Source organism: Wolffia australiana, chromosome 1, assembly GCF_029677425.1.
Source record: "Wolffia australiana isolate 7733 chromosome 1, ASM2967742v1".
Lineage (NCBI taxonomy): Eukaryota > Viridiplantae > Streptophyta > Magnoliopsida > Alismatales > Araceae > Wolffia > Wolffia australiana.
The window spans coordinates 9,892,717-9,964,805 of record NC_135835.1 but is presented as its reverse complement, the minus strand read 5'-3'; the positions used below and the strand labels follow the sequence as shown (position 1 = coordinate 9,964,805).

The window sequence follows — 72,089 nt, the reverse complement described above, 5'->3', positions numbered from 1 at the left end:
TGCTACGTGGTATTGCATGAAAGGGATGATGAAAAAAAGTAGATATAACTGAATTTAGTAATTCTCTTGCATTTTCAAAAGTTAGGACAAATGGTGAAGACAGATTAAAAAAAATGAGAAAATTGATCAACATCTCAGAAAAATATTTTATTAGATGGAGAATATATGTTATGTAATGTGAAAACTGAGTTTAGATACAACAAACCTAGGTCCCCACATGTTTAAGTGAAGAGTTTCAGAAGGATAATCAATTTAAGATGGAGAAATAGAAGTGGTTGAAGAGGATATTCCCATGTGACATAACTCAACTCAAAGGACATTAGGTAGTGAAACTAAGGAAGGATATTCTTAATTTTGGACAGTTTGATTAAAGATGTGAAAATCGTGAGATTGATTTTAATTTAGCATGGTGTGCATTTTGAACCATACATCACACACTACCCCTAGAAAAAGCACCACACATTGCATAGAGGTCTGTGTGCTACAATGTACATTGTGCATGAATTTTTTTTAATAAATACAAATTTTTCTTTCTCCTTCTCAAGAGTCAGTACAAGAGCCAATAAAAGCAAAGTGAAGAAAGTACTAACTTAGCTTTTGAAACCAGGTACGGATAGCTTGTTTGAGTCCATATAGGGACTTTTGTTGGGGGGATACATGTTGGGGTTGATGGGAAGACAAAACTCGAAGGCTGGCATATGTAAATGAGTTCAAGAAGATCTACATGAAGATATGCATTGGAGATGTTGAGTTGGATATGTCAATTATGAGTAAGGAAATAACTGAAGAATGAGCAAGGTTATCATCTTTAACATAGAATTATAAGTTTTATGATAATTGATTCCTAGGAGTTGGTTCAAGCCTTTGATAATGAGTTGAGTTGTGATTTACAATGATTTAGAGACCCATCACTGTGAAGCTTACTGCGAAAAATCTATATGCAGCTAATGACGGGTTTGGCGTGAGGAGGAACCAAGTCCCAAGTATGATTGCACAGAAAAGCATCATATTCCTCACACATGGTGCGATGCCAATGAGGATGTTGGAGGGCTTGAGAAATGGAGGAGGGCTAAGATGCGAGTATTGTGGAGGAATAAAAGGTGGGCAAGGGATTCTTAGCGATACAGATTTAACTAACCTTTGTGACGGAGAATGACAATGTAAGGCAAGCGACTAACCTTAGATCCCAAATTTTCATAGGATCAAGAAGATTTCCTGATACAAATCAACCTCTCTACTTCTCTGTTTACCTTCTCCAAGCACTCAAGACAACAAGAAAACCTTGATGGATCTTGAAGAACCTCAATCTCTTTGAATCCTCCTCTTTATCAGGAAGTAATTTTATAAATATTCAATCCTCAATTTATATATACAATCATATGGATGGATAGAGGAGAAAAATAAAAAAATTCCCCAAAAATTTCAGATTGATTGGCCTCTTGGATCATCAGGTATCAATCTCTGAAGTTGGCCTTCTCTCTCATTGTCCTCATTAGCATGTCCCTTTTAGGGTTTTTCTTATTTAGCTAAAATTAAATGCAATGAATGTCCCAGATTTTCCTGCATCATCCCCTAGCAACGGCTCTACTTTTACCATGTGTACCTGCAAGAAAAAGACAAAAAAGGAATAACGACCACTAAATGGGATATGTGTAACATGGTGCCACATCAGCATGTATCATATCTTCGCCTTATGTTTCATCACCCACTGAAAGATCAACATTTGGGAAAGACATATACGCATTAGCGCCACTTGTATATGTGTCTTCGTTTGTGTGTCACCATTCGTTGGTGCGGCAAGCCTTAACCAGAAAAAGGTCAAAGGTATAATAAAATATAAAATATTAAATTCAGTTTTTTATTGCGCTTCACATCACATTTATTGAGAGATTAATAAATCCTTATTTTGTATAGGGCCACACCATTTCGGATATTAAAAAAAGGAAACTGTTGGTAATAATTGGCTGTTATTGCATCATGATTTGTGATGCATAATGACACTTTTTGGTAATGATTAATGACCTAATCATCAAACAAAATGGTGATTTTTTAACTTTCAATGAATCAGATAACACCACGTGGCATGGCCAAACCCTGGAAGATCATTAATTAATTCATATAAATTGAGATATAAGTCCAAATATACAAATAAATATGTTTTGTGACTTAGAAAAGCATATCTTCATGATTATAATGTCAAGCAATTCAGAAAATATCTTATTTTGACACACCTATTTTCATTCAGAATATAACATCAGAACAATCCATAAAATATTTTAAAATTCATGTCATTCAAAACATCATTATAAAAATAAATTTAACATTTTAGGTTTAACAACACACATATATAATTAATTTATTGCTAATAAACTTGTAAATATTGTCATACTAACCTATCAAAAACTCATTGCGTCTCTAGTGATGTGGTGGGTGGCTCTGTTTTCTGGATAGGAGTGCTTTTCTACTGGTGTAGTTGGATTAGATGTAGGGCCGGGGATCGAAAATATGCTTGTACTAATGCCCAGTTGAAACGACTTGTTGGTGTTGGATGTGTGACGTTGCATCCAGATCTTGAACCAAACTCCACCACGGACATCAGCTTGATGATCAGTACGAGAGCATATTTGACATTTGGGGGCCGTTCTTCCTTGCTGTTGTGGATTTTGACTGGTGGACCCATGGCGACCACATCCTCAGGTGTGTCCATCTCAGCCTTGACTTGATTTATGTCATTGTTTGGCTCTGGCCTGAGTTTCATTTGTGATGGTTGGAATATCTTTGCCTTTGATGTCACCAGCAAATGCGAGCACACTTTCTTCCTATTGTATCATGTCAACAATGACATCAAACAAGTGCTTACTATTGTGAGTGATCACACAAGAGAATTTTCATGTCCATCAACATGGATTCTCAGAGTCTGAAAACAAAGGTACTGATGAAGGTTTTTTGCGAGTCAGTTATTTACCAAGATCGTGTGTGAATATTGTGGCCTGAACACAAAGTAAGCATAAAAGGTGGTTCAGCATGCTGAGCTTCAGTAAGCATAAAAGGTGGTCACTGAACAACTAACTCATCACAGGAGGCTTCTTCATGCTCTGGTAATTGTTTCTCTGATACCATGTTTGAGAATGAGCAGGTGCAGAAGAAAAGGTGGATTGAAGAGATTCAGAAAATGAGAATAGGAGAAAATAGAGCAGAGAAGATAGAATGAATAAAAAAGAACCTTTTGCGTTCCCCCCCCCCCCATGAACTAGGGTTTGGAGTATACATGTATTTTTATGGAGGATGGGAAGGGAGTGTAAGTGCTGTATTAAGACACTCTTAAGTGATGTTCGGAACGAGTTGACACCAAAGCAACTTTGCCATCATATAATGGAATGGTGTTGTTTTAGGCGATGGTGAGGCATTTCCTACTAATGATATCATCTCTGTGACTGAGGGCAGCACTGTCCTTGATGCAGCCTTGTGTTCTTTTTAACACTGTCTGTCTCTCCCTATCTCGCTCGATTGCTCTTCTCTCTCCGTTTTCTCTATCTTGATCATTTCACTTTCTATGACTTAGATATGTTCTTCCTCTGAATCTCTATTTGGATTGTATAATTTCTTTCGATGTAAGGTGAAAATTTATGCACAAATTTTCACCGCACCGCATGCCCATCCTTAAATTAGATGAACCTGAGTTAACTAAAGCATGGAGAAAATTTTCAATGTTGCACATTAAAGTGAAGATGAAATTGTGTAATATATAGGCTACTTCCCTGATTCTATTCCCAATAGAATTTTGACTTTTACTATAAGATTCTCAGTATCAATTTTCTTATCTCTAGATCGAGTGAAAGAAAGTGATTTTGAGATCCATCAAGTTTTCTTGGGACAATTGTTGATCCAGGTTTGAATGCAAAAGAGAAATGGATGGGTTCTCCTGGTATCGCAAACCATTTTGATTTAAGTAGAATATAAGTATCCATGGTAAGTTCTTTTTACTCATATTGTTGTCTATTTCTTAACTCCCATTCATTTATTCCATTCATCCACATCCATCATTCCAGATCCATACATCCATATCTTATAATCCATATCTAATTCACTTCACCCCCCATCATCATCGGACATCCCCTCTTATTTTATTTTATAAATATTTATGTACATCACATATTACACACGTGTCCTTATCAGTTTCTCATCTCCCCATAGTGCATATTTTATAATCTCTCTATTACCCTTTAAAAAAACATTAGTTTCATAATATATGTCCCATGTGGAGACGGCCCTTCATTATCACTAGCTATTCTTATTCTAAGAGTAAATGTTTATAAATTTAATTGATTAACTTAATTATCCTTGACAAATTAACACCTAAATTTAAGTTCATCACTAACCCAATTGGTTATAATCTTTATTATATTTGAGTTATTTGATGTCATATATTGACAGCGTGTTCGAAAAGATAAAAAGGGCATCGTGAACTCTTTGATTGAATACATATCAATGACCATATATATATAATGGTTTATCCATGTGACCCTTGTGGATTGAAATATCACATGGTCAACTGTGGTAGTTTCACTTCTATAGTTTCCACTATAGAACTCATTTTCTAAAATTTTAAATCAGTGTAAAACTCATTTTCTAAAATTTCCACTACCTTGATCATCCCAAGTCTTATATCCTTCTTATACAACATCTTCACGATACAACCACATTTGTAGACTTGCTATTACATCTGAGCTAAGATTATTGTGAGTCATATTCAAAATACAACCGTCCATCCATAAGGTGTAATGGGTGTCTCAAGTTTAAATATGACTTATACAACTGTGACATGAATTCTGTTATCAATTTCCTTCGGAGAGGAGAAATTAATTACACCACAGGATAATCAAGGCAGGCCGGGACGGGCGGTCAGAGATCGTCTATGGGCTCGAGGCGCCACTCGCTGCCGTAGTAGGAGTTGGGCAGGCCGAGCCAGAACTTGAAGGCCTCGGCGGCGCGCTTCCGCTCGCTGCGGCGGGCCTGGCGGGCCAGCGACGCGTGCTTGCTGGTGAACATCTTGGAGTGCATCTCCACGTAAATCCTCTTATACTTGGTCTTGTTCGGGGCGATACCATTCTCCTCCATGCAGGCAACAATCTCCAGCGCCTTCTTGAAGAAGGCCGCCCTCACACAGATATCAGCCAGCGCGTCCAGCAGGCCTTCATCGGGCCGCAGCGGCGGGCTGCCGGCGCACCTCTCCTTCACCTCATTCCACAGCAGCAGCGCCTCGCCGGGCTTCCTGGCCATGGCAATTCCGCTAGCCAGGCTCCCATACGTCGACACGTCCGGCGACAGCCCGCTCTCCTTCATCTTCTCCACCATCTTCTTGGCCTCCTCTAAGGAACCCACCCGGCAGTAGCCTTCTATCAGCATGTTCCAGGCCACTCTGTCCACCTTGACTCTGCCGTCCTTTGACATTTCGTCGAACACCTTGTGGGCAAGTTTGGGCTGGGCGGCGAGAGCGAAGGCCTTCATCAGGGTCGTGTAGCTGACATTGGAGGGCGCTATCCCGCGCTCTCTCATCTCGTTGAAGAAGGCCAGAGCACCGGCGCTGTCGTCCACGAGGATGCACCCGTCGATGAGGATGTTATACGAGACGACGTTGGGCTCAATCTCCGCCGAGGCGGCCATCTCCTTGGCCAGCGCCTTGGCCTTGTCGAGCTGCAGCTGCTGGCAGTACCCTTTGAGGAGCACGTTGTAGGTGACCCGGTTCGCGGGCGCGCCGTGCAGGGCCATCTCGGCTAACACGGCGCGAGCCCGGTCCACGAACCCGGCCTGCACCAGGGCCGTGATCAGCGTGGTGTAAGTCACCTGGTCCGGCCGGCTGGCCGGGTCCGGCTCGCGCCGCATGGCCTCGACCATCCGGACCACGTCGCCGACGCGGCCTTCCTTCATGTAGCCTTTCATGAGCGTGGTGTAGATGCGGGCGTCGGGGGGGTGGGGGCGGGGGAGGTCCGGGGGGGGTCCGGGGGCTCGGTCGGGCCGGCGGACCAGCTCGTCCAAGGCGTTGGCTTTCTGTGGCGGGTCGGTCGGGAGGATGGCGAGGAGGTCCGGTCGGCGGTCCCGCATCGCCTGGACCAGCTTCTCGGCGGTGGGCAGGTCGCGGAAGCCGACGTAGGCGGCGACCAAGGAGTGGAGAGTGGTGGCGCAGGGGACGAGCCCTTCTCTGAGGATCCGCTCCAGGACGAGGGGAAGGAGGTCCTTGCGGTCGAGCCGGGCGCAGAGCTTGAGGAGGACGTTGTAGGAGAGGACGTCGGGGGCGGCGCCCCAGTCGGGCATTTCGTCGAACAGCTGGGCGAACTTGGGGGCGTCGCCGAGGTTGGCGGCGGCGTTGAGGGCGGCGTTGAAGGCGCCGGCGTCGGGGCGGGACTCGCGCGCGGCGGCGTCGCCGACGGCGCGGAGGCGGCGGCAGACGGCGGCGAAGAGGCGGAGGGCCTCGGCGGGGCCGTCGTCGGGGGCCGCGGAGAGGCGGCTCACGACGGCGCTCCAGGCCTTGACGTGGGGGAGATAGCCGGAGCGGAGCATGGAGCGGACGAGGGAGACGGAGTAGAGGACCGCGCCGGACTTGGCGGCGGCGACGGCGAGCAGGCCGAGGGAGTTGGCGTCGAGGCGGTGGAGCTGGCGCGCGTCGCGGAGGCGCCGGACGACGGCCTGGGCGCGGGAGAGGGCCAGCGGGGTGGCCTGGTGGGCGAGCTGCGCCACCAGGCGGCTAAGGCAGGTGGGTCCTGGGATTTGAGGGCAGATGGAGTAGAGCGCGAAGGCTTCATCGGTGCGGCGCTGGCGGAGGAGGGAGAGGAGAGCGGCGTCGTCCTTGGCGGGGCCGCCGCCGGGGGCCGCGGCGGAGAGCTCGCCGGCGGTGGAGGAGCGGACGGCGAGGGAGAAGTGGGTCTGCTTCTTCTTCTTCTTCTTCTCCTTCGCGGAGACTTGGGAGACGAACTGCGGGAGGAGATTGCGGTGGGGGGTCGGGATGGGGAGAGGAGAAGGGAGGAGGCTCGTGGAGGTTGTCATCAACTCCTCCCCTGACCCGATTGCCGGAGAATTGCCCAAGGATGGAAGGAAGGAAAAGGAAGATTGAGGAAGGGGGAGGTCTCAAGATTGGAGCAACGGGTGGACTTGGAGGTCCCCACGTTGAGCAGGCGTGTTCCCCATATTTTGTTTCTTCTCCTACCATTTTGCAAAAGAAGATACTCAATGTACCTTTCTTTTACAATGATTTTTGTTCTTTTTTTTTCTTTTCTTTTTTTGCTGTGGATAGTTGTACAAGGAATGGGTCGTTTAGTCTAGGGATCAGAATATTGGAAATTGGTCTAATTGATTCCCTTGTAAAAAATAAGATGAATAAGTTTAATGGTGTAGGTGCTGTCACGGAGCTCTACACAGTCAAGCCTGTCACCACCATAGTATTGGGGCATCACGGCTAGCCGCAGATGTGGAGGTGGAGCTGCTTGGGCCACAACTACGCTTCGTTGAGACATTGCTTTTTGTTGAGTGGTGGAGAAAACACCCTAGCTGCATCGTTTTAAGAGTCCATCGCCTTCAAAGGAGACAACCAGCCCTCGGATCATGCCACAGGAATGGTGGGGAAAATCAAATTTCATGCAGCAGAGGATGGAAATCAATGCATAATTGAGGCCTAAAACTCTAGGTGATCTCATCACATTGTGTGGAACTGATTACACTATTGACTTGCTCCCTTAACGAGTTTCTTCAAGCCAGTCACATGTGATGATGGACCTCTTTTTGATATTGTTCAATCATACTTGAAGATCTAGTTGATCTGCCAGCCATAAAGTCCCACACTATGGTTGGAGATTCTAAAAGGGGTAGAAGATAAGGGACGTTGCCCAGATCTGGGTGGCATGGGCAACTAAAATGTGTGCCCCCTTTACTTGTACTTATTTTGAAAATTTTCGCAAAAGCCCTTATAACTAAAATATATCAGCCAATGTCCATAGAATTATACGTGACACCCTCCAAAGCCCTTCTACTAGTCTAGTTAATGATTTTAATGACACGATAAAACTAACTAGAAAACTTTATTAAGTAACTACGCCAACATATAAATGAATTAATCACGAAGCAATTTAACCCACTAGATAAGTTAAGGTTTCAGCCAATGGGCATGAAGCTACACCTTGTACTCTAGAAGATACATGGTATCAAACAAACTCAGTCATGGAATTATTACCATCACTAGTTATTAAATATGTATATCCTTCATTCACGTGAGTCCTAAATGACTTGGGAATACTTAATTGTCCAACCCTAACCCATCATTTAGTTAATACTGATGTGTAATTGAGATTATTAGAGAATGTCTTCTTTAATTTTTCCGCTACCCTAGACATGGAATTCAATGCATCTTCCATGACAATTCCATCTTGGCTGCTCAATCACCTTCGTGTACTTCATGTAAATTAGATCAAAGACAAGCTTGAATCCCATGATTAGAGACTCCAACGTCTTAGTCAAAATTTAGATATCAATTCACAAGATGTACTTGGTATCTTAGGTCGACATAACACTTATACTCGTGACATGAATCAACATGATTGAAATTCAGGTGTTATACCATTCAAAAGTTCATACAGATATATTCAATGAACTATTTCTCAAAAAATCACTCGTCCGTGTCCTAAGCGATGGAAATATATGTGGTCGACAAGCCAATCGCTCATTCCATGTCTCATTCCATGTTCATTAAGAGAACATATTCATCATATTGCACACATGATGCTTATAATGAAGTCAATGAATACATGATCAGACTTAGTGAATTATGATGAGATTGTAATACGGAGATCACTAGTTCTTATGCATGTGTTCTAAATATCACTATTCAAAGGATACATGAGAAGGATATTGAAGTATCAGGATAGAATAACACTATCTAGGCTCACTCGTATGATGAGTATGGCCAGTTCCGTAGCCATTAGTGTGAAGAGTTTAAGGATAGATATTGGGTACTCTTTAGTGGAAAGAGTTCACTGAATTGATCTGTATGAATCCCTGAATGGTATTATATCAAACTGTCAATCAGGTTGATTCACATCACGGTTGTGTAAGTGGTCCGTAGACCTGAGATACCAAAGACGTCTTGTGGACAGACAGTTGTACTTTGACTATGACTTATGTGTCCCGAATCTTGGGATTCTAAATAGTCTTAGTTTGGGTGCATCAATAAGTTCAAGAAGACAATTGAGTGTTCAAGATGGGATCGTCCACCCTCAGTATAAGAGGTGACAGCTCAAGAAAGATGATGCAATGAAGTCCTTGGCCACGGCAGTGAATTATTGGAGATGAGTTCTCTGATGATTTCCGAACACATCGGTACTAATTTGGATGACCAATTAGGGTTTGGCGGTTGACCATACCCTATGTCATCCTAGGAGCACAAATAGATGAGGGACTATACATACACGATAACCGATGACGAACAGGTTCCATGAGTGAGTCAATACACTCTCCTTTGTATCTTCTAGAGCATGAGGTGTAGCTTGGCACCCCACGTGTTATAGACTCAACTTATTGATTGGGTTAAATACACCTGACCTTAATTAATATATATGATGATGTAGTTAATTAATTTTGAAGGCCAATAAAGGTTATTGGGCTGCTTGAGTTGTTAACTAGACTGATACGTGGGCCTAGAGGGTCACACGCAATTGGTCTTTTAGACATTGGAAGATATCCTTAAGTTTTGGGGGGTTTTATGAAAAATACCCACTTAGTATAAATAGGGAAAGGCCCTGAACAAAATTCACCCATGCCATAATTGTTCAGGGGCCTTCCCCTTCTTCTCCATTCTCCCGACGACTCCTCTCCACTCCCAATGCGATCAGGAGGATGTAACTACTGCGACGGAGGTTGAATGGGGCTCGTCAACAAGGAGGAGGAGATCCAACGTGCCAAGGACCGCATGGATATGTCTAGAGGATGCACACTTGGGCAGCTCGACTCGTTTCACTTTGGGATTCGAGAAATCACAGATGTGATATGTGCACAAGTTCTTCATTCAATGGTTTTATCGATGACATGTGATTTCACTTAAGTCTTCCGCTGCGTATTGTTTTGATTTCTTCATCTAGATCTATGCCTCTAGAACCCAACACTTAGTGTCTCGACACTAATGACTGCATGATCAGCCATACATATTACATAAATTAGATTAAATAATCATCTTTTTCCACATAGTTTGATGTTCTTGTCCAATATCCTGTGAATATTTCAATCTCCCTTTTCTTGGATTTCAAAATCGCATTTATAATGATTTAAGTCGGGCTTTTTAAAATTCATCCCATCACCATTTTACATTAAAAAATCACATTGTGTTAGTAATAATTGGTCATTTTGACATCACAAATCGATATCAACATGTGGCACTACGGCGATTAAAACCAAAAAACCCTTTACAAATTTATAAAAAAATATTTTTTTTTCAACTTAGAAAAATAATATATTTGTGAATTAAATCTCATAAATTTTATACAAATTATATTCCACTCCAAAAATCATTTTATTTCAGAATATGATGTCAGAAACTTCCTTTGAAATACAAGAAATCCATAAATTCAATATATCATTCTAAAATATATGTAATCATTTTAAGATTGATGACACTCATATATAATTATTTAAAAGCAAGTATGCATGTAAATGTCGTCATATTAACCTTTACAAATATACATGTAAATATAAGCATATTGACACACTTATCAACTTTTTTATAAACATTTATATTCATTAATTAGAGCATATATTAATACTAATTATTTTTCACATCTCACAAAATTTATTATCTTTTATAATATCTATTATCATCCAATTATTACCATTTAAAAATGGAGAAAAACCCTGATATCCATTATCAATGGAAGTGACCTTCGCTCATAATGAATAAGTTATATTATTTTTTTGATTGAATAATTCAAATATCAAAGACAAATTAACAGCCATTTGAGTTCATTATGCATCACTAGGGCCGAACTTCTTCTCCACCCTCTGGCATTTTCTAGTATTTGATTTAGTGGTTGTTTATGTTTTTTCCCCTTTTGTTGGACTTAGTGGAATAGGTTAAGGGAATTATTTCATGTGGTTGACCACTATGGGGTTTTGAATTTGTAGTTTTTTTATCATGGTTGTTGTAATTTGTACTCTCCCATTGACCAAGGAATGGACTGCACCATCATTAGTTTCTCTAAATTTAAGATATGAAGGTAGTGGGTCAAAGAGGAAAGAAATCGAAGAGAGAGGGAGATGGAGGGACATGATAGGAAAGGGATGAGAGAGAGGGACATGATGAAATACGAGCTTGACCTTGACAGTTTTCATGGCATTGACATATAGACACATAGAGAGAGAGAAACCTAGAGCTGGAACTTGGTTTTCAAGTCAAATAAATCAATTATTGGTAGGGCAAGTTGAATGATAAAAAATGTAATTTAATTTTATATGATCAAATTAATCAATCAATCCCCCCAAGGATTTGAGATTGAACAAAAAGATCAACCGAAAAGGGTAAAAAAATGGAAATGATCATCTATCAGATCAAATATTTACACATAGATTCGAACACTTCAAACAACTTGAATATTTTTTAACAGATTCAGCATTAATGGAATCCCACTTTTTAAAAATATATTAAATTGAATATTTATTTTATATTTTAGATCAACTTTGATCTGATATGATTTTGAAGTTCACATATCAATCAATTTGGTCTGGCTTTCTTATTCCACCGCTGGGTCTGGTATTTTGGTCAGTCTGACCCAATGTTTGGATCAAGGTCCCAACTGAATTTTAAGCTTCAGTCTTTAGATTTCTTGATGAGATCTACCTTTTGAAATGATCCAATTAAATCCATGAGCCCAACCCTAAGCAAGAGAGTTGGGTGTGAGGATCATGATCGTGATCTACCCACGATCATGAGTTATGATGAAATAAAATTTATAATCACTATATTGATCATGAAGTATACCATATTCACAAGGTTAGTTGTATTGGAAACAGTGATACATTTTATGCTTAAAAAATTCATGTTTTTTAAGCATCATGTTTCTTGTAGGGATTTTTATGCATCATGTTTTTTATGCTTAAAAAACATTGTTAATAAAAAATCCCTCTCTCATCTGCTCTCACATTCATTGCGTCTCTATTTCTCTCTCACACAGTGTTTCTCTCTCTCTTTCCGAATATCTCTCCCTATGTCTCTTCTCTTCCACTTAGTCTCCTGGTCTTTCTCACACAATGTTTCTCGTATCTGCCTCTCACACACTCCCTCTCTCTTTCGCTCTAATAGTGTTTCTTGCTTTAATATTCTTAGATTAATTTATTAATATGTGAAATCTATACATACCTGTATATAATAAGATGTTATTAATTTATTATTTAAATATCCTAATTAATATTGTGCTTTCTGCCAGTCATAATATTATGACAGTTATTAATAATAATAGTGATTAAAATGACATTTGTTGAGGATGTCTGTATTAACATTAACAATGGGATTAATTAAGATAATACTTAAGATGATTAAATGTCTTATCTTTCTATGAATAGGGTCCAGGTCCTTGGGTAATAAAGACTTGGGGCATCCCATTACCCATAGAGACTCAGTATTGTCATGCCATGCTAATCCAAAAGACCTCCCCTAAAGATTTTTTGGATTCTCTATTGAAGACGCAATGGACCAAGATTGATGTGAAATTCATTCATCCTGAAGAATCAACACAAGCTTTCCTCAGATATAACATCTCCAAACCTCTCACTGTGTCTCTCTTGATATATACATGTATCTCATTGTGTCGATCTTTCTATAACAATCCACCATCTCTCTCTTTGGGTTTATCTTTTTATTTTTCTCTACCTCTCTCTCAGTGTTTCTTTTTCTATATCTCTCTCCTTCTATTCATCTTACCATGTCTCTTCTTCTATAAATCTATCCCTCTGTCTCTATCTTAGTGTCTCTCTTTCTACCTCGCTCTTCCTCTTTGTCCATCTCACTATGTATCTATCTATATCTCTTTACCCATGTGATAACATGCAAATAAGAGCTAATAAAATGCTAATTTCATCATATTTGTGGGATTTTAATGTTTAAATACATTAAATTTTAGTGAATGTTATCATGATTTTATGTTAAAACCAGACTTTTCTTAATTTTCAAGAGAAACAATACTTTTGATAAATAATTAGGTCAATTAACACATTTTAAACGTTTCAAAATTGAATTTTATAAAAAAATAATTTATTTTAAGTGACCTGTTTCTATAAATACTAAGAAACACTGAGAGATTTTTTATAAAAAAATGCATCATTTTTTATAAATAAAAAGAAACACTGTGAGACTTTTATAAAAAAAACGCGTTTCTATAAAAAAACGCGTCATTTTTTACAAAACTGGCCCTTACCGGGCCAGTTTAAGCTCTCATCGGGTGTTAAATGCGCAGGAAATACACCAAGACATGTGCGGGCCAATCAGAAGCCATGATTGCGTCTTTGGTGCGTGACACGCACGTACACAACATCCTGTGTGTCGCGCACCACGCATAGCGAGCATAGACCAATAAGGTGCGACTTAAATCGCTGCGTATGACGCAGCAAGTTAAGTCATGTGAAGCTCGTGTGGACCAATGGGATTTCAGATCCACATAGTCCACGCAACACTCGTCCATGCAAATCGTACGTACGCAGCGCCGTGCGAATCAAGTCTGACGCGTACGCAGCACCACGTGGCCCAATCGTGGCGCTCTGTTCAACCTGCGTACAAAGCAAAAAGATGAGAGGAGAGGTCCCCTAGATCCCTCTCTGACTCAAGAACACCCTGGAACAAATTGGAGCCCAGATTGTATGGTAATTTCGTTGATCTGAACCGCAGTTCGTCCCCAATTGGAACAGTTCGTGGTTTGTTGCGCAGAATCCTCCCAATTCGATTCCAATTCCACTCCCGGTATTCCTAGGCTTAGCTAGAATTCAATTTACAGTCATTTTGCTTTTCAATTCAGTCAATTTTATAGATTCATCAGACTTCAATTTTTCATCTGAATTTCCAATTTTAATTCTTTTAATTCTCAAATTTCCTTTGTCTTCCAATCATTTAATATTCATTAGTTAAGGTTAAATCATATTGAATCGAATTGAATCTTTAGTCAACTCGATTTAGTTCCTAATTTCCTTAATTAGCAAATATTAATCAAGATTTGCTAATTTAAGGTATTTTCATGATTTGTGGATTAAATTTAGATAAAACATTCTAAAAAAATAGTTTCTGATACGTAAAGAACTAGTGAACATTTCTGAAGTAAAATCATATCATTTAAATTTAGATTTCTAAACCCGAATTTGATCAAATTGAATATCACCATGGCATCCCTAGGGTTCAATCCCTTAATTGAGCACTAAGGGATAAAATAAATTTTATTGGTTAAGTTCGAAAATCCTTAAATGACGACATTAAACACGCATTTTTCTCAGTGTGAATCTCTTTCTATATTTTTCTCTCCCTCTCTCTCATTGTGCCTCATTGTCTATATATTTCTCTGTCTCTCTCCATCTCTCACTCTTGCTCTGTCTCTCTTACTCTATCACTCTCCCTTTCTTGATTACTACAATGTTGTTTATCAATTTATATAACTTCAGAACAAGTTGTGTCATCTTCATAATGTCATGATATAATAGATATAGATAGACAGACATTCCATTCATTCACGAAATGGCTTGTCAATACAAGCATTCTTTTCATCGAATTGAATCACAATACAGCGCCCATTCATTTCGCGCACGGGAAGGTGATGCTAATCAGTTCAATATACGTCTGCGGAATGGAGCAGCCGTTATCTAAGGACAACCTTACCTTAGCTGGTTCTCGATGGTGCCACTTAAATGGTAAAAGGGTGGACTAATATCAAATTTTTAGTTTCAATTATCACCAATAAAAAAATATTTTTATTAAAATCAGACCAGATGGAGCCTAAATTTGATGATTCAAAACTGATTATATGATCCATTGATGATTCCATTGAGAAAATGATAAATATGATTAAATATTTTATTCCTTTGATTGTATCGTAGTCCCTTGAACACACTGTCGACCAATTGATGAATCACCATACCTGACCAAATAGATTCGGAGAGGAAACAGACAAAATAATGCATATTTTTTATATTTTAGATTCTAGTAAATTAATATGGGCCCCTATTATTTGAACAATTGGACATAAATGGCTGATCAGAGATTGGCTTGTTTTATGATTGTGTCTGGTCTCCGACAAAGATTAATTCTAGGCACATGATATGGTACAATAGTTGAGAAAATAGTAAATTTTTTCAATGAAAACCTTAAAAGGAACACAGAAATCGTTGTTCACCAAAATTTGGGTCAAGTTTGAATATATTTTTTTACTCAAAGTAAATTTAAATAAAATAAAATTCTAATAAATTTTGGTCTTACATTTGAAATGAAGGGATTTGATTCTGATGACAAATAAGAATCTAGAGAAATTCTAGAATCAAGCCCTATATAGTAGGGATTTGATTCTGATGACAAACAAATTTTTGCCTCATCATGTTGTTTTTTAGTGTCGAAGAGGGGCGTATAAGACATATTAGTTCATATTAGTATATATATTTTGCAACATTCTTTCATTAAATTCATATTCATTATAACACATGTCTGATGCATATAATTAAGGCGAAGGATATGTGCTATGATAAGACACTTAAGGTAAGATCATAGAACAGTTATTACTTATCTATAAAGAAGTGTCCTAAAAATTCATATTAATATGATATTTGAAAAGGACATACAAGTATATGGACATATTATCACCATCTTCTCCCACTCATATGATGATCATGGTTGATCCCATAAGCATTAATGTGAATACACTAAGGCGAGAGAATGGGTTCTCTTAGGGGAAAGAGATCATTGAATTTATCTAAATGACTAGATAGATGAGTTTATAACTAATTTTTCACCAGATTAATTTGTATCATGGTTGCATGAGTGGTCTTTAATAATATCTATGATGTCATCATAATTCACTCAATCATTTGCATGTATTCATGGACTTCAATTATCAGCACCACATATTCATTACAATGAATATATTTTATCAATGAGTATTGAACGAGACATGGAAACTCCAATTGGATTGCATGCCATATATATTTCTAACAATATTGCCTCACTTGAAATATCTATTGAGGTTCATTTAATATCCAAACTTATAAATCATTAAATCAACTGTGTGTGTACCTGAAATTAATACATAATTTAACAAATATTCAAATATTTATAAATTAAATGCAAAGATATTTGTATGAAGTTTCTTACAAAATAACTAGCCAACTCAATGATACAGAGCAAACATCTAAGAGGTGCTTGAAAAGTGGTAATTAAGGTTCAGATTTGCTAGCTTGGTCCAGATAGAGGGGTCAAGAGGTGAATTGGCATGAGTACAAGACATTATTTTACACTGGTTTAGGCCACTTAAAGCTTAGTCTAGACATTGAAAAAAATACTGGCTGGAACTCAATAACCAAGACTCAGCGCACATGGACTTACTTGTGCAAATATTACAAAAATCTATATTTTATATATTTGTGAACCAATAACTATGTATGCAGTGTAAATTTTCTATTCAATCAAATGAAATGCTAAGGCTTGAATGGTGATGGATAGAAAGTTTCATCCTTGCCAAGCCTATCTCCCATAATGTTAAGTTCAATCAGATCAAATAGCATCCAAAATGCGCCACCCCTTAACAAAAGTTCCAACCATATCCACAAAGGCACTATACATCACTAATCCTATGAGTCCTAGTATCCCCTTTATAAAAACTAAGATTTACACATTTCATTTGATGGGATTATTATTTTTTTTATTGTTGGGTTCTATAGGCTTAGATCTAGATGAACAAATCAAAATGATCCGCAATAGAAGACATGAACGAAATCTTAACGACATCACTAAAATCATGATACTAGGAACCTCTGCATGTATCAAATCTGTGATTTCTTATATCTCACAGCGAGACAAGTCAAGCTGCTCATGTGTGCATCCTCTAGAATTATATGTGCGGTCCATGGCACGTCGAATCTCCTCCTTTACTTTGATGGGCTTCGTTCACCCTTCGTCGTCGTCGTTAGTCGTCACGATTGCATCATGGGTAGAGAGGAGGTGTGGGAAGAAAGGAGAAGAAGGGGAAGGCCCTTGAACAATTTTGGCCAAGGTGAAATTGATTCAGGGCCTTCCCTTGTTATACTAAGTGGGTATTTTTTATAAAAAACTCTCTTAAACTTAAGTATATATTACGACATCCAAAGACCATTTGTGTATGACCCTCAAGACCCATGTATCAGTCTAGGTAACAACTCGAGTGGCCTAATAACCTTTATTGGCCTACCAAATTAATTAACAATACCATTCATGGATTCGTACAAATCAATTCAGAGAACTCTTGTCACTTAAGAGCATCCACTATCTATCATTAGTGTCTCCACACTAATGGATACATGACCAATCATACTCATCATATGAGTGAAGTTAGATAGTGTTATTTTATCGAGATACTTTGATATCCTTCTCGAGTATCCTTCGAATAAGAATATTGAAAGCACACACTTAAAGGCTAGTGATCTCCGTATTAAGAGCTTATCATAATTTAATAAGTCTGATCATGTATTCATGGACTTCATTATGAGCATCACATGTGCACTATAATGAATATGTTCTATCAATGAACATGAAACGAGATATGGAATGTGTAATTGAATTGCCGGCCACATATATTTCCATCAGTTATTTCTCTTGAGCATTGAAGCAGTGTTACTCTTTTATCTCTCGAAATTCATGATAAAATCATGCTATCCCATATCGATCTCACAATCTTCTTCTACTTGCTAGCATTAACGGGACTTAGTGAGATAAAGGATAAGATTCAACATGCTAGAGATATGGTGAACATGTTTAGAGGCTGGACACATGAACATCTCAAATCGTCTCACTTTAGGAACTAAGAAATAATCGGTCTGATCTGTGCACATGGGATTTGATCATAGGTTTTAGAACTTCATGATGGTTCCATTCGTAGTTTTCCGCTGCTTGAATCATCAATGTTTCATCTCAATCAAGGCCATTGAACCCACATTAGGTGTAACAATCACGGACACAACAGTACCATGAATCAACCTCATAAGCTGTAGGTATGATACCGTTTGGGAATTCATACATATCAATGCATTGAAATCCTAATCTTCAAAAAACTATTTCAGGGAACTTGCTCTCCAAAGCGCACCCAACATCATAATTTTGTACTCGTTGAGGCAACCCAAGCATAATCTCAACGACGATAAAACTCTAGGCTAGAATTCAATAACCAACCCTCGGCCCCCATGAACTCACTTTTGCAAATGGTACCAAATTCTATATTTGATGTATTTACGAACCAATAATTAAGTAGTGGAAATTTGATGTTCAATCAGAAGCAATGCAAGCTTGAGTGGGGGATGTATAGAGAGTCTCATCCCTACCTATTGTATCCCCCCATAACCCGATTTCTATAAAATTAATTAGCATCCAAAATGCACCTCCCTTTTTAACAAAAACAAGTTCCAACCGTAGCCATAAAGAGACTATTCCATCATTAATCTATTGCAATCCTAGTTTCACGTTTATACAACCTAAGTTTTACTGTTTTCATGTGACGGTCTTGTAATTTTCTTGAGCATTGAAGCCCCAAGCCGTGTTACTCTTCTCTCTCGAATTCAATATAATCTCGCGATCATCTTCTACTTCTTCTATATCGTCACGCGGGATTCTTCCGTAGTATCCTCGCGACGATCTTGAACATGTTCATCCTGAACGATTTCTTCCTATCTAATCCAATCGGGAAGACCTCCGGGGAATTGTTATTCCGAGTGATTCATCAATCTTCTCCTCGAATCTAGCCCTTTCTCTCCACGGATCTGTCTTCGCCCCAATCCACTGATCGCTCACATCGTATCACGACATGTCCTCGCAGCTCGAGGTCAGATCTCTCCCCAATTTGCCCGACCTTCAATTCATCCGTTCTTCATTGCAAAATCCGACGAGAAGATTCTTCTGTTCTTTGCTCCGATAATTCTTACGGTGTTCATGAATCGCTGGCTCTGCAGATCTCGAAGGAGGGGCCGAGCAGGACCGTCGACGAGGTCCTCTTGTCGGCCGGATTTGGCAAATTTCATGTCTTGGTTCTCGCCTACGCCGGCATGGGGTGGATTTCCGAAGCCATGGAGATGATGCTTCTGTCCTTCGTCGGGCCATCTGTTCGACAAGAATGGGAATTATCCCCGCGAGAAGAAAGCTTGATCACCAGCGTCGTCTTCGTCGGGATGCTCGGCGGCGCTTACACTTGGGGCGTAGTCTCCGACGTCCATGGTCGAAGGCAAATCTCTTCTCTTCTCAATCTTTCTTCGCATCCTCGATCAAATAAAGAAAAAAAACTGAAATCATCACGCAGGAAAGGGTTTCTCTTCACGGCGATCGTGACCAGCGTCGCCGGTCTCTTGAGCGCGATCGCCCCAAACTACTTCTTCCTCATTCTTCTCCGATTCTTGGTGGGCGTCGGCTTGGGAGGCGGCCCAGTTCTCTTGACATGGTTCCTGGAGTTCGTCCCTTCTCCTTCCAGAGGAACTTGGGCCTGCATTTTCTCTGGGTTTTGGACTTTCGGCGCCATAGCCGAAGCTTCCATCGCTTGGGTAACACCACCATTCCAAACTACCGTCTTTCCTTCGATTCTCACAACCCTTTAAGCTCAAAATTCTCGCAGGCCGTAGTCCCTACTCTGGGGTGGAGATGGCTGCTAGCGCTGTCCGCCGCGCCTTCCTTCTTCCTCCTCCTGTTCTACGGAATAACCCCGGAATCGCCGAGGTATCTCTACAGCAAAGGAAGAGTCTCAGAAGCCCGCCGGGTGCTCGAGAGAATGTCCAGGCTGAACGGCGCGCCTCTCCCTCTTTTCGAGCTCGTCGCCCACCACCCAGAAGAGGAAGAACTCGTAGAACAGACTTCGATCCTAGAAAAAAAACTATCTCCCCTGGATCAAATCCCCATGGCCGGGGGGGAGAGCTCCGTCGCGGCGCTGCTCTCGCGCCAGCTGATGAAGACGACGGTTCTTCTCTGGGTGGTCTTCTTCGGCAACGCCTTCCTCTACTACGGCATCGTTCTGCTGACCACCAAGCTGAGCAGCGACAACGGGGGATGTAAATCGCAAGGAAGAGGAGACGATGTTCGATACAAGGAGGTCTTCATCGCCAGCTTCGCCGGTGAGAAATTGCTGATAATTGCTCTGATTTTTGGGTTTTTTTTTGCGAATTACTCTAATTTTTCGGCTGAGGAGATGGGTTTGTAGAGTTGCCGGGGGTGGTTTTAGCGGCGATGGTGGTGGAGAAGGCGGGGAGGAAGGTGGCCATGGCGGGGATGTTGTTCGGTGGGGTGGTGTTCCTCTGCCCGCTGGTACTTAGCTCGAGCCAGGGGGTCGTGACCGGGCTTCTCGTTGGCGCGCGGGTCTGCATCACCGCGAGCTTTACCGTGGTCTATGTGTACGCGCCGGAGGTTTGTGTTCTTGGGTTTTCTTTGGTTGGGTTGGGGAATCGGTGCTTAAGCTGTTCGGCAGGTGTATCCTACCTGGGTGAGGACGACGGGGCTGGGCGTGGCCAGCGCCGTGGGGAGATTGGGGGGGATCGCTTGCCCTCTGGTGGCCGTCGGATTGGTGGCCGGATGCCATCGGACCGTCGCTGTGCTTCTCTTCGCCGCGGTTGCCGCGATCGCCGGCGCGGCGGTGCTCATGTTCCCGCTGGAGACTAAGGGCCGGGACTTGTCCTGACTTGCTCATGAACAAAATTGAGGAATTGGGGGGCATTTTTTATTTATAAAAAGTTCGCCATTTTTCTCACGGGTGGACTGTATACTGATTTCTCCCATTAATACGGAGGCATGTTAATACTTCTGCTGTTTCCCATGATCAAATCCGCATGCATACTCGGTGTAATTCTGATTAAGAGGAATATGATTTTTTGAAGTAATTCTGATTACGGTCTTTTGAACCAGTGCATAAAACCCAACCTCAATTGAGAAAATTTCTACTGCAAGATGGACTAGCAAGGTCAGTGAGTAAATTAGGGTATTTACGCTCACTCCACACTTACAAACTCTTGCAAACACTAAACCTTAACGAATATAAAACCTCCTGGGTAGTGTCGTGCACATAGATGGCTCTAACTATGAGCACAACCCTGGGGTAGATCATGCACAGCACTGTGTTTTTGCCCAAAAAAAATAAATCTTCAAACCCCGTCATCACCAACATCCTCAGGAAGAGTGGTATGTTTGCCCATGACAGACCCATAATTTTAGTCTGGCCGTATAACTCTTCAATACCTATGAGGGACTGATGTCGTCCCAAGTGCCCCTGAACAGACTAAAAAAGAATGGTTTAAATAATTTTTTTCCTCGAAATATACCCTTATATCATTATTCTGCAGAAATATAATATAGATGCATGGACAAAGCCAGGTTTTTTTCCTGGCAAATATTGTCGCAAGAAAACAGAGAAAGAAGCTATTAATTACACAGTTTAGGTAGGTAAGAGGGCAGTGAGCCTCCAGCATTATGGTCAAGCACTGGGGAAGGGGTGGCCAGCTTGGTCAGCACGGTAGTCAGTGGTGAGGACTTGACCGTAGTCGCCCTTGTTGTCTTCGTCTTCGTCGAGGTAGTCAGCTCTGGCATTGAGGGCAAGCATCTGGCAGATGAGCCAGAACAGGGCAGCATCCAGAGCGAGGAAGGCGGCCCCGCCAAATACGCCCGTCTTTGCCGTCGGGCAATCGCTCTCCAGGTTGTGATGTACGTTATGGCTGCGGTGCAGAGCCTCTGTCACAGTGGCCCAGATCATCATCCCTTCGGCAAGAACCGTCACACCGCTGTTTCCCAACACAGTGCTCTCATCAGATCTTCAGATAAAAAGCAAGCGAGGGAAGAATTTCTGACCGGCCCAAGCCAGCAGTGTGCGGAGCAGATGTGGAGCAGAAATCTAAACCAAAATACCCACATTGGGCAGGGGTGCCCAATGTGGGCTGCCCACTGATGACCTTAATTTGCTAAATTTAGTGCCACTTTGACACAGGAATGGAGCTTGCAAACTCAATATTCTGACAGAAGCTGTCAGCCAGTCATGTACATGAATCTTGTCATTGCACAGTCACCATCTACATCACACAACGGTTGTTGGACATTTGCGCAGTCGTTGGGCAGTCACAACTGAGTCAACAACCATGATCAGAGAATCCCCTATTAAAGTTTTTGTAGGCATCAACAATGATGATGACGAGTCACCGTCATCCACACCATTCATCTTTGCTGGCATGGCAATGACGAATCATCATGCAAATGTGGCAATGGCACTATAGATGACACTTACGATACAACTTTTCATCGTTCCCTCGTCAATCTCCTCGTTTTTTTCCTCTTCCAGATGACAAATAAGGATTACATTGCCCTCAAGCATTCGTCATCGATGATGAAAAGGGATGACAAGTAGAGGCGATGATAACAAGTACGGATGATGTGTCAACAGGGTTCGGCATGATCGGACAATGTTTGATGTTGACGAGTGGTTGATGTTATTAAGACGACAACATCAATCTCAATGGCACACAACCGAGATTTAAAATGTTTTCCATCGATGTCAATGGTAGATGACATGATGGCAAACGATTTTAACCAAAATTTAACAAGATTAACCGTTGATGTCGACGACAGATCATCATACATCCTCGCTACCGGCCCATTCTTCACTTCATCGACTCTCCATTATCCAAAAATTTTCAAAGTCAACGTATGCGGTTGACGTTGACGTTGACAACGCTGACTTTTGTCATCATCTACAAACACAAGGAACAAGGTTTGGAGTTTGATCTCTTACATTGCGATGGTGAAGAAGACGAGCAGGGTTGTGCTTCTGAACAGAGCTTCGGTCGGGACGGATTTCCCATTATATGGGTAGAAGATGGAGATGAAACCGACGAACATGGAGATGAACAGAGCCAGCACAGAGAAAACACCCAGAAGAACAGTCATATCGCTTGGATACTGGCAGATGATCACTCCTCTTCCTTGGATCGGAATTCCACCCGCAGGCTGTTTTTTTCTTAGTATTAGAAGATCAGGCGATGTGGGTATTCACAAACGTTGACGGGATTTCAATCCCGTCTTCGTTAACGCAAACGTTGATGGTTTTAAGAATTGTTGACGATGACACTCACAAGTGCCACCGTCAACGTTCTACGTCGCGTAGGGACGTGCAGAAATCCATCAGAATTAAGAATTTGGAGCGGTGAGGAAGAAAAACCTTCTTGTTTTCCGCAATCACCCCAAGAACGAAGGCGACGCAACCGAAGAACGAAATGGCCAAGGCGATCTTCACGGTCTTGTTCAGAGCCATGGCGGAAGATCAACTGCAGTTGATCAAGTAGTTTGGTTAGATTTTCATAAATAATTGGAGGAAAACAGGAATAGAAGTGAAAAAAAGTTTGGGGATTTGGAATTCTGGGATCAAAACTGAAGTTTTGATGAAACCCTAATTCGATTGGGGAAAAGGAAAGGAGAAGATCGAAGACCGATTATCGCAATACGATGCACTGGAGATCGACTCCAAATTTTTTGATGGAAAAAAAACGAAGAACGATATTTCCAAAATTCAAGAAACGCTATACCAAAGGAATCAGATCTTGTCAGGAAAAACCCATCGGAGTGTCAGAAAGAACAATCATAAAAAACCGGTCCGATCAATCAAGGGATAAAAAACTCGATACAAAAGGGGAAACGATAAATTAACGAAAACCCGTAGGCAGACGCGCACCCTTCAAACCACAAACCTCTAGAATCAGATTTCTTCACGCAGAGGGAATCGAAAAGAATGAATGGGCCGGCGAAGGACAACACACGAGTAGAATTCGAGGGAGAAATCGTAGATTGAAACTGAACAAGAGGCGAAAATAAGGCTAGAGATGAACAGCCAGGAGGGACCTTGTGTGCGTTGCTGCGACCGCGTCTTCAGGGGGAGCTTGGATCTGGGCTTCAGCAGAGAGGTTAGAGTTAAAAGCTGCGAACTTTGCGGGCAGTTCAGATCGTCGTCGTCTCCGCAATTAACAGCCTTGAAGATCCGTCGCTAACGCCAACTGCCTTCATTGGATCTTCTAATAAATTATTTTTTTTAAGAGAACTATATACATGAATAAAAATACGATGGTTCTTGAACCCCATATTAGTAGATTTTATAATTCATGATGCGTTTGGTGGGACCTTCTAATTGGATTCCAAAGTCCATGTAACTGATCCAATCAAACACGTATAGAATTATGTGAACTTACAATCCATTTAAGCACATAAAAGTAATTCAAGATAATGTCTAAGTTAGATTATTCATCAATCAAAACATACCCATGATAATATGAGAGATGTATTATACTTTTTGATTTGAAAATTAACTCTTTGAAAATAGGCAAAAAAAATATTTGCTGCAGGAAAGTTCCTTTTTATGGAATATTCGGATGATACTTGCCAAAAATTAAGTATCCTTTAAACAGTCGGACAAGTTATTTCCAGAGATATTAGAAAAGTGCTATCGCAAAAAATTAGGAATTTAACTTGACCATGAATTGAAATTTTTTAGATGTAAGGCAAGTCAGCTCAAGAAATAAGCAGAACTTATTTCTTTTGTTGTATGAAGTCATCCAACCTTGTGAGCTTAAATCCCTAACAAAGTCTCAAAATATAGAACCGCATAGATGAGGGATTAGGAAATAACCTAATTTGTTAATCTAAAATGTACGGAACCTAAGAACCATGATTTTACTTTAGAAAATCAGTGATTATCCTCCAGGTTAAAAATGTTTGCCTATGTAATTGAAAATGAGATTACTGATTTAATGATGGTTTACTTCGAGAAATCAATATATGAGAATTGAGCATGCTAGATTAAACGTGCTTTGCATCTTTTTTTCTTTTAAGGAGCACAAATTCAGAACGATTTCTTATTTAGGAAGATAAATCTTGTAGATTCCTAATAGGCCTAAGCCATCTTCTGGACTTTTTTGTTGTTCGAGGAACAATAGTTCAATGATAAAACTAAGCATATTAAAAGTGATCGTGCCGTAATTTATCCCAGCTTGAGTTCTGACAAAATGAATGCTTAAATAAAATATAAATTACTGAAAAACTGTAGCCTAAATTTAGTAAAATATGAAATTCAATAAATAAGATGAGTGGGAGCCATGGAGTCTGTCAAAATGCAACAGGCAATGGAAGTTGAAAAGTCACCCAGCAGATACTATTCAAAGGTGCTAAATTGAAAATTGTGATTTACGCCGATAACAAATATAATAAAAATTTTCCCCTTACACTATCCATGTGAGATCAAATATCCTGGGAAAGAACCAGGCCCCTAGAAGACTAAGATGGGCCACATTATGACCATTCTTGAGGTCAACGGGTTCATGACAAAGTCCAATGTAAAAGTATACTTCTTTTGAACACCATAGTACAATATTCTATGTCAAATAAATTAACCTGGGTATGAATACCAACAACCAAATATTTATGATTAGACATATTAAAATCAATATAAGTCCCATACAACATTATGCTGCTGAAATGTTATATTCCTTAAAATGACTTATTTCAGATCCCATGAAGCCTAAAAGTGGCACATTAACTGTGATGATATTTTAAAAAATAAATAATACTTTGATATATTTTGTGGATTTATTTTTATACTCATGAGCAAGAGAAACTACATTCATCAAACTACTAGGTATAATCCACTTTTATCATAATCCACTTTTTAGGTATATAATTAAAAAATCTTTCAAACACATCACGCATGATTTCATACAGTACCCTATTTCCTAATATAATTAAAAAAATCATCATCAAATTATACATATAAACTCCTCGTCCAACAAACATTTGAGGCTTGAAATTTTATGAACTTGTACTCTTTTGTTTCAAAATTTGGAGTGTGTACTCTAACCGTATTCATATTCATAATAGAGGGATGGTTTTAACGTACCATGATGAATTTCACCAAAATATATTTTCATAATGAAAATATCCCAACAACATAAGAAAAAGGTATGAAGTCTTCCAAGCGAGAGCCTGCTTCATATATGCTAGAATTGTCCAGCTGGTCTGATTTTATATGGTATGATTTTAAAAAATAATAAAAGGATGTAATCTAGAGACTAACTCTAATTTAGTAAGTGTTACATCTAGAGTATATATAAGAATGTAAATCGCAAGCGCTGAATTATCAATGTCATGATACAATCATATATAATAGAATACGATGAAATATTTATTGTACCAACCAAAAAATGACTGACTATTTTTTTCTGCACAGCAAAAAATAAAATAAAAAATTATGTCTATGGTAAAAATGTATTCATCTCAAGCACTCAGTTTCGCCCATAAAGTACATAAAAATGATTGACTGATACAATCATACAGAATGGCCATATAAATCTTTGAACTACAAACTATCTCTTATCTCAAGATTCTAAATCAGGAGACCTTCATGTGCCTCGTTAACATGAGTTTGATTAAAGTTCCATCTGAATGCTTGAGTAAAAACTAGACCAAAAGTTGATTCACCCAATAAATTCTGATCAACGATCTCAGTTCATCTTATTTAGGTTTATACCAACCAAGTTTTGTTGGAGCATGTGTTTCCAAACCTATATTTAAAGCTATCTTTAACCATCTCCACTTTATTCTTTTCTAATAATGTATCAATTTTTACTGAGTGGGATAGTGATTGAAAAGGGAAGATGTTCTTGGAAGGAGAAGGATACAACTGAAGTTGGCTTCACAAAAAAGTTAGTACATCGGCCTTCATTTGAAAAAAAATCATTTTTACAGGGGAGAGGAAACAGTACATGTGAGGGAGGAAACTCTAATGATAAAAGGGAATAGGGTTAGGAAACCATCCTTTCAAGACCTTCCTCTATAGATGCAAATTTTGCTTTATTTTCCTGAGGTGTACAATATTGTTAAGAAATAAATGGTTATCTGATTTGGTATTATAATGACTAGTGGGGCCAGCTCGCAATGCTCGCGTTAGATATTTTTTCGTGCCTTTGTGCGGGGTGCGGTGCGAATTTGGTGCCTTTGAGCGGGGCGCGGGAGGCCAGGAGAGGAGGATGGGGCGGCGGCAGGGAGGGGGATCTCTCACTCTCTCTCTTCCTCTCTCATTCTCTCTCTTCTCTCTCACTCTCTTATCATCCAATCAGCATCCAGAAGGGTACACCAATTTCACACATCGCAAACCAATTTCACCAATTTCACACCAATTTCCGCGGCCACCCACGCCCCCTCCTGCCGCACGTGCCCCCTCCCCGCGAAGTCATCGTCTTCAGGGTTCTTCACCAGGATCTGGTTGTAGTGGGGATGCGATGTCTGCACGAAGATAAAAAATAACGCTCTTAATATATCAGAAAATGGAATATAAAAATGGCAATTTCATGTTTTCTCCGAGAACAATTTTATATATTCTATAATATGGTAGCGTTTCTGTAATTTTTTAGTTAAGAGATGATGTCAATGACACATGACATCGCGGTTAAATGGAAAATGGAAATGAAACCTGATTTTTCAGCACAGTAGATTAGAATATGATTTAAATAAAGCATAGTATCAGTCGTAAAAAAGTTGTGTAAACACTGCTTCTGTCCAGTTTTTCACAGATAGCTCGAAAAGGTAAACAAAAGAGAAAACAGAGTATGCAAGATGTCTCATTCAACTTTGTCATAAAATTGAGAAAAAGGATTGTTAATTTCGTAAAATCGACCATAAAGTGCAATTTCTTAAACTGACTGGCCTTTTCTCCTCAATCATCGCAGATGGAGTTTTGGGTTTGATGTCATAGCCATATGAAGAACGTTGATAAAGAAACGAATACAGAATTCATCTCAGATTCAAGAAACTCATATCGACCATTGGAGTATCACCACAGGTTTTCCTTCCACAAATGTCACAGCGTATAGATGCTGATCTCAGATATTCTAATAAAAATTTTCCTCCAAGATCGCCGAAACAATTCGAGAGATAAAGATGATAATCTCATCGAGCACAACTCTGCCCCAAAAATCCATAAAAAACCAGTGATCCTGACGCTTCATCATTCAAAATGAAACAAAAATAAATCGCTCCCAAGAGCCAAAGCCAAATCAATCCGGAAGAACGATCCAGATTCCCAATGAAGAAAAATCGAATTTGGGGAAGAACCCACCAGATCTTTGATGAAGAGGAAAGCGGCGAGGAAGAACACGGCCGGGCGAGGGGAGGGGCGGCGGCAGGGAGGGGGAGCGGGAGGCCGGGGGAGGAGGGCGGGGCGGCGACAGGTAGGGGCTTTCTGACTCTCTCTCTTCTCTCTCACTCTCTCTCTTCTCTCTCACTCTTTTGTTAGCCAATCAGAGGCCAGAAGCGCACATGTATTCCTATTATAGTAGTATAGATAATTAGATCATAATCCACTCCATCCATTTCAATTATAAAAAGTTTCTGATGGACTGAATCATGATTAATATCATTAGAGTTGATTATTTAATCCATACATTAACATTTAAGTTAATTTCCTCTAGGAAAATCACATTTTCTCTGAAAGGCGAAATGTGGCAGTCCACAGGGAGTTTATTTCAATCTTAACATTTAAGTTAATTTCCATACATTAACTTTTAAGTTAATGTAATCCATACATTAACATTTAAGTTAATTTCCTCTAGGAAAATCACATTTTCTCTGAAAGGCGAAATGAGGCAGTCCACAGGGAGTTTATTTCGATCATAACAGCTATTTTGTATTGTTTAGAGGTAGATATGAAGAAGCATATTAAAAGGTACCCTAACCAATTTATAAAATGTGGGTCATTTGAGATCTTAGGTTAACACATAAATCTATAACACTGAGATGACAGACATATGTACTTTAAAGGATAAATTAAAGTATATAAGTTGTTTTAAACACACAACGTGGCAATAAATTTATGAAAATTGACCTAATAGTAAAAAATATATGGTCATCCATGAAAACTGATGGGGTCCTCGATCACTACCTCCCATCGATTTTTCTCTGTGGCAGAATTCTTGATTTACTCTAAACCTTCTCTCTCAAATAATCAATTATGACATTATCTTAGAGAAAATGCTAGAAATTTTTTAAAGATCTATAACTTAGAATTTGAGTTAATTAAGACCTGATTTCACTGTGGCTTGGCCCACTCTTCCAGCTTGTTTTGACCTGTCTGGTTGGGCCATTAAACGTGGTCTGCAAGCCATTGGCCCAATCCACCACCTGCTACAGTGATCCATTCCTGTGGGTCCAACTTAAAATGTGAGTCTACAAAAGCCTTTCACGACGACTTGGCCTACTCTTCCAGCTTGTTTGACATTCTCTCTCCTAAAAAAACTATATCCTGCGCCAATTCCAGTTTCTCTCTCTTCCCTATATAGGGAGCATATGAGATATGTTGCCCCTACTTTTTATATGATACATTATCATATACTCTACTTGATTCTGTTTTTTGTGACAATATTTTTTAATGATCACTAATCTCATACTTTTCAACTATGCGATAGAATAATTCCTAAGGCAAGTAGGGAACACACTAAAATATTATGACTTATGTTGTCCCTCCTTATATTCTACCTCCATTCCCTATATATTTTTGGATTTATTAGTAGGTAGTTACTTAGGATTTATCTATTAAATTTAAATTACTAATTCTCCCCATCTTAGTTTTGTCCCTATCCATACACAAAAAATTCCAAATTAATAAAATTTGATTTTTAATGTCTCAAGGAGCAATGTATTCATTTTAATCTTGATCTGAGGGTTTCTGAATACTGAAATAGTCTAGCAGATGTTCATACAAATTTATCGGTCTTTATTATGGTTTTAAATGGAAAAGTGTTTCCAAAAAGTTTTATTTTTCATCGTTTAAATATGATAAATTATTTATATTTCAAATAATCATTTCATATTTTAGAAAAAAATGATAAGTCATCAAACCTTTATGCCAGATTCTTCAGTTTCAAAATGATATTCATTTGTTTTAATTTTGGATATAGTTATGATTTGTTGTACATAAAAGATAAAAATGGAGTTTTATGCCTCTAATTTTAGTTCTATTAATGTATTAGGGATACTCAATGGATATCTAAAATCAAATAGTGTCAATTTGTGAATTGGTATTAATCCAAAAAATGTAAATATCAAATTTGGAAATTTACAGTCTTGGACATTGCCCATTTCTTACTTGACATATTTACATAGGTTCAAAAGATTTAATTAAATGAATATATACTTAGGAATAAATATATGCACTCCATTATTTATAAGCAATTGTCACACCTTTTTTCATAACAATCACAAGAAAGTTTCAGGTCTACCTCTCAATATATGAGTTCTTGAGAAATATATAGAATACATTTTTTGGCTCGATTAATTAGAAATCCATAGAGATTATATTATATTTTCAACAGTGAAGAACTATTGATTTAAATGACATTCATTGATTATATTCTAAGAGGGAAAAATATTCAGTCATGTGATCAATTTTTGTGCCTTTGATTCTTTGGGTTTCTTTTAAAACTTACTGAACAACCTGAAGCCGAATCTGGAGCACAACACATAAAAAACGTGAGAAAATCAAAGAAAACTATCAAGCTCATTCTTACTTCGATATTTGTATTAATGTAAGTTAAAATGGGGCTAAATATTTTGAAAAATCTTTTAAAGCCCCCCTAAAAACAAGACACGTGGAAAATAGAAGATCTGAGAAACGCTATACGATCTGGTGGGTATTTCAAATACTTAAATAGAATTAAAATTTATTTTTGTATAATACCTATTATGATTATCGAATAATACTTAAATAGAATTAATAAGATTATTGAATAATACCTATTATGATAATCGAATAATACTGTATTCCGAAAGATTTTGTCAAATCAATTAGTATGAATCGATTGGGTGGCAATCGATGCAATGAACAAAATAATATAGGAATACAGATTAAGTTAGACAACAATATCAAAATACACATAAAAATACCACAATTAAAGGCTGATCTCAACACGGAGGGAGATTATTCAAATTAGTTCTACATAATTTTTGGCCTACATAACATGCCTAAAATATGATGTAAAGTCAGATACCCAAATACTGAGAATTAGATCATTAAACATTGCATGTATACAAGTGATAAAGTGCAAATATATTTTTAAAAGCGCGTTTAAGATTTTCTCAATTCTGAGGATTTATTCTGAACTTGTTCAAAAAGATTCTCAAGTAATGATTTTTTTTAAGGATTCGACGGTTTGGATATGCGCTCTTTTTTAGTGGCTCAGATTGTTCTGTACAAATCAGATTTTAGAAACCTTCGGCACAACCCATGGTATCCCATCCAGCCTGGGCAACCCTCCCCTCCGCGTCTTTACCCTTCAGGTTGGAACATCTCAAGCATTCATGAGTAGCAATTAATAATAAGGTACATTAGCAGTTTTGAAATAAATTCATGCTAATATCATTCACGACGACCCACTTAGCATGTAACCCAGACTACACTTCAAAGAAAGCGCGGCTTTTGCAAGCTGTTATCATCCTCCAGTTCTTGTTCTTCTTCTCCGCCAACCTGCTATCAATCACGTGAAGATGTCGCGACAAACTTTGAGCAAAAAACACAGATCTCCTCCGTCTCGGATAAGACCGAACCCAGATAGGCAAAATAACCTTTCTATTCACAAGAAAAAATGGCGTCTCCGAAGAATCGTTCGGAAAGTAAGAAAAAAAAAAGAATACAATCAATCAATTCACGTGGCGCGACGGGGCAGCCAATTCTCGTTCCAGCGCAAGCTGGTGTTCTCCTCCTCCATCTTCCTCGTGACGACGTACTGGTAAGCTCGAGTCAGCCGCTTGAGCACCCGGTTAAGATCCAACCGCACAGTCTGCCCATCGAGGTACACCTTCTTCGTCACCTCCCAGCCCCGGCTGTTCACAGCCGTCGGATCTCTCAGCACGGGGTCGTCCTTCTTGTACACTCTCGACAACGAGCTCTCCGACGGCGTTATCCCATAAGCGACGTACTTCAATCCCAGCTTCTTCGCCGGCGAACCGTAGTAAGTCTCCGCCGCCCAGTCCGTCCCCAAAGGCACCACTTGAATGAACACCGCCCCCGGTCTCATGAACAGTAAGTGGGTCATCGCGGCTCCATGCACGCCGAGCATAACGTCGCTGGAGTTCAAAGCTCTGTACATCTTCGCCATCTCAGTCGTCTTGTCCGGCCTCAGCACCTGAACTTCGAACCCCATCTCCTCGCAGAGCGAGACCAGCTCCTTCTCGTTCTCCAGCCCCCTCGACCCGTTCCTGGAGATTATCGCGAGCTTCGGCGGGGACGAAGCCGGAGGCGTTATCTTCTCTTCTTCCTCGAGTTCGCGCACTCGCGGGCGGTACGCGTCGTCGAGAAGACGCCGGAAATTGAGAATTGAGAGGTCCTCCGGAGACGGGTTGATGGCGAGCTCGTCGTGGATTTTGAGCCCCACGGTGACCTCTCTGAAACAGTGCGTGCGCTTGTCCCCGGTGAAGTCCACGGGAGGATAGGCGGAGAGGAGAGGGAGAATGTCCTTGTACTTGGACACCCACCATGAATGATACTCCAGGATGATGAAGACCACCTCCCTGTTGTACTTCTTCGAGGTGATGTAGAGAGGGATAATCCCGTCGTTGAACTCGTGGTAGACGTTGCCGGTGTATCCTCCCGTGGAGAAGACGATAGCCGGGACTTCGTGTACCACGTCGCAGCGTTTCGCGCTGCTTCCGTTGACGGCGATAAGGTTGAGCTCGTCGATGGTGTTCATCACGCTGGTTTCCCATTTCCTCGTGTAAGGCCGGATTTTCTCCGATTGGGCGGAGATGTTGGCGTTGAGGAGGATAGAGGAGGTGGGGGAGCTGGTGCGGACGTCGCCCCGGAGAACGCAGATGTCGGAGCGGGCGTTTCTACGGTCGCAGCAGATGGAGTTCTCTGGGACTAAGGAGCAGCTCAAGGAGCTCTCTTCGTCGGGGATTTCAAAGGGCTGAAGAGGCTCGCCGGAGAAGAGACGGGGGCCGATGAAGAGGCTGAGAGAGACGAGGGAGAAGATGAGCAAGAGAGGCAGAGCATGGCGCCTCCCCTTCTCGAAATGATGAACGCGGTGGGCTTCGATAAGCTGGTCTTCCTCGTCCCCTTTCAGGTGGTGCGGCCATGGCCGGTCGTGGTTCGCCACCATCTTCGTCTTCCTTGGGACAACAAGAGAGAGAAAAACTGCGAAGTCGATGGTTGACTGGGTAAGAGAATAGAGCTTCGGCTGCTATATATCTGAGAGGCAACCGTGTCGCTCTTGAGAGCGAAGCCGTGGGCGAGATGAACTGGTTGGTCGTAGAACGCGGAAACGAGGCCAGAAGAAGAGAATAATGTGGAGGGGGGCCGAGCTGGAGACGGCTGTCGTCTGACGGCGCGTTCAAAAACTTGGCTGATTTTGTCGTCTCCCAAAACTATAATTTCCAGCTGGATCCCGTGACGTAGTTTCTTCCATAAAGAGGTCTCTTAAATGCGAGTCTGATGAGTTTCTAACGTTCACGTCCTCCAAAATCTTGATAGTTGATACGCTTTTTTATTATCGTTGCGGCGCCTCTGGTCTGCCAGCCCATACTTTGAGCGTGAATACTCAACTCCGAGGAAACCAAAACTGCCAAAAAATTATTTTCAATAATTTTTCCAACTCCCGAACTTAACTTGTCATGCACGCGTCTCGCGGCGTGCCATCTGTTAACCACTGCGGCTAGGAAGTATCGTCATCAAAGAACTATTGGGGTATTTATTCTCTCTTTCCTGTGGTCTCTCTTTACTACTATTGATAGGAAGAGACGTATGGCGTGTTCGAAAGTTTTTCTACGTCGCCTTCGTTGGGAGAGATGATGCTCGGGTTTTGCGTATTAGGCCGCTATTTCATGTCGTTAGGCTCATCGGCTGCCCCTTTTTCGACGGCCATGTCTCCTTCTCCCTGTCGTAGTCGCCGTTGAGATCCACAAATGGCCGATTCAAGCTTGCTTGGAACGAGTTCACGGCATTCTTATCTATCTACAGATCTTAATCTTCATTATCTACTATGATTCACTTCCAATAATTGCAGTTTTGAATGGAACTACTCCGCAAAACACTTACAAGAGGGCTTTCCCATAACATTTGTCGATTTATTCGACCTCATTTGTTTTATCCTTATCATGGTTTGCTAAATCCACTCTTCTGTTTTCCCGCAATTGATTCTCGATAAAATATGATGAAGTCGACCAAGTCAGCTCTCGTAAACTTGGATCAAAGCATATTTTAGATGACCTTAGAAATGGATAACTTAGGTAGATTAATAAGTCGAGTGAATATCAAACAAAAATTTCTAACATTTCGGTTGACTTGAAAAAAATAAAGACCGTCGATAAGACGTTACTTTCTATGTTTTAGGAAAGAATTATGGGGTTTATTTGTAAATGAAACTTTGTATTAGAGATATTCTAATTTTTTGCAGTTTATTAATTATGTGATAAAATAACATGTTAAGAAGGGTGTGTGATAAAATGTTGACTTTAATTTGATTTTGGCTGCATTTCGTGGGTTTCTGTTTCCAATGTAACTTTTAACAAAAGACCTGGATATTCTGAGGATGACAGAGAGGAATCTCATTGCCAATACTGAAAAATTGCATGAAACATATGCTCGCTCGCCTATACCTCCACATAACGTATGCAATAATAGGAATGATTATTGGAGACTTAAAACATGGATATGCAAGAATGAAAATACCATATGTTTTTTCTATAACTTCATGAATCTAGGAAATCTCGCTCACTCTGTGTTGTCTGGTTTGACATAAGAAACACCATAAAAGATTACGAAGGGTTATAACCATAAGTTTCTTCTTTGGATCCTTCTTTAGACCGTTCTCTCTAATCTCAAAGTGGTATTCATCCGCTGGCCGGTTTGGTAGAAGACTATAAAATTCTAGTGTGGAAGAAAACAAGGCCTTTATGTTTTGGTCGAAGATAACTTGTCACATCAGAGATAATGGAAGGTTATGGATCTCTCTTTAGCCCCGTCTCTTATTACTTGAAGGTCTTCCTCCACCAATAGGTTTTAAATCTTGGTTTCAATGGGACTCCTTAGGAGATTGTTGTTCCTACTAAATTTTGGAAAAATTAAGTTACTAATGAGGGGAATAAAAGAAGTTGTCGTTGATTTGAACTAAAAAGAGAAATTTGACATTTAAAAACATTCAAGTACTTAATAATAATATTAATAGTAACCAGCTATCTAATAAGTCTGTCTAGTCTTTCCACAGAATGGATGTAGGATATATGGATGGATACATGGATTCTTCAAGATCTGGGATAATATCTAATGTTGTGTGGGCATAATGATTTATTCAGTTTTTCACTAATCTCAAATTTTAATGGGGTAATTTAATTTTCTCGTATCTCGAGGATTGAGATTCAACCTCGGTGTTATCTATTCCTAAGAATCTCTATAGGTCAAAAAGAACATTTATGAACATCATTTATTTTAGTAATCATTTAAGGGCTGCAGAGATTTATTTCCATAGAGTAATAATAGGGTTATATCAGTAATTTGGGTTGAGGATCAGCTTAGGTGAAATAATTAAGATATATTTAGAGGTAATAATGATTTTGACTAAGAATATCTAAACTCAAACAGTAGTCGAGATTAAGCATTATAATTGGATATTTATATTTTATTTCATACTTTGTACTTAAAATTTGCAACTAATTTCTTGGAGATAGATTTAAGCTCACCCTATTTTATTTGGAAGATGGGATTACTATAGCATTAGCCTCTTATGCCAGAATCATCAATCTTTTAAATTCATTCCTTTTTCAAGTTCTTCAAAAATACCCTTTCAAGCTCTTAAAAATTGAACAAAAAGTATGCAACAAAAAGCTCAAGGAAAAAAGGTCAGGGTTCGATGTCCACATATGAAAATGTCTTCGGCATCCAACTTTTTGTTACCAACATTATCTCCAACATTGAAAATGACATATGTGGTGATGAAAATTACTAGAAATATTCTGATTTGAATGATGGATGACTGAAGCTACTTCATATATCATTTTCTTATCATGATTCACGTTAGTTTTTTTCTCAAACCAATCATGAATATCTAGTTCAATACTTATTGTGAGTCTTGTTGCCGATTCTTCAATTACTTCTCATACATCATTCTCTTATCTGGTATTCTGTAATGCTACTATCAATACTACCTATACCCAGTATTTTCTTACCTCTTTTAATATGTATATATATTCTTCATATGACCTCTTCCCCCTATAATTTTACAACTCTCTTGTTATATTCTTACTATACTGTCTCTTATGCATCTCATTTATCAATATTTACTTTGATGTCGCTCTCATCTTCTTACCCATCATATCTATATATTCTCAATACATTGCAATGTATCATTCATGTTTTCTTAAAATATTCATATTATCCAAACGAGGAGTATTCCTCCCATGAATTTCAGATATTTTAATTATTATTTTATTCTCAATGTCTTCCTCTCTTATTGGTATTATCTTATCATATAATTACTAGAAGTGAAGCCCTCCAGATAAGTTAGGAATTTCTCTTCCTCGATCTTAGTTTATTCTTCTTTTCACTTTGTACATTATAACTATATTATCACTATCCAAATACTATCATCCTCTTATATTCTTTTATGTACGCCACTTTAAACTTATATTAATTTTAATAAGTTTCTTACTTATCTTTATCTACTAGTGATTTTAATTTAATTTTTTGGACTTATCCTGTCTCTCTCTGGAAAATATACCATATCAAAAACCTGCTAACTCAATAAAAAATTACTATAATTCATCCATATTTCTCCCATTTAATCATATATTAGCCTCATTTTTATTGAAATTTTATTACTTTGAAATTAGGGCTGAAGTAATATATGGTTCAATAATAAATGATTATTAATGAATTGAGATCTATGATGGAAATATATGCGGGCAATAAGCCATTCAATCATTCCAAATCTTACTTAATATTCATTGATACAATATATGCATATCATGTACAATCATTTCTTATAGTGATGTCTATGAATAAATTTTATGATGGAGTAAATAATGATAGATTACAATAAAAATATTTCTAGCCTTTAAACATATGTTCTTTATATTACTATTCAAAGGATACTCAAGAAAAAAACCAAAATATCTAAGATAGAATAATATAATCTAGTCCCACTCATATGATAAGTATGATCAATCCCACATGCATTAGAGTGGAGATATTAAGGTCATGCAATGGGTGAGCTTTAGGAAAATAGTTCACCAAATTGGTATGTACAAATTCTTGAATATTGTTACATCTAGCTAGCGATTAGGTTGATTCATGTTATGGTTGTTGATAACACCCTAAATTCGGTCTTTATTTCATGCTATTAGCACAATTTTATGCATTTAAAGAGCTTAAAATGGGGTTGTTATCATATATATACATAAATTTAATGTTTCTAAGTGATTTCTGATTTTTCCCTAATTTTCTGTTAATTTTATACATTTCTGAGATTTATTTGAGCTTGAAATAATTATTTTAAATGAAAATGGCAGGTTTAAAATTTAATTTCGAGCTTAATTATTATGGGGATGAAATACTGAATTTTATAGAATTTTATGGAATTTTCTAGAATTTATTTAGGATTTAATTGGATTTTTCAAGATTTTTTTAAGTGAGAAATGAATTTTTAAAGAGGAAAAGGATATATTTATAATAAGAAAATGAGTTTTAACGCAATTTCTACTCTTCTAGGGGCTTTTCGTAAATTTCAGTTGCAAATATGCACTGAAAAACAGCTCTCGGTCGTGTATGCAGACGTAAATATATTATTTAAATAGTTACAGGGTTGTATTGCAATTATTTACTATTTTTAAATAATTTTTATGATAAATCAGAGGAGAGAGAATGCGCAAGGGGCATATACACAATTATTTTTGGGCGGCGCTCAGCAACAATTCTAAGCTTTCTAAAGAAATTTTCCGCAAAAAGGAGAATTCAAAATGCGTCCGCCGATGAGAGGACGACACGTCATGGCGTGTTAAAAAAAGAAATGAATAAATAAATGAATTTAAATCCAATGGCTTAAATTGGTTTAAAATTCATTTATTAATAACTTTTGATCCTGAAGTCCGATTGAGATGATTTTTTATGGATTTGCTCGTCTTGATCCCTCTTGCTATCTATATGATTGGATCATTCAGATCAAGCCTACATTGATAGATAAAAATTAATTACTAAACGGGGTTAAAATGGTGGTTTTGACCATGTAACCTAAGTATAAAAGCTAAATTTCGAGAGGAGGTGCTCATTCTTGATGGTGCTCTATCACAGCTGCAAGAAAGAGAGGAGCTCCAGCTTGGATCAACCTATTTGGTACTTTTTCCTTCTTTGTATTTGAACTTTTGGTGTATTTTGGATGTTGTTAGTTGAATTTCTTAATCTTTCTTCTTGATCCCTGTCTAAACTTCTAAATTGCTTGGCTTGAGCGGAATGTACAAGCCCTGTCTAGGATTTAGAGGAGAAATTGAGAGATTTCCTAGCTATTCCAAGTGCATATAAAAGAAAACTATAAAAAAACTTATAAAAAGGGTTAACATTCTAGGATATTAAAATTTCCATTTCATTACCCAATAGAGTAGTTATTACTGAATTGTCAAACCTAAAGAACCAACCAAAACACTTATAAATTTTCTTCTTTATCTCTCTAATTGAATTCTTTGGTCCTTTCAATTGGATCAATTAAGTCAACTTAGAGCCCCTTATTTCATCTACTCCTCTCATCTCTTCTACCCCCCTTTCCAAATTTCTCATCTAATTAGGGTGATTTAATCTCTGTTGAAGATTAAATTAACCCCAATTAGGTTCAAATTATTCAAGAAGAACATCAATTGGATTCCTTACTAGCTTCCCTTGGACAACACTTGTACTTATCACTACACATCTTAAGTGGAGTTTTCATAAATTTTATTGTATAAGCTAAAATTGACAACGACAAGGGTTTAAAATTGCATAAAATTTACCCCTATTTTTGGCTTATCAGTTGTGAAAGTGATCCTTAGACTTGAGTCACCAGATACACCTTGTGGAGGTATGGTACGGTTTGATTGTGACCTATAAATCATTAATGATACTCAAATTAGTCCTAACTTGAATGCAACGAGAAGTTTACAAAGGTGATTGAGTGGTCATTATGTGATCATTCACTCTTGGTGTAATAGGATACTGACGTATTCAAATTCATGCATGTACTTTATCACTTTGAAGGTCATATGTTGTTTACAACATGGAATTAGTATAGATATTTCTTGATATGATATGATCCAATTCCATTGCATGCATCAGTTCATATATCATATAAAATTTTCCATTTTTATAAATTTAACATGATTATGACAATGATACAACCTAAATATGCTAAGTAAAAAAAATATAAATAATGATTAATAAAGAAAAGCAAAGAGAAAAAAGGGGGCTATGGCTTAGAAGGAGCAGCCAAGCAGCACCGTAGGCACATCCACAGCTGCCGGTGCTAAGACAATAGCCTAAGGCCAAACCTGTAGCTACGGACAAAGAGAATAGACCACATCACAATTAGGAAGGTAAGCAAGTGGTGTTTTCCTTTCTTCCTTTCCATTGTCCTTTTAAATTCGAATGTCATATGGTTTGAAACTTATAAACCAGTGATGAATCTTAAATATTTCGATATGGGATTGGAATAACTGGAAGTTCAGAAGAGTGTGGGCCGGGCCAAGGAAAATACAAAAAGAGTCATCTGAGCCCGGGGGCCGTCGCATGAATAAATTATATGGAGAAGTAAACTATTGGGCTCCGCATTGACCCAGGCGAAAGCCCATGTCGAAATGGCTTTTTTTAAAGACAACGTTCTAATCTTGACAGGTCATATTCTTTAAGAAGATCAAATGATCAGATTCAAGTTATTTACTGAATCAGTGGTGGGCGCTGAAGCAGACCAATGATGCAAGACAAGCAGAGATAGGAGTTGATGTGGATAACGATGACTAGGTAAGGACCACCAGAACTTAGGAGGGTCCATGGCTATGATTTAATTTTAGTCGTTGAACCCTCCAAGATAGGCATCTAACGGCCCAGGGGAAACCTCATCTTCTACTAACCCTGGTCACCATCTCCATCGCCAGTGACCCGATTTCAGTGATGAGCAAGTGAATTCTACCCAACCACCACCGGAAAACAGCATGGAATAGTCCCATATCAACCATGGATGTCCTTGGAGCATTCCCATCCTATAAAACCCAAAATTTCCTGCCTCGAACATTATCTTTCTTGCCAAATTTGAATATGAATGATGAAATATAGAAGGGGAAAGATCCTCCTACTTTTTATTTTCTCTTGTTCTTTCAGTTAGTGGTGGTGAGAGGACGGTGACCAGAAGAGATCTCTCTGAAAGAGTGATAGAAGAGGAGAGACATGGGCGACTAACCTGGAGGACTAAGTTGCATATCTTGGGAGGTCTGGAGCCAACGATAATCATCCCTCGCGACATCGAGATATGTTAAGTTATGATTTAATTCATATAGCTCACTATCACATTAATGAAAATGTCTAAGGGAGAGAGAGAATTTATAGGATATTTAATAAATAAATTTCTCCCTACTGATTTTATTCAAAGCTGGAAATATTTATTAGGAGAGTATATGTAGATTAGAGAATTAAGCTAATTTTTTCCAAATTTTTAGAAGCCTATTTATACTAGAAATTCTGAATAAACCTTTTGAAAAGACTATGAGTATGCAGTGTTTGATGAAATGCCTGAATAAAGGAGAGTAGTTATGTGGTATCTTTTATGCATGACTCAAGTTATTTTTTGGTGCCTTTATAACCAGGAAATAAATGGGATGAGACATGTAACTCTCTATAGTTGTTAGGTATTTTTAAAATATTTTTCATTGGATTAGAAATGTTAAGAAAAATTGATTAAATCTGTTTGAGGAAACCCACACAATAGCAAAATATTTTAAAAATACCTAACAACTATAGAGAGTTACATGTCTCATTCCATTTATTTCCTGGTTATAAAGGCACCAAAAAATAACTTGAGTCATGCATAAAAGATACCACATAACTACTCTCCTTTATTCAGGCATTTCATCAAACACTGCATACTCATAGTCTTTTCAAAAGGTTTATTCAGAATTTCTAGTATAAATAGGCTTCTAAAAATTTGGAAAAAATTAGCTTAATTCTCTAATCTACATATACTCTCCTAATAAATATTTCCAGCTTTGAATAAAATCAGTAGGGAGAAATTTATTTATTAAATATCCTATAAATTCTCTCTCTCCCTTAGACATTTCTACAAACACGTAGTGGTATTCTTTCATTCTCCTCATTTTCTGCTTTATTTTCTTGGTTTATTGCTATTCTTCATCCCCCTAACAACATCTTTATATTCCCTTGAACTATTTTCAGAGATATCTTCCACATTTTCCTACCTGGAATTCAAATCATTAGTCTCAAATCATTGTTAATGTCATTGTTATCAATTCACTTCTATCAAATAATATTTATGAAAGTTTAATCTCACTCAAAGATGTACAGGAGAGAGTAAGGTCATCTCCTCAGGGTTTGGCTCTTAGAGATGGAATTGGCTAATGATTCCTTGCGTTCTAAATCATTAGCCAATTCCATCTCTAAGAGCCAAACCCTAAGGAGATGACCGTACTCTCTCCTGTACATCTTTGAGTGAGATTAAACATTCATAAATATTATTTGATAGAAGTGAATTGATAACAATGACATTAACACACCTATTTTTTCTCTATCAGATAAATCTCAAGGAAAATGATGTGATGAACTCTTCAATACGGTAGTCGAGCATTAGAGTAGTTCTCTGATGATTCCACGATGCATCAGTAATAGCTGGGATGGTCGATTAGGTTTAAATAGTTGATCGTACCCACTATCTAAGTCATCTTATGATTATCAAGTAGGTGGGGGATTTTATGTACATGTACTTGGACTATGGTAAAGGTTCCATGAGAGAGTTTGTAGACTCTTTTATAACTTCAAAAGCATTAGGTGTAGCTTCATAACCCACATGATGACAACTCAACCAATCGATTAGCTTAAATAAATCCCAATATTAATTCATTTGTATATCAATATATATAATGAATATGTTGGATAACAAAGACTATTAGGCGATTTAAGAATTTTTTTTGCTGGCAAAAATATGGTACCAAGTACAACCAACCCAAGGGTTGTGCTCGCAGACCGATCCAGCCGTACCCTTGATGTCACTCAGGGGGGTTTTACATATATAAGGTCGAATGTTTAGAATCATTTATAGGTATGGAGGGAGCATAAATATTCGAATTACACATGGACCCAACTCACCCACGCCCATGACACAAAGGAAAAAGATACAATAGTGATCCCACTGTATGTTGATGTGGAGACTTAGGTGCCAGAAGGTCATTTGTATCCCACCCAAGTTGACGATGCGACATTAGCAATACTAATACATGGGCCTGGAGGGTAATACACAAATAGTCTATTGGACGTGGAAAATATACTTAAAGTTTAGGGGTTTTAGAAAAATTTCCATGAAGTATAAATATGAGAACTCTCCGAATGAATTTCACCCATGTCATATTTCTTCAGGTGCCTATCCTTCTTATCACTTCTATCCTCATGTAATCTCATGTTTTGTGATTAGAGTGCTGAAATAATGAAGGTGGATCAATAATAAAACTCATTGAGAAGGTTGAGATTTGACATGATGAGGATCAAGTTGATATTTTTGGGTTTGAGAACCTTGACCTAGATGAAACACAAGTGGTTCCTATAGCGGAGGACTTGAAATAGAATCAAAATGGCATCTACAAAACTAATGATCAGATCATCTTGGCATTGATGAAAGCCGTATTTTCTTGGATCCTTAAATGAGACATGTTGAAATGGACAAGTGTACATCCTCTAAATGTATCCACGTAGTCCCTGGCATGTCGAATCTCCTCCATCGCCTTGATGAGATCCTTTCACACTTCTTCATCATCGTTATGCCGTCCCAATCACATCAGGAATGGAGAGGAGATATAGGGAGAAGGAAGAAGAATGGGAAGAGCCGTGAACAATTATGGCTTGGGTGAATTCTATTCAGGGCTTTCCTTTTTTATAATAATTGAGAATATTTTATAAAACTCCCAGACTTGAAGTATAACTTCTAATGTCCAAAATACCATTTGCATGTGACCCTATAGGCTCGCATTATCAATCTACTTAATGAATCTAACAACCTAATAACCTTTATTCACCCTCCAAATTAATTAACTAAATCATAATATAGATTAATGAATGACAAATTAATAATAATATAGTTCGTCATCTATTTGACACCCTTAAGATGGGTAAGGGTATTGTCAACAATCAAACTCTAGTGGTTCATCCGAGTCAGTATTGATGTAGTTGAAAATATTAGAGAACTTTTCTCTAATATTCTACTACCTTGAGCTTCCTTCAAAATACTAGGACTTCATCGCATAGTCTTCCTTGAGTTTTCTCTTGTTATGTCGAGGGTAGATGACCCCATCTTGACCACGTGATCATCTTCATGTACTTCTTGATGCACCCAAACTAAGACTGTTAGAATCCCATGAATAAGAACTCATAGGTTATAGTCAAAGTAAAACTTTCTGTCTACAACACATCTTTGGTGTTTCAGGTTTAAGGACCACTTACACAATCATGACATGAATCAACTGGATTGACAATTTGGTATACTACCATTCAGGGATTTGCATTGATCAATTCACCAAAATCTTTTCCCTAAAGAGAAACTATATCCATCCTTACTATTTTCACACTAATGGCTATAGGACCGGCAATACTCACCATATGAGTGATACTTGATAGTGTCAGTATATACAGAAACTTTGATGTCCTTATTAAGCATCCTTTGAATAGGAATATTCAGAACACATGCTTAAATATTAGTGATCTCCGTATTAAAAACTCATCATAATTTACTAAATCTGATCATGTATTCAAGGATTTCATCATAAGCATCACACATGCATTATCATGAATACAGTGCATTAATGAACATGGATTGACTTATGGAATGTGCGATCAGCTTGACAACCGCATATATTTCCATCAGATACATCTAGTGGTTGGACATGAACGGCTCCACACTACTCATTCAAGGAATTGAGAAATCATGGATATGATTTGGGAAAAGAGTACTTTATTATCATGTTTTCAATTATTTGAAAGGACAATTTTGTGTCTTAGTTAAACAGATCATTAGAAGATCCTATTTATCATGGTCTCAGAAGCCAACATTATTATTATGATTAAATGAATTTATAATCTCCTCCCTTCACCTATTGAAATAGAGATTAATCAAAGGAAATATAGATTTAGTAACTTGAGCTCACATTAACTATAAATATTTCTCTAGTGGCTTTGCTAGCATGTCTATGCTTGTGCATTAAACATAAGCACAAAAGAAAACACTAGAGGGAAGATGATGTTGTTGTGAGTGGGGTACATCATACCTCAGAAAGCTCAATTATATACTTTGGATTGTTTTCCCAACAATTTTTGGGTTTTAGTTTGCAAGATGCATGCATGCTTATAAGTGATCAACTGAACTTCTTATGTATTGAAGGATTAATATAGCTTTACACATCGTATCTATGACATACCAAGAGGGATGTGGGTGCCCAAATTTTCATTGCATCATATTTTGTCATACTACTAATGTCTTTTCTAGATTTGGTTCTCTCTTTTCTCTTCTCTGAACATGTTCCTTGTTAACACTCTAGAATAATGTCTTCCTACATCACATATTCTTTTTCCTTGCCATGGAGCTAGTTGGAACAACAAAAACTTTATTCAATAATTAATTATAATTCCCTACTCCATTTACAATCTCATAGTATCATTATACTCATGTAGTTCCCATTTAATATCTTCAATGTACACATTATCAAGTGAAATTTCAAGCAAGGAGATATTCATAACAAGTGCATAGACACACTTCTATAAAGTGATGAAACCCTTTTCTTTGACATCAAAGTGGTTGTTGAAACTTTAATGATAATTCATATAGTATCCTTTGTATCATATTTCTGGATATGGTAAAAAATTCATTCCTACCTTTGGAGTTTATAGAACTCCCAAAGCATTGAGGAACTCCTTTATCCTTTCACCTTCGATGATGATCACTTATTCGTCCATGTTGATGATATGTGATTATTCCTTAAGAAAATTTGTATATGAATTATGAAGTATTCCTCAATGTTCCATATTTGAGGATGAAAAATTTGTATAAAAAGATATAAAGAAACCTCCTAATGGATGTTCCCTCAATCCAGCCAGTAAATTATAGAACTTGAGTATTGCTTAAAATCTTGTAAATGATATCCCACCAATATTGTCAAAGGTATGAAATTAGGTTTTGATATATTATCTATAAAGAGTGTGAAAATGGATCCCATTGATTTCAAATTCATTTTCTTCTCTCTTGGATAATTTGTGATCTTTGACGAGATGCCAGTTTGGGTATTTTTATGTTACTATATTTTATTGAACATCCTCTAATATTTTTGTCTGGAAAGTTGATATTAACACATTTTGTCAACTCTTTGATGAATGTGATCATTTACTGTATGCCAATATTTATCACTATGCATACATGAATTTTATTTCTTAATTTAATGTTTTAGATAACTAAAAATAAGATATGATGCTTGATAATTTAACCCTAAAATTATTATGGATTTTCCATGAAGCTAATATCAAATTTCTAGGTGTATATTTTTTTTTTGAGATTCTATTTCATAAAGAAATGATTTATATAAGTGGGTATTAATTGGGGATTCAACTTAATCAATCAAATGTTTGATCTGATTGAGCATTCAATAGATCAAATCCAAAGTCACTCATTGGGGCGAAATCATTTTAGTGAATCAAAAATCTAGATTGAAATAATATCCTTGTTTGATTGAAATATGTGATCTGTTCGGAACATATTTTGTTCTATTCCATCAAATCATTGATCGATTCAATTCAATTCTAGCCCCAATCCCTTAAGGTGAGAAAGAAGCTTGAGTTAACTCGGATTTCAAGAAGCAATGGTATGTCGCACATAATGAAAGGGTCAAGTTGTGCTGGCATTGTGCAAGTGCCAGATGTCATGGCCTGACAATGTCTATTGCAATCACCACTACAGATTGCTTGAGCCCATCTCGTTGGTTGTATTATGTCTGATTCAGGATCAAAACAACATCTGTTGTAGGACTAAGATCCATCAACAGAAGGGGAGCGAGACCTACGCAGAATTTCCAAAATGATTTAAAAACATCTTAGTGCACCCCGCTTCAGAAAAATGATGTTGTTTTTTAGCTCAATCATGGATAAGTCTAGCTCTGATACCACTTTTGGGTTCAATAGCCATTATTTACATGATCCTTTAAGGATTCACATGGCAGAAGACATTATAAAATAGTAAAGGCTCTTTAAAATTATTGAAAACACTTTGATCAAATCATAATGATCATATATGTAATTTATTGGTTCCTCAAGCGGGTTATCGCAGTTTGTTCAACGCCCCAACCTCTAGATGTATCTAAAGTATCCTCAACACATCAAATCTCCTCCATCTTGATTCAAATTAGTATATATCATCATTTTTTTGCTCCTATCACATCAAGAGAGAATGGCACCCAAGGAGAGAAGGGAGGATAAGGATGGCACCAGAATAAATTTTTCATGGGTGAATTTAACTCAGCATTTATCATAATTATAGTTAATTATATTTTTATAAATCCCCTAAAATTTAAGCATATCTTCAAGCATCCAAAATACCATTTGCGTGTGACATTTTAGGCTAATGTATTAGAAAAGTTAACGACTCCAAAGGCCCAGTAACTTTTATTATCTGTCCTTATTAATTATTGATATCAACATATAGGTTAATTAATCAATGACCAACTTAAACCATATGGGATAAACGATTAGAGAGCTCGTTGTAGAGAGCATAATAGAAGGACGACCCCCATCCTAGAGATTCGACAATTTTTGATATCCAGGGATGGAAGATGATGAAGATATTATATATACTTCAATGGGAAGACTGTATGGCTGGAACTTAGTAGCCACATCATCATAGGATAGAAAAATCATGTTAAATTTGATGGATATTATGTGGCCTAAAAGCTAACCCCACTTAAATGTATCATTTATGTTCATTGAAATAATCTTATATTCATTATATTACATTGTGATGCATATAATGAAGTCCTTGAATACATGGAATGACTACGTGGGTTGTGATGATATTATACTATAATGATTACTATACTTTAAACTTGTAATCAAAACATTACCATTAGAAGGAGACTTGGTATGGACATAAAAATATTAATATATATATCATTTATGTTCATTGAAATAATCTTATATTCATTATATCACCTTGTGACACATGTAATGAAGTCCTTGAATACATGCAATGGCTACATGGGTTGTGATGATATTATACTATAATGATTACTATACTTTAAACTTGTAATCAAAACATTACCATTAGAAGGAGACTTGGTATGGACATCCAAATATTAATATATACCATCACTATCTAATCTCACTCATACAATGAGTATGGATGATTATGTAGCCATTATGGTGATGAAATTTAGGGTAGATAGTGGGTGCTCTTTATAGAAAGATTTCAATAAAGTGATCCATATAAATATTTAAATGATATTATACCTGAATGATTATCAGGTTGATGCATGCTCAATTTTATAAGTGATCTTTTAGACCTAATACACCAAATATGCCTTATGGATGGACGTTTATTTGTTGAGTAGTAAGTACATGTATTTAATTATGGGATTCTAATCTGGCTTAGCTATGATATAGCAATAATATCCATAAAAATTTCTTTGTTTTGAAAATAGGACCATCCACACTCATTATAAGAGGAGATTGACTCAAGAAGTAAGATTTAATGAAATCCCTATCCATGACAATGGAAATATTTGATGGTTTCCACCACCTATGAATATGAACTAGAATAAATGGTTAGGATTTTCTGATTAACTGTACCCGAAGTGATTTGAGACTCTTATGCAGATGAAGGATCCTACATACATGTATATTCTGACATAATGCTTTGTATCTTATGGAGCATGATGTATAACGTGACATCACAAGGATTGATAACTCAAATGATTGATTAGGTTAAATTAACACTTAAAAAATAATTATATATTTTCTTGATTTAAGTTGACCAGGTTAGCAATAAAGTTAATTATAGTTATTGAATAAAATCATATATGCGCATATAGGGTCACAAACATAATATTTTTGTAACTTGGCGAATGTAGTCAAATATTTAGGGATTTTAATGAAAAGTTATTGAAGAGTATAAATAGGGGAGGGTGAACATTTCTCGTGCCTATGGGGGACCTAGGTTCCCTCCCTTCTTTTGGTTTCTTAAAAGGCTGCCATCTACTGAGATCAGATGATGATGATATCCTCTCAAATTTTAAGTGCCACTGTTTGAAGGAACAATAAGGGGATCAAACATTCTGATGATGACATGGATACATCTTGAGGCTGGAAACCTAAATGGCTCGAAGAGACGTGTCCAAGAACTAGCAATGGTTGATTTTATTTGGAGCAACGTGATGTGATCATATGTTTATTTATTTTTAATCATTTTCTATCCATTTCATTTGTGCTATGTGAAACAAATTTGAATCATCAATTTAGTCTAAAGGTATTAGGAATGAGATAGAGAAATTTAAACTTGGATTTAAAAAATATTTATATATTTTATAATTTTTGAATTAAGGGTGATCTTGAGCTTGAAAGAAGCTTATACATTAAAATTGAGATAAAGGGAATCACATAAAAGAATGAGATTTTGACTTTTACATTCATTTGAAGAATTTGATATTTCTTTGGGAATCTATAGATAAGGGAAATATGTGTTAAGGAAAAAAATAGGAAGGTAGTGAGTGTTGAACTGAACCTAAGTTTTTAGATATATTTTTTTATCTCACTTAACTTATTTCATAGATATTTCATATATATTTTCTCCATGAAACTAAGTTCATGGAGGCCTTGGAAGTTGATGATGGGAAAAAGATACCCAAGGGTAACTACGAGGGCCCTAATCTGTTTGGGTTTCTACTGTGGCGGTCGGGCTCCCGACACTACATCTGTTACGCGGTAGCCACATACTAGGACATGACACACATTGATGCTTGACTTTCTTCTACACTCCCATAAGCATCCCACATGGATGGCACATCTTACTACTAGTTTAAGAATGACAATAATACTTTTGTTCGTAGCATCGAGAGTGACCATTATCGAGTTTCACATGAGGCAGGTCTATGGGTATGCCCTACGTACAACGTCGGGTGGTGACACCCATCGGGTCCCAGGTTATGACTTATGATAAGTCAATGTCAATCTTCCATATAATAGATGATGTAACACGTCGACCGGCTTCAGGTGGCTCGTGTTCCACCAAAGAAGATCGAATGGAGAATACGATGAAATGCAAAGTAGTGCTGTGAATTTTTAAGAGAATTCAACGAGGAGTATGACGAAGGTCAAAAGACTCGAGGCGTAAACAGTTAACGACACATGACAGGTTTTACACAAACAAGCTCCCAATGACCCACGTAATCGGTTTGAGGGACGACGTAGTGGGGGACGGCTCTCGTCCAAGGATGTCCACACCGTCGCATGTACGAACCGATCCAGCACCAGTAAGGAAATTCCCTAACTAGGGACGATGGCTATTTCATTCACACTCTTAATTTCTGTCGGGTCGATGAGCAGTCAAAAATCGGCACTAAAAGTGGTAATAATACTATAAAGAGAAGAGAAGAGGACGTGACCTGTGATTCGGGAACCAATTCCTGGGGAGCACGATCGGGACTGTCGGTTGAACCGGTAAATGATTCTAAGAGATTCCTCAGTCTCATAGAGAATCAGCAACATCGACTAGCATCACCATGCATTTTCAATCCATGAACAGTTGTCGACGCAGCTCCTCTGAGAATATTGATGTTACACGGGTGAGTAAGAGAACTAGACGGGAAAATTTCCCCCATCGTCAAGAGAGAAAAAGGGTGTGATTTGGTTGAATTTGATCAGTGAGCCAGTGGTGCCCACCGGGAGTCCCCGTTCAAATCATCGTGCAAAGGGATTGTCTCGGCGAGGAAAGGAATTATCGACATCAAAGTCACAAATCAACATCTTCTCAAAATCTTCAGCAACGTGGTTCCTTCCAGAAATCGTTCACCGTATCGTTCATAAGGAGATGGATGATCGTCCGGATGAATATTCAACCAAAAAGAGTGCAGCGGATTCAGGCGGCCAGGGCACAATCAACTCAGCGAAAACAGAGCTTTCAAGAGAACGGGCCTCCGCAACAACCTCTCTCGTCGACAAGAGAGGGCGGAGACCAACTCAGACCTTCACTGCAACGATCTCTTTCCGTCAAGTTTCCTTCAGGAAAGCACCGTAGTAGTCATGGTGGTTGTACAATGAATCCTTCAGTGATGATCTCAGGGCAGACCTGCGATGTCATGAATCCCCATTGGATGTTCTCTTTCGACAAAGGAATCCCAAGATGCACTCGTAAATGGACGGATTTCTATTTCTATAAAGTAGATCCAACAATCTCCACAAGCATCAAAGCTTCTTCTGACCATAAATGACGACGATGGAGTATGAAATCCTCGGGAATGGAAGAACAGGGAACCTTAAAAAAAAAACTGCCAATTCAAAGATATATCTAGAATTCTTTCACGATGACGACAAGCCTGACATCCCGCGTCCACTTCTCCCCCTTTTATAGAAGGAAGGTGGTAGTTATGGGTGGCCCTATTGGGCCCATCTTTTAAGGGGAAGCCTATTGGGCTTCCCCTTAAAAGGCCTCTTTAGGGGTAGAAGAAGCCCATCATGGTTTTCTCCCCTCCTAAAGAAAACAATTAAGCAAAATTAAATAAAAGAAAACACATGCAGGGTGCCGGTACTCACGCAGGAGGGGCCTCCCGACAATCCAAAGACGACGGAAGGAAGAAAAGAACATAAAGACACACAACACAAAGTGAGACGACGACGCCGCTTCTCAAACCGGATAGTAGAATTGTAGATTTTTCATGTTGGCTCGGGCTCCCCGACGTGGCTGACGACGGGTCGGGACGCGTTCGACTGGATGGTCCTCCATCAATAGATATTAAGTGGCCGTCAAGCCAATCAAACTATCATATTTTGTTCAAGTTCATTCAAATAAATAATTATTTATTTATTATTAATGTGTGATGTTTATAATAAAGTCTATGATTTCATGGAATGACCTAGTGAATTATGTAATGGATATTATATGGCCGTTCACAATATTTATATTTTACTTGAGTTTTTCTCAAAACCCCCACAGAGTAAAATATGTCCACCAATGCCCTTATGATCTTATGCGTGTAACCCTTTAGGCCCATGTATCATTCTAGTTAATAACTTAAGTGGCCCAATAACAATTATTGGCCAACCTTATAAATTACCTATTTCAGCATATAGATTAATTAACTAAGGATCGATTTAACTCAATCGATATGTTAAGTTTCTAGCCCGTGCGGTGGCAAGCTACACCTCGTGGTTTAAAAAATACCGAGTAGTGTTTGAACTCTCTCATGGAACCTTTACCGCCATCTGTTACCATATATGTATAATCCATCATCTGCGTGAGACTCTCGAATGACTTAGAGTATGGTTTATCGTCAAATCCTAGTCTATCATTCGATTAGTACTGATGTGTAATGGGGATCATTGGAGAACTCCTTCGATATCCTCACTACCTTGGACAGGTATTTTCTGCATCATCTTCCTTGAGTCAATTTCCTCTGATACCGAGGGCAGATGATTCTGTCTTGACCACTCAATCACCTTTGTGAACTTCTCACTACATCCGAGCTATGACTTATTTGAATCCCATGATTAGAGGCTCATAATTTGTAGTCAAAATGTAGTCATCCATTTACAAGATGTCTTTGGTATCTCAGGTCAGTAGATCACTTATACAACTGTAGCATGAATCAACTTGATTGACGTTGAGGTATAATACCTTTCAGAGATTCATACGGATCAATTCAGTTAATTCTTTCTCTGAAGAGCACCCACAGTCTGTCCTTAGTGTTGCCACACTAATAGCCACATGATCAGCTATATCTATTGTATAAGTAGGATCAGTTAGTGTTATTCTATCTGGATAATTCGATGTCTATCTTGAATATCCATTGAATAGGAATATTTAGAATACATGTTTAAAGACTAGTGATCACTGTATTATGATCTCATCATAATTCACTAGGTCATTGCAAGTATTCATGGACTTCATTATAAACATCACACTGAAATAATAATGAACATAATATTTTTATCAATGAACTTAAATGACTATGGCATTGTGATTGGCTTGACGACCACATAATATCCATTAGGTTATAAATAGCCTCTTTTGATTGGACCACGTGATAACCTTATTTAAAAAAACTGGAAGAAAAAATATGGCTCTCATTCTCTCTCTCTCTCCTTCTCGATTAGTTCTGCCTCTCTCACAAAGCATGTACGAAAAGAAGTCAGAGGTCAATCTTTCTTCGGCATTAAAAAACAATCTGTATAGTCTCTGCTACACCCAAACTCACACTAGTGGAAATTTAAAAAAGACAAAATTGATCTATTAATGAATTTTTCATTCACTTATAAGTTATTTAAAATTTTATCTGAAATTATTTATCAAGTAGATTCAGAGAACATTTTAATGTCTAACCTGTTTTTTTTCATATCGGAATTTGAAAACTTGGCAAATATTTCTATGAAAGCACTCATGTAATGCAAGTTTACAGGGATGAGGGGGAAAATCATTGCTTTATATCACTTCTTTCCCCCCCTCCCATTATTTCTTTTCTTTTTACTTCTTTCTTCTCTTTCCTACTTTGTTCTTCTCTCTGCTCACTCAACTGCCTCCCTTAATTTTTCTCCTCTACCAATTATATGTTTTCTTTACCACTTTTTTTTCCTTTCTCCTTAATAGCCAACTTCCTTGACTCTTATCTTCCCTAATTCTTGTATTTTCTCTCTTTTTTCTGTCTGCTATGTAATTCTCTCAATCACCTACCATCAATGACTATTTTACTGACTCTTTTTCTTCTTCTAATTGATAACTTCTTTTTCTCTCCCAATATAACCACCATGCTTTAATATTCTACTGTCTGTTTCTCTCACAAAACTTTCATCCCACAATCTGAGTTCATCTACCCCAATAAAAACCACCTATTTGCACATTCTTTCCTCTCGTCACCACATAGTTCTATTCTCTTGCCGTCAAACTCCTTTCCTATAACTGAAACTTCACTTTTTTCCTTTAAAAGGTCTTTCCATTTTACAAGGGATGATAAAGTTGAAGAATGATATTCATATTTCTTTGAGAGGAAGTGATTTTTGCACGTATGATAACTATAGCTTAAGCCATGGCAATGTATGCTGGTGATTGTCTCTCAACATCTTCAGCAATCAATCCTTCCTGGTTCCCCTTTTTTCACTCTCTCTCCTTAGTACATTATCTTATTATTCTTAACACCTGGGCCTCCTAATTCTTTCTTAACTTGTTATTTCTTTCCTACAGATCTATATTCATTTTATCCACTTCACCATTTCTTTTCAGTTCTATCCTTCTCTTTCACATATTTACCTCCCTCTTCTAAATTTCTCCATCACTATTCCATTTCTATTCCTCCATATCCATCATGCACATCTTATCTTTCTTGTCTTTCATAATCTTCAATGGAGGTGTAGTTCAGCATCAATCAAGGCCATTTAAAAACCTTATCAACCATCCTATTGGCATCCTTCTGTGAGGCACCTTGGGAAACCTTAACTTTTGGGATAATTCTTTGTCTATTGATAATCATTTATTTTCTCTACGGGATCCAATGATTTCATGACTACTTCTACATTGAATTTTGGTTCAAAATTTATACATATTCTAAGTACATTATATTGCAGACACACGAATCATTCTCTTTGGTGGTAATTACAAAACTCCTACTTCTCTGATTCAATTCATATCCTACATGATTTAAATCCATTCGCATCACCCTGAAGAATATTCTTAATTTTTACTTTTTATATTTTGATGTTTATTAATATTTTCTAGGATTCATCCCTTTTTTCTGCATTGCGTAGTATTTTAATCAGTTCTATTAAAATATTTTAAAGAGGAAAATCTTTCAGTCATTCATTTTCTACAAAGAATTTAAAACAAGTATGCATGCATTTCTGAATTATCATTACTGCTATCCTGGAAAATAATATAATTTACATAATTCTCGTTTACTTATATCAATTAAGCATGTTATCCAGTTATGTTGAATCTTGATAATCAATGTTCCGAAACAATTTTATGTTCAAGGTGTTGTGGTCTTTCCAGACAAATAATTGTTTGCTCTTGTGTTCTCTAGAATGAAAGTTAACCATAAAAAGTTGTTGGAATATTCAACACTGAATGGTCTAGGGGGGGGCAAATTAGACAATTCCTATTCGATTATCTGTTTTAAGTGTTACTAGATTTCTATTATTATCTATTTATTTACTTAAGATGATGTAAGAAGAAGAGGACACCCAAGATTTTTATACAGGTTAGGGCTAGTCCCTTACTCCTGTCCCGGGATATCCAACCGGAGTTTTTTAATAAGTCCCTAACCAAGTTTTTATAGCCCCCCAAGCTAAAACAGCCTGGTAATAGGGATGCACGGATATCTCCTATCTAGAAATAGAAAACGTAAATGACCTTGAGCCCCATTGCTTTTGAAGGTATGTACGCTTTCACTTCTTCTTCTAATTGACCACTTAAGTCTCTCACAGTTGGCCCAATTTGCCTTCACTCAATGTTGTAAGCTTCAATTTTCCTGAAATGTTATTCCAAAAAGAAACAATATTCCAATTTGCAATATAGTATGTAAATGTCACCAAAAATCAATGTTTTTCAAATAATATTGTTTACCTTGTCAATCAATCTGTTTCACCCTGTAATCAAACTACAAGCGAAGATAACACAAATATACATGCAGGTAACTAATATCTCTTCAGATTGTAAAATTGTCACAGTAAAATAAAATTGGAATATAGATCTCTCTTGATCAACTGTTTATCAAATACTCAGAATATTTTTAATTTCAGAAATTCAGATTAAGAATGTCTCAATCTCTAAATTCAAGTTATGAATATCACGATTTTTAAATCCAGATGATGAAAACAGAAATTCTTACCCAGATGTTGAATGTCAAGATTTTTTCAACAGATTTTTATTAACAGGATTGCAAGCAAGTTCGTGAGTAATGAGATTGAAAATCTGATCGTAAAGGAAGAGAATGCAATTCAAATTGTAAATGACAAAATTAGAAAACAGATTGTGAATTCTGAGAATGCAAATCTGATTAGGAATGATGATATTTAAAATCAGATCAAAATGCAGATTAGATATTTGATGTCAAATTCAAAATTCATATCAAATTACAAATAGGAATTTGATTTCCAAGATTGTAGTTCAGATCAGATTTCTAATAGAAATTTGATTGTAGAGATAAAAATTCAGATCAGATTTCAAATAAGAATTTGTTTGTCGTGATCAATATTCAGATCAAATTTCAAATAAATTTGATTGTAGAGATCGAAGTTCAGATAAGATTTCCAATAAGAATTTTATTGTCGAGATTAATATTCAGATTAGATTTCAAATAATAATTTCATTGTCATGATTAATATTCAGATCAAATTTCAAATAAAATTGATTTTAGAGATCGAAATCCAGATAAGATTTTCAATAAGAATTTGATTGTTGAGATTAATATTCAAATAAAATTTCAAATAAATATTTGATTTGATTATAAATCTATTTTTGAATATCAAGATCAAAATTCTGATTTGATTACAAATCAAATTAGAATATCAAGATCGATAGTCAGATGAGATTACAAATAAATTTTTGAATATCAATTTCGAAAATCATATTAGATTGCAAACCAGATTGTAAGTGTGGATTTCGTTTGTCACCAATATTGTAAACTTGACAGGAGTGCAGCTCGCCAAGATCTCAAAACTTCCAAGATCCCAAAACTGCCAAGAATCTCAAAAATACACGAAAATCTCCAAAAACCCCACAATTTCTCAGCCGCTAAGATCTTCAAAATTCCCAAGATCACAAAGAACCAGATTCTCCAAGTCTCTCAAATTTCCAAGCTTCAAATGCCCCAATTACCAAAATCTACATGCCCATTCATATTTCGTTGTCCCAATTCGTGTCACTTTATTTTTTATTTTACTAAAATGCCCTTATAACTCTTTAACATAACAGTTACTTCTCATTTATGTTAAAATAGAAATAACTTTTATACATTTAAAAAGAAACTGTAGATTTTAATTTCCCTTTTAACCAACACCTTGATCTTGACTCTTGACAATGTTTGAAAATCATCAAAATTCATAATTGAAGATTTATGTTTATTCAGCAAACTTCAAAAGTTTCTATAAATTATCCTTTAAATTATGTTGCTTCCATTATAATGCAAAATTATATAAATAAGAATTATTATATCATTCAGTTAATATAATATTTGATTTATAAGTATAGAGATTGAGAAAGAGATTGAGTGTACAACCTAAAGCCTTTTATGTAAAATTTCAGCGGGAACTGTAATTGTATAAGTTGGAACAGATATACTCTATAAAATATTTTGGTTGAGAATGCCCTTATAACTCTTTAACATAAAAGTTACTTCTTATTTATGTTAAAATAGAAATAACTTTTATACATTTAAAAAGAAACTGTAGAATTTTATTTCCCTTTTAACCAACACCTTGATCTTGACTCTTCAATATGTTTGAAATTCATCAAAAGTCATAATTGAAGATTTATGTTTATTCAGCAAACTTCAAAAGTTTCTATAAATTATCCTTTAAATTATGTTGCTTCCATTATAATGCAAAATTATATTAATAAGAATTATTATATCATTCAGTTAATATAATATTTGATTTATAAGTATACAACCTAAAGCCTTTTATGTAAAATTTCAGCGGGAACTGTAATTGTATAAGTTGGAACAGATATACTCTATAAAATATTTTGGTTGAGAATGATATTTCGCAATTGATATATAAATGAAATAAATATTTTAATGACCAGCAATTAAATTTGCATAGTACCAAGTTCTTTACTTATATGACCTTAGATTAATGTAATATCAATTTGATTAACTAACAGAAATTCATATTTTTGTATTAAAAAATTCTGGGAAGATATTTCTGGATTAAGACTCATTGATCTATTGCATTGATATATTTGACATGTATTACAGAATTTGACTATTGCCCTAATTATCGGTAGCGTTGCCATCATAAACAAAACTTTGGAATCATTTTGGAAGTATTTAATTATTGATATTGAATATTTAAGATTAATTCCAATGAGCTGATTTGACCATACATTAACCTATGGGAGATTATTAAGCCATATATTCATATTAATCTGTATTATAAACATTTATTAACACAATATTTTGAATGATATTTTGTGAATATCAGGATAATTTCTGAATAAATTCCTTGAAATTTGATTATTCAATCCTAGAAATGTTTTTTAATAATGTACTTGTTATTATGGAATTAAGATATATTGGTTGAGATATGTTTTGATTATAGATACAATTTTAATGAAATTGTTGCTTGTGAAATTGAAATCCAGTGATTATATATTACCACTATTATTGTGGTGGGTTTGTCGAGAATGTATTCAGTTGATTAGTAATTTGTATTGAGGGATATTGGATTGAAATATTCAATTCTGACTTATCATCTTAATGTTGATTATTTTTGTGCACTGGGTAAAGTGAACTGGGTTATTAGTTTGAGGTTTAGTTATTGAAATATCATTATTCACTTTGATATTTGATATTAGTCAAGGTATTGGTATTATAAAATTTTCTGTGATTATTTTTCTTGACTCATTAGGATTCGCATACTCGAGAGGACTCTTCTTATTGACTGAAAAGGCTTGTAAATGTTTGACTCAAGGATAGTCAAAAAGTTTCTCAATGTCTAGAAGTCATTTGTAAATAGTTGGAGCTTGTTGCACATAATAAGTTAGATTTGGATGCATACAACTGTGCTGTAAGATAATGCTTGTGTTCAAGGAAAGATGCACCAAGGACAAGAAGGCATATCAGGATGGACTTCCTAAAGGAAATGTGGCTTTTGGGAGGAAAAATTACGTATGAGACAAAGACCAGCTTGAAGGGTATAGGGAGTGATGAAGGTATTTTTGGATTTTAGGGGCCTTGATATGGATGAAAGCTAAGATCCATTCACAATGGTAGACTTCAACTAGAATCGTAATAGCATCAACAAAAAAATGAAAAATCTTCTCAACACAAATTCATCTACAATTCCTTTAATCCGTGTGCATGTTGTGTGGAACTGCTCATGTATGCAACCTCTGGAGGTATGCATGTGATCCTCATCACGTCAAATCTCCTCCTCCACCTTGACAAGCTCCGTTCATATTCAATCATATCATTGTTACACCATCTCGATCATATTTAGAATGGAGAGGAGCTATGGGGAGAAGGGAGAATAAGGGAAAGGCCCTGAATAATTGTCTTGGGTGAATTTCGTTCAGGGTCTTGTCCAGTTTATACTAAGTGGATATTTTTCATTAAAACCCCCAAACTTTAATTATATCTATCGATGTGGAGAATGTCATTTGTGTGCAATCAATCTAGTGAATGACTCCATTAGCCGAATAATCTTTATTGCCTTTCAAATTAATTATCTATATCAGCGTATATATTAATTAATGTCATATCAATTTAATCAAATCTATAGGTCGAGTCTCCAACCTGTGGGATCCCAAGCTATACCTCGTGCTCTTGAAGATATAAAGGAGCATGTATCAACTCACTCATGGAACATGTTTGGCATTGGTTATCGTGTAAATGTAGTCCCTCATCGGTTATCGTGTAATGATCCTTCGATGATTATGGGTATGGTCAATCATCAAACCCTAATCGGTCATATGAGCTAATACCGATGAATTCAGAAATCATTGGAGAACTCTTCTCTGATTTTTTGCTGCCTTGGCCACGGAATTCATCACATCATCTTCCTTGAGATGTCTCCTCTTATGCCAAAGGTGGACAATCACATTTTGACCGATTGATTGTCTTGGTGAACTTCTTGATGCACATGGACTAAAAATGTTTAGAATCCCATGATTAGGAACTCATAGGTCATAGACAAAGTACAATTGTTCATCTACAAGACGCCTTTGGTGACTCAGATCTAAGGACCCCTTACACAACCATGATATGAATCAACTTGGCTGGCAGTTGGGTACAATACAATTTCAGGGATTTGTGTGGACTAATTCAGTGAATTCTTCCATAAAAAAGCACCAATTATCTATCTTTAGTGTTTCCACTCCAATGTCCTTTTTGAATATGAGTGACACTGAATAGTATTATTATATCCAGATAATTCAATGTCTTTCTCGAATATCCTTGTAATACGAATATTTTAGATCAGATCATGTATCCATGGGCTTCATTATAAGAGTCACACGTGCACTATAACTAATACATCGTATTGATGAACATGGATTGATTTATCGAATGTGTGATTGGCTTGTTGACTACAAATATTTCCATCAGGTATCCAATGAAGTCTATCAAATGGAGTCATGGTGCATATCAAGCGCCATAAAGACATGTTAGAGGGGTCATACATTAAAGGTGGATACGAGTTATTTCTAATCACTTTTAAATGATTCAATCAATAATATTTTGTACACAGTTGATTCGACTCCTGAGAAAGTAGATAACATGACTATGAATACTTCACCCAGGCTAAAAATATTTTGCTCAAAGTGAGATGTATGATAAGTCAAACTTTTGGATGTGTGTATGGAGTAAGGCTACACTTTGGATGTGCCATCCAAATGATAATATGGTTATATGTAGCACAGATAAATGTATTTTTTGAACTTGGAATTTTGATTGGCTCCTTTAATTTTAAAATATCCACTACACAACATACAAACATTAGAGAAAAGAGAGAAATACAATTTTCATTACAATTCCATTGATGTTGGCTTAGGTCCACCCAAATATCTAGTATTAATCATAATCTGATTCTCTTTTTAAGATAAAAGGATCACTATGTGACTCTGTTTCTTGAGATATATCAAGGGAGATACACTTACTTTCATGGTTTACTTATGTTGACTTTTTGTCATATTTTACTTGTAGTTGAATAATATAACTCCTTGTTATACATATTGATATTGTTAATGATCCTTATTTAACTAAGTTATTTTTAGAAAACAATATATGTCCCTAATAATAATTATTTTTTGGACATGGTTTCTCTTCTAGCACATAAGAAGTCCATAGCTTTATGTGAGTTTTTTTGTATTATGATTTGTCAGTTTGAGTTTAAGACAATATGTTCAATGCTTAACTTGTGCCGAAAACCTTAAGTCAGATTTCTATAGTGGATTACTGTACCTTTTTCATCCTATGTCGAAGCATACTTCAATGACATGCATTTAAGTTCGAATCACGAAATGATATTCGGCAATATCAGTTAATGGTCATTTTTCTTCAGTGAATGCTGAATGATTATATCTTGACAGAGGATTAAACTTTTGAAATGTAGTATAACAACCAAGTGAGAAGAACACTCGGAAGGAGTTTTGTGGTATTCCAGATACCTTGTGGAGTGAAGACTTCTATCTTAATTCAAGATAACCGAGTGTTGTGTTTATTTTACTTTGACTATGAATATATGAGCAACTCCTATCTTGACACTTTTTTGAATTGACTATAGGGTGACTTTTCATTAATGGTTTCGCCATATTCTGAAAAGTGGCACTTTGTCTTTAAATACCTTTGTCTACAACAAGGGTCGAAATTTGGCAACTAATGGATCAATCAAAGAGTTATACTTTGTTGCATGATACCTTTCACAAATTATATCAGAGGAGACATCATGTACACCTGTTTTGAAGACCAAATTGATATCTTCTTATCAAAGGGCCACACATTCCATGAATGTACAAAGCCTATCAAATGTGCATTTCCTCTTTGCACGTAATGATATAGAAAATACACGCGTTTCTATCCAGAAATCTTCGACTCACCAAAATTCAGCCGTGACAAACATTGGTCACTAACCCCTAAACCCTAAACTCTAAACCCTAATTTCATGCGGATATTCCTCTGACTTTAGACAAGGAAAAATGTTCAAATGAACAAGTTATCAGTTTGCAGCTGTTGTTGCAAGGAATTATCTCCAAACGCTAAACCCTAAAGGGAAAATACTACGAAAGAGCATGAACTTTCATGCTTGTCTAAAAAATAGCATGTGCCAATAAGAAGACGCCACTTGGCATCTTCTTATTTTTTTTGTCAGCCATGGTCAACTGCTGACGTGGTAGCCACCGTGGTAGCCAGGTGGACTCCACGGTGGCATCCACGTCAGCAGCCGCTGCCGACGCCGCCCGTCTCTGGCCACCGCCGACGCCCCCCGTCTCCGCCGCCGACGCAGCGGCGGGGAAGGGGGAAGGAGGCGGCGGGGAAGGGGGTAGCAGGCGGCGCGCGGGAAGGAGGCGGCGGGCGGCGGGAAGGGTAGCAGGCAGCGGCGTGGCGCTCCGCCGCCCCCTCCCCCCTTCCCCGCCGCGCCGCCGCCTGCTACCCCCTTCCCCGCCGCTCCGCCGCCCCCTTCCCCGCCGCTGCCCCGCCTGCGTCGGCGGCGGAGACGGGCGGCGTCGGCGGCGGCTGCTGACGTGGATGCCACCGTGGAGTCCACCTGGCTGCCATGGTGGCTGCCACGTCAGCAGTTGACCATGACTGACAAAAAATAAGAAGACGCCAAGTGGCATCTTCTTATTGGCCCATGCTATTTTTTAGACAAGCATGAAAGTTTATGCTATTTTTTAGACAAAAACGAAAGTTCATGCTCTTTCGTAGTATTTTCCCAACCCTAAATAGCTTAAAAAAGGAAAAAGGACTAAACAACGTGATCTGAATGGCCTTAATATTTTAATTTGGTTCTAGCACATATATTCGACTATTGGAAAGTGGGGCCCGCGTGTTCGTGCTGGTCTTTTTTATTGTACTGGATTCAGTCAGAATTTTCTTCTTCGCTGAGATCTGAAATTTGAATCTTCCCGCTCAAAAACCAACAGAGAAAGAGAGAGAGAGAGAGAGAGAGAGAGAGAGAGAGAGAGAGAGAGAGAGAGAAGCAATAGAGAGGATGATCGTGCAGAACGAGGAAGACTGGTGCGGGACTACTGAAAGTTGAAAGTGATATCAGATTGTTCGTGTTGATCTTCCAGGCAGTTATGAGTTTTCAGTTTCTCCTGTGAATTTCTCCTCTTTCAACATCAGCGCTGCTTCTAACGCATTTAATTCCGCCGTACAGCGAGTTCGTGAAAGGTTTTTGATCCTCTCTTCGTGTCCGCGCTCTATTTGCCTTGCACATACTCTTGATCTTTTATATTTCCTTCGCCTGCCTTATTAAGCTCGCGCCCCATCAATTTGCATTCAAAATCGGTTTAAATGTGCCTCTGAGGCTGCTTGAATGCCTCCTTTTCTCTATACGTCGCCTTCACACATTTCTCCTTTTTTGGCATTGTTGTTCATTATTGCAGTCCGCTATCGGATCTCCTTTGCATCGAAGCTTCAAAACTACAGGCGTTTCTGCTGTACATGCTATCGTGGCCATGAGGTCCCTCCATTCTCTCCCTTCCAGAAGCATCAAGGCAACAAGAAGCAAGGCAATAAGCCCCCAACAGGCATCCTTCGAGCTCCGAAACAGAGTATTTCTCGCCTTGAATAAGCTTGCGGATCGGGATACGCACCAGATCGGAGTGGAAGAACTAGATAAGATCATAAACAATTTGGGCCCGGAATCGATCGTCTCAGTACTATCTTGCATAAGTGAGACGGATTCTGAGCAGAAGAGCGCTGTGCGCAAGGAATGCGTTAAGCTAATGGGCACGATGACTAAGCTTCATGGAGCCCTCATGGCGCCTTATCTTGGGAAAATGATTGCGAGTATTGCAAAGCGGCTAAGAGACCCTGACACTGTTGTTAGAGATGTTTGCGGTGAAACTGTTGGTCTTTTGGCTTACCATTTAGGTTGTTTTTCCTATGGTGACAATGGAGGAGCTGTTGCTGTGTTATCGAAGCCTCTGTTTGAAGCACTCGGCGAACAGAACAGAAATGTTCAGATGGGTGCGGCTATGTCTCTCACAAGGGTTTTCGACGAGGCTAGAGAAGTTCCTATCTCTCTTCTGCAACAGATGTTGACTCGGATCATCAAATTGCTCAAGAACCCACATTTCATGGCCAAGCCGGCGCTCGTTGATCTCATTCGAAGTATTGTTCAGGTACAAACACTTTTCTGATTCTGGGTATTCCATATCTCTTCTTTTGTTGAAGTATATCTTAAGTATCTTTATGTGTGTATCACAAAATCAGAAGTAAACTTGACAGATGAACTAAAATTTACTGTTTCAAAGTAATTTTCTAGATGTCTCCAGAGACTTGAATTTCTTTGCGCTTTTGAAAATTTTAGGCTGGAGGTGCTTCTTCAGCGCAGACATTATCGTTGGCAGTGAATAGCATTCAAGAAGGTTTGAAGAGCAGTGAATGGACGACGCGCAAGGCTGCAGCTGTCGCCTTGCAGCAAATTGCTGAAAATGCCGACCTGCTGTCACGTGCCTTGTGGCCTTTTAAGGCAACAAGTATACAGTCTCTCGAACGCGCTCGTTTTGATAAGGTCAGTCTTTGCCATTATGCCCATTAGTTGCTGTTATTTCCTCTCCTGGTTCTAACAAAATCCTGCGTTTTCTAGGTGAAACCTGTGCGAGACGCAGCTATGCAGGCGTTAAATTATTGGAAATCCATTTCAGAGTTCGATTCTGGGGGAGTTTCATCAACTCCTTCCCCTCCTAAAGGTTAGTGCTCTATTGCGAAAAATTCCTTCATAAACTTAATTCAATATTTCTCTATTTATAATATTATGAACGTCCTTACCAGTGCAAAATCTACACGAAGAATCTGAGGGTAGTTGTGTGACCAAGAGTTTTGAGAGTAAGAGCAACCGTGCGACCCCAGAACAGTACAAAAATCAAGTTTATGATGATAGTGCCGACAATCTAGAATTCTCTGCGACATCAGATCCTTTGCAGATGAGTGTTGAGACGAAGAAAGTGATTGTTATGCCAGACTCCTTTCCATCTTCTTGTTCATCGGAATTGGCTGGCATTCGCAAGCAACTGGAGGATATTAAGCGTGCGCAGTCCAGCTTAATGGTTCTTCTGCAGGGATTTGCCCAGAATTCTATGGATACTCTATCAGAGCTGAAATTAAAGGTCAACGATCTTGAGATAACGGTGGATAAAATTGCGCAAAACTCTTCCAGCAGGAATTCGATTGGCGGATTACAAGCCAAGCCTTCTCCGAGTTCTTGCTTGAGTACAAGCCGACCCATGGCGAAAACAACCTGCAGAACTCTAAAGAATCTCTCTCCCTCACTTCTCGCTGCGAAGAATGCTGATGACAAGCTCTTCGGTTTTCTACCCACCATGCTGGATCAGAAGAGAAGGAATGAACAAATCAAGACGTGATACCTACCAAAATCGGCCGATTAATGCAGTCTGGGACATTTGGATGGAATATCATGGTCAAGTGGACTTCAAGGAATTGATCTCAGCTGATTGAGTACTTGGTTTAAATTCGAGCAATGGAAGGAGGAATATGTGGAATATGATTATTCCTTGGCTACTGAGAGTGGAGCTTGCACTGTGTGGTTACTTTTACTGGGAGGATGAAATAATTATCATTGGTTTCCTCGCGGCTCAAAGAATCTAGTAATTTCTATGCGGATGCATTATTCATATTTCAGGGCCCTAATTGAATTCGCGCATATATGATAAGTCAGGAGTAGATTGACACGATTATATTTTCTACTGTTTTGTGTTTCATATAGCATATTTTCCTATGACATAAACAAAATTATTTCTTCTTGAAGTTCTTTTGATTATATTTTTTATATTTGCTTCACTGTTAGTGGGGCTGTCTCCTCCATTTTGGTAAAAGCCAGAAATGCATGAAGATATATTTTCTAATATGGGCCAGAGATAGACGTAGATTTCAATTAGATCTTTTGGATTAATCAATTAGTCCAATTTTGATGAATCAATTCTAATAAAGGCAAAATTTGATTAATCATTGATTGCACCAGACTGGTAGGTTAGCATTTTTTATTGTTCATATTTTCAATTTGATTTGGTAATTGGTCATGATACATTGGTGGGCCGGATCAATTTAATTGAATGGGTCTTATTGATTTGACAATGATTAAGGACAATAGATCAATTTTGAAGAATCAATTGCAATAAAAGGAAAAATTCATTGATCGTTGATTGCACCTAATCAGTAGGTCAGAATTTGTTATTGCTCATTTTTCCAATTTGATTAGGTAATTAGTCGTGATACATTTGTGTGCTGGATCAATCTTATTGAATGATCATGTTGATTTGACAATGATTAAGGCCATTAGATCAGTTTTCTTTAACTGCTTGAAACGAATCTAAATCAATCTGATTGAAGAATCCTCACTGCTGGACTCATTTTATCTTCTTTCATGGTCTTGTGTGATGGATAACCTAGATTATCCCTCAAATTTGTGCAAATGGCAGTTAGTGCTATAGTATCCATGCCCTTGTAGGTGTGGCCCTTGCAAATAGGGTTTGGTGGTGTGGTTGGGTCAACCTGATTGACCCAAGGGTTGACTCAACCGTGTTCACGACTAAATCAACTTTACCTATTTAATTTATCATTGATATTTTAATTAATAAATAATATTAATGTAATACTGTTTATTATTTCAAATTATGATTAGACAGTGATGAAAAAGGGGTCTTTCAAAGGGAACATAGATTATGGACTTAATGACCCTCTAAATGGGGGTCAGGGAATGAGAAGTGATAATCGAAAAGATAAAAAATTGAGACAAATATATGGCGGTGCAGTGAAGTGATAAATAGAGATAGAGATTCTGTATGAGATGTGAAGGTATGAGATATAGAGCTTGTACAGGGATTACGGATAAAGAGCATAAATTATGATGGGATGAGAAGGATGCTAATTAGATGTATATGTATGTAATAGTAAATGTGTATGAAAAGTGCACTATTGAATGTTAGATGTTATGATAGTGAAGGGTCAAAGATGCAGATGAAATCAATTTAGATCGAAGAACATGATGGACATAAACTAAGGGTACTGAGATATAACTGCAAGGAAATTGCCTTAGATCCTTATAATTGTTTAAGATAAAGGAAAATTTAAGCTTCGAGAGAGCTCCCCCACTTCTTTTTTGTCTTGAAACTTCAATCAATAATTTACATCAAGAAACTTGATGGATATCAAATTCACTTTCTTTCGGTAGGGCTAGCAAATTACCAGCACATTCAATATAATTTTTACATAGATATGTGGTTATATTTATATATTCAAGGGCACGGATGGTTAGATACAAGATAGTTAAAGTTTTTCAATTATATCGTATGATGATATTGTAATACGATGATCAATTATGTACACCCATGTATACTAATCATTCTTACTCATATTATATCTGAGAAGGACATATATATATATCTTGATAAATAATAATGAATATTGATGATGCTTAATCTCCTAACCATTTGCATAAATCTCTAGACAGCTGTCTGCCAAAGTTTTTATCATTTTAAACTATGCCATGGTTTTGTTAGTGAGACTTGGCTATAAATTTATTAGTTTTACACTCAGTAACCTTACAATAATACTAAGAAAGGGATTGATCCACTTAGAGTCAGAAACTTCAACTCAAAACTTTCTTTCCAACATTTAAGATTAACAATGAGTTCACAGGTAATATATATTCAGTTTTTTATTATTTTACATCATTTTATAGGATGTATAATTAAGAAAAAATTGTAAAGAAATACCAAACGCAATCTTTTTAATTTTTTTTTACTATTTGAACGGATAAATATATACTGGATGTTATAGATTTTACATAATTACTCTCGAAGGAAAATAACTAGCATTTTAAAAATATGATTTTAATAGTTTGCTTAGAATTTACTTTTGAGGTAAAAAAATGAGTCAAAATATGATAATTATGTATTTAGATATTTGTCTGAAATTTATTTAGATTAAAAATGATTCAAAAATAAATATAATGTTTATGATTTTATAGAATCTAATTCAAAGTAAAAACTGACTAGAATGATGAATATGAATTTTGAATGCATAGAAATAAATAATAAAAGCTCTGAAATTGATCGCAATGGCTAGCACCTAAGTCAAGGATCTGTGCAAGCCACGGATCATGATTAACTAGAAATTAAGAAATGTCATTTAGGCTTATGGTTTATGCAACAAAATTTATATTTTTTCCTATGAATCCACATAGAGCACGTATTGAATAAGTGAATTTAAGGTTTAATTTTTATACTTCAATTTTTTTAATTTTTATTTTAGTAATCTTATCTAAATTAATATAAAAAACTGGTGGAATGAAATACAAATTAATTCTAGGGTGGTTATAAAAAATATCATAATCAACCTAATTGGTTCATTTTTAATAAAATAAATTTAATATTTTTAATATAATATATAATAAAGGTAATAAAAAAATCTAATTTTAAGTACCTTAGCCGATGCCTTGGGAGCGTCGAATTATGGTGAACGGCGACAGACCTGAGAAAAATGGAATGGATGAAAGAGATACCACTCTGGTTGCGACGAAGATGATGGCTAACATGCGCCAACAAGCAACGAAGTTGGAGGTGGCATCTGTGAAGGTGGAAACCTAGACTAACGAGAATGATAACCTTGGAAAAAAGAAGAAGATGTGAGTTGGAAAAAGATGAAGATCACACTAACCTTGTCATCAAGTGGCCAATGGGCCTCGTGGTGCTTTTTCTTCACGTGTCTTAGTCTGCATGCCACTACTTTGATCCTTCACTCTTGGAATACAAGAACTGACCCAACTGTTTTTTTGAATGAGCAAATCACTCCGTTAACTGTAATTAGGAACAAGAAGGGTGCCTTTTTTTACAAGGATGTAGGGTTCTACTTATAGATCCAAGACGGTGGATGTATAGAGGGAAAGATGGAGCTACCCTCAAAATTTGAGCCCAAAACTCCTGGATTGTTAGATATCATTGTTTGTATTTGGAGCAATATGATTTGTATGGCAGATGGCCAGTGTGACATGCATTTCTAGTAGCAGAAAAATTCAATTAATTCATGAAAAATATTTAAATAAAGTCATTATTATTTTTTACCTTATAAAATTATTTTCTTATGAATTTAGCTCCAGAAAATTCCATAAAATACTAGTAAATCCCTACAGATCATATTATCATTTTCAAATATAATAAAGACCTTATAATTTTTAAAATCGAAATAAATATTTTATGTTATAGAAAATTGTTTTAGTCATAAAATTATATTAAAATATCTTACAGCCAATAAATATTTTAAATTCGTTCTAAATGTGCAATAAACCTATTTACCCAATAATAACATGTATTTACGATAATTTCAATGAATAAATTCATGAATTGTTTACCAAAATAACATGAAATTTATGATTATCAGATCACTCAAAGCAATAACATAAATGAATAAGAATATGGGTTTATTGGCAAAGTCCGAAACCAAGTGACCACTAGTAGTGCAATAGCAGAATGAAGTCCACAATACTGAGTGCATACAATAAATGATGGAACGGGAAAAAATGATTTTGGAAGGGTGAATGACTTATCTTTATATGAACGTTCAGGTGTAAAACATTAGAGATATAATGTAAAGTTTCGAGAGGGAGAACACTGTTCCAGAGTGAAAGTTTTGAAAAATGGATGAAGGAAACTTGGAGGAAATGGATGGGGGTGATAGTTAAAGTTTATACATACATGATGTTATCAAATATACGTTTGAAAGTGATTTGATATATAATTCTGGAATCAATATGGAGAGTATTTTGGAGCAAACATACCTGTGAGTGCGGATCATTTTTCTGGGGACTAAGGCCATGATTGACATGAACCATTTATGATTTGAATACTAAAAGACATAAGAGAAGTCTATCAGCCCTTTAAAACAATAGAAAACATGATGATCAAATCACCTGTGCACGATTTCTCTGATCATCAAGCAAGTCATATGGAGTTTTTCAAGTGTCGAGTCTCTAGAAAAAGCGACGAGATCCTTGGTACCTCTAATCCCCTCCATCTGGATGTGACCCGTAAGTGATCCTACCGACGTTGTTTTACCATTCTAATTGCATCAGGAGGCAGGGTGCCAAAGAACATAGGGGAGAAGAAACACACAAACTTGAATTATTCGAAGGAGAGGATAAATATTAGCATGATCTGATCCTATGGGCACCTGAAGTATCATGTGGATACATTTATGATGAGGGAGAAGAAAGATATGGTCGTACGTTCTAGGGATGGGGACTTTAATCACACTCTTCTTATTTAATCAATTTAATATCCACTTCTCAAATGCTTTTGACTCAAATAGAATTAACCCACTTAGTTCTAATGGGTCAGACCACTAACTAGCACTTAATATAGAGCCCACTAAGTATCACTTAATATGTGAAGTCTACTAAGACTCACTTTAGATAAAGCCCATAAAAATTCACTTTAGAATGGCCCGCTAAAATTTCATTACATTAAAGAACCCATGTTTTTCTATCTGTTCATTCAACAGCCTCCATCTCTCTCTTAATGAAACTTTAACCTAGTCTCTCCATGATCAACATCAAAAAACATTCTCTCTAATTCCTATTCAATCCACGGTTTCTTTATCTCTCTATTTCACTCACTTAGTCCTCTCATTCTTTAATCTTCAATTTATTTTTCTCTCTAACTCTTCACAACTCGAGCCTCTGTCACTCTATCAATTTCTCTACCAACATCCTTTTCAATCCTTGAATCTTTGCATCTCTTATCAATGCAATTGAAAATGGTAAAGAGGGATGACACGTGAACTTTCACTTGGTGTGAGTTCCATGCTAGCCTCTTTTCCTTCTATTCCTCCGCATCACGCTTCCTTAATCAATTACTAGAAATGAAGATACAAAACGAAATTTTTGTGTGACACAAAATATTTCTCAAGGAGCCTTTAATGTGTCTTTGAAAGATCTTCAAGATCTCTCCATGATGGCCTCCAAGGATCCTCTCTTTTATAAAAAAACTAATTTTCATCTCCCAAGATTACATGCAATTAATACAGGTTTAAGAGATTGCTTTCCTACTTTTCCTTGCATTGGAAAAATTCACTAAACATACACTTAAAATTATTATCCCATGCCTTAGGATAGAGAGTAAGAAACGGATGGCCTTTTTGGAGAGAGAGTGGCGGCAAACATTTATGGCAAGTTTTTTTAATTAAAGGTTAGGGCTTAGAATAAATGCCTACATCTCTCTCCCCTTGCCAGATTAATGGAGGGCATTTTGGACATGTCCAAGAGGGAACTCTGATGTGACCAGCTGATGTTATCAAGGCCATGCCATCATAAAATTAATAAAAATTGCATAGCATTAGGTCAAACATTGGAGTCGCACCTCTTCCAAAGACTCTACGCATCGGAAAAATTGTCAGAAAATTTCCCAGAAACTGCATTCAATATAGAACTTTCATTTGAAGATCATACACCAATTAAAATTTTAATTTTCTGCAGAAAATAATCGTTTAAACTTTTTAGGGTCGACCTGTAGAATGAATCCAAATGTAGTCAATGAATTTGAGTGGTCCTCAGGATTCAAATAGATCCAAATCGATGGGGTTGTGGTCAAGTACTTCGTTTAGGGTTGACCGTCTAATTAGGAGGTCAAATTTCGACTGTATGAACCATTGACCTTATTTTCAAAGTCAGCTATGTCCATTTCATTCATAATGCCAAATGGGATAAAATGGTATTTCAAGATATTCCAATTTAATAGCCTAATCCAGGTGAGTACATGCCTGGAAAGTTTTCAGTGGGTAATCTTGGATTGTAATTGGTTGACCATGACTTGACTAAAATTCGACCTTAACTTAGGAATTCCTTCATCACTTGAATGCCATCAACATATATCAATATATAACGATAGTGAAAAATCTGATAGGGGTCCCAAATCAATCGATTGCAGTGAATAATGTGTTGTTTTTCAACCACTAATAATAGGAAAACTTATTGCCTTAACAATGTAAAAGTTTGATTTTGACTCTTATCAATGTAAAACTTATTGCCTACAAAATAGATCCCCTGATAACTAATTCTTAATTATAATGGAATCGTATTCGCTATTCTTTAGTCAGGTCTAGATAGGCTTAAGAAGGATGTTTACATCGGTACCAAAATCTAATAAAGCTTCATTGAATGTGATCCTCCCCAATCTCACATGGGACGAGTGTTTCACGTGGTTCTAATCAAGAAAACAGAGCTAATGTGTTAATTATAAAAATTTCTTGGTTTCATTGATATATAAAAAGCCTTCTTAGAAACTCTGCACAATCAACCGTTTGTTTTATTCCATCAGAAAGAGGTAGGATGTTTGTAATGTGCTTGAACTCCAAAAAAATATTCATATGATACGAATTTTTGCAATAACATTTATATCTTTAGGAAGTGTTTGTGATCCACTGTGACTTTTGGTTGTAAGCTTTC

General features: G+C 37.3%; 4 protein-coding genes, 1 long non-coding RNA gene and 1 pseudogene across 6 annotated transcripts; 2 read left to right on the top strand and 4 right to left on the bottom strand.

The window, feature by feature from the left end:
- Nucleotides 1-4,749: 4,749 nt before the first annotated feature.
- On the bottom strand, nucleotides 4,750-7,173 carry HCF152 (Tetratricopeptide repeat (TPR)-like superfamily protein). The gene has a single exon (XM_078578467.1). It carries the CDS (start codon nucleotides 7,039-7,041, stop codon nucleotides 4,903-4,905), a length of 2,139 nt encoding a protein of 712 aa, XP_078434593.1. The 5' UTR covers nucleotides 7,042-7,173; the 3' UTR covers nucleotides 4,750-4,902.
- An 11,585-nt stretch (nucleotides 7,174-18,758) lies between these two features.
- On the top strand, nucleotides 18,759-21,102 carry NIAP (Major facilitator superfamily protein). Its single transcript, XM_078578457.1, has 6 exons — nucleotides 18,759-19,061; nucleotides 19,189-19,457; nucleotides 19,533-19,770; nucleotides 19,842-20,334; nucleotides 20,421-20,623; nucleotides 20,685-21,102. The coding sequence occupies exons 1-6, from the start codon at nucleotides 19,044-19,046 to the stop codon at nucleotides 20,892-20,894; spliced, it is 1,431 nt and encodes a 476-aa protein (XP_078434583.1). The 5' UTR covers nucleotides 18,759-19,043; the 3' UTR covers nucleotides 20,895-21,102.
- Nucleotides 21,103-21,499: 397 nt separating this feature from the next.
- LOC144705676 (keratin-associated protein (DUF1218)) lies at nucleotides 21,500-24,251 on the bottom strand. The gene is made up of 4 exons (XM_078578450.1): nucleotides 24,092-24,251; nucleotides 23,415-23,520; nucleotides 22,989-23,203; nucleotides 21,500-21,987 (listed from the first exon to the last, which is right to left on the bottom strand). The coding sequence occupies exons 2-4, from the start codon at nucleotides 23,505-23,507 to the stop codon at nucleotides 21,684-21,686; spliced, it is 612 nt and encodes a 203-aa protein (XP_078434576.1). The 5' UTR covers nucleotides 23,508-23,520; nucleotides 24,092-24,251; the 3' UTR covers nucleotides 21,500-21,683.
- Nucleotides 24,252-27,071: 2,820 nt separating this feature from the next.
- On the bottom strand, nucleotides 27,072-28,519 carry LOC144715885 (uncharacterized). The gene is made up of 2 exons (XR_013584759.1): nucleotides 28,353-28,519; nucleotides 27,072-27,520 (listed from the first exon to the last, which is right to left on the bottom strand). It is a non-coding gene; the product is annotated as an uncharacterized LOC144715885 (long non-coding RNA).
- Nucleotides 28,520-31,841: 3,322 nt separating this feature from the next.
- LOC144705666 (xylan glycosyltransferase MUCI21 pseudogene) lies at nucleotides 31,842-33,485 on the bottom strand (annotated as a pseudogene).
- A 29,077-nt stretch (nucleotides 33,486-62,562) lies between these two features.
- LOC144705649 (ARM repeat superfamily protein) lies at nucleotides 62,563-65,420 on the top strand. Of its 2 annotated transcripts, none has more exons than XM_078578424.1 (5): nucleotides 62,563-62,797; nucleotides 63,013-63,753; nucleotides 63,942-64,145; nucleotides 64,221-64,323; nucleotides 64,406-65,420. In XM_078578424.1, exons 2-5 carry the CDS (start codon nucleotides 63,085-63,087, stop codon nucleotides 64,993-64,995), a joined length of 1,566 nt encoding a protein of 521 aa, XP_078434550.1. In that variant the 5' UTR covers nucleotides 62,563-62,797; nucleotides 63,013-63,084; the 3' UTR covers nucleotides 64,996-65,420. The 2 variants fall into 2 exon arrangements, with proteins under 2 accessions (XP_078434550.1, XP_078434557.1); XM_078578431.1 differs by having other exon boundaries at nucleotides 62,569-62,700.
- The last annotated feature ends 6,669 nt before the right edge of the window (nucleotides 65,421-72,089 follow it).

Bases quoted from the DNA above. Each gene is read 5' to 3' on its own strand.
- LOC144705649 (XM_078578424.1), top strand. From the start codon at position 63,085: ATGAGGTCCCTCCATTCTCTCCCTTCCAGAAGCATCAAGGCAACAAGA. The intron at 64,146-64,220 runs GTCAGTCTTTGC...TGCGTTTTCTAG, and splicing joins AACGCGCTCGTTTTGATAAG to GTGAAACCTGTGCGAGACGC. The intron at 64,324-64,405 runs GTTAGTGCTCTA...CGTCCTTACCAG, and splicing joins AACTCCTTCCCCTCCTAAAG to TGCAAAATCTACACGAAGAA.
- NIAP (XM_078578457.1), top strand. The intron at 19,458-19,532 runs GCAAATCTCTTC...ATCATCACGCAG, and splicing joins TCCGACGTCCATGGTCGAAG to GAAAGGGTTTCTCTTCACGG. The intron at 19,771-19,841 runs GTAACACCACCA...AAATTCTCGCAG, and splicing joins CCGAAGCTTCCATCGCTTGG to GCCGTAGTCCCTACTCTGGG.
- HCF152 (XM_078578467.1), bottom strand. From the start codon at position 7,041: ATGACAACCTCCACGAGCCTCCTCCCTTCTCCTCTCCCCATCCCGACC.
- LOC144705676 (XM_078578450.1), bottom strand. From the start codon at position 23,507: ATGGCTCTGAACAAGACCGTGAAGATCGCCTTGGCCATTTCGTTCTTC. The intron at 23,204-23,414 runs GTTTTTCTTCCT...AGAAAAAAACAG, and splicing joins TGATTGCGGAAAACAAGAAG to CCTGCGGGTGGAATTCCGAT. The intron at 21,988-22,988 runs GTAAGAGATCAA...GTTGGGAAACAG, and splicing joins GTCTTCTTCACCATCGCAAT to CGGTGTGACGGTTCTTGCCG.